This window comes from Anopheles funestus, chromosome 2RL, assembly GCF_943734845.2.
Source record: "Anopheles funestus chromosome 2RL, idAnoFuneDA-416_04, whole genome shotgun sequence".
NCBI classification, from domain to species: domain Eukaryota; kingdom Metazoa; phylum Arthropoda; class Insecta; order Diptera; family Culicidae; genus Anopheles; species Anopheles funestus.
In genome coordinates this window covers 65916054-65988142 of record NC_064598.1, presented here as the reverse complement: position 1 = coordinate 65988142, position 72089 = coordinate 65916054, and the positions used below count along the sequence as shown (strand labels likewise).

General features: G+C 41.0%; 3 protein-coding genes across 5 annotated transcripts in view; 1 reads left to right on the top strand and 2 right to left on the bottom strand.

Annotated features, from left to right (window-relative positions):
* Positions 1 to 11089: 11089 nt before the first annotated feature.
* LOC125765568 (T-box protein H15-like) lies at positions 11090 to 18115 on the bottom strand. The gene is made up of 5 exons (XM_049430862.1): positions 14743 to 18115; positions 13241 to 13422; positions 13001 to 13131; positions 12334 to 12864; positions 11090 to 12243 (listed from the first exon to the last, which is right to left on the bottom strand). The coding sequence occupies exons 1-5, from the start codon at positions 15065 to 15067 to the stop codon at positions 11640 to 11642; spliced, it is 1773 nt and encodes a 590-aa protein (XP_049286819.1). The 5' UTR covers positions 15068 to 18115; the 3' UTR covers positions 11090 to 11639.
* A 13609-nt stretch (positions 18116 to 31724) lies between these two features.
* Positions 31725 to 34224, top strand: LOC125765584 (acidic mammalian chitinase-like). 3 transcript variants are annotated; one of them, XM_049430893.1, is made up of 4 exons: positions 31725 to 32281; positions 32342 to 32854; positions 32914 to 33096; positions 33172 to 34224. In XM_049430893.1, exons 1-4 carry the CDS (start codon positions 31943 to 31945, stop codon positions 33454 to 33456), a joined length of 1320 nt encoding a protein of 439 aa, XP_049286850.1. In that variant the 5' UTR covers positions 31725 to 31942; the 3' UTR covers positions 33457 to 34224. The 3 variants fall into 3 exon arrangements, with proteins under 3 accessions (XP_049286850.1, XP_049286851.1, XP_049286852.1); XM_049430894.1 differs by having other exon boundaries at positions 32914 to 33286; XM_049430895.1 differs by having other exon boundaries at positions 32166 to 32854.
* Positions 34225 to 70411: 36187 nt separating this feature from the next.
* LOC125765573 (T-box protein H15-like) overlaps positions 70412 to 72089 on the bottom strand; it is a 47878-nt gene continuing 46200 nt past the window's right edge. Inside the window, exon 6 of the mRNA XM_049430868.1 lies at positions 70412 to 71549. Within this exon, the coding sequence (XP_049286825.1) occupies positions 70922 to 71549 (628 nt within the window). The 3' untranslated portion in view covers positions 70412 to 70921. The remainder of the gene's footprint in view (positions 71550 to 72089) is intronic.

The window sequence follows — 72089 nt, the reverse complement described above, 5'->3', positions numbered from 1 at the left end:
AACATCTGGTTTTGATTGTTGAAGTTTTGAAGGAAAAAGTTATCCGAAAATCCTGCTCCCCGGACCGGGGTTTTTCGGCAGTTGATGAAAGGTTCAACGCAGGGCGTCAAACGAGCAACTTTTCGGTCAACGTTGCGAAAACTTGTGGCGTACGCTTGAACGCAGCAACCGGTAAGCGGACCGACGAAACGTACGAGGAGAACCATCTGTAGGTCATCGAAGGGGTCTAAATCTGCCATCATTAAGTGGATGTTGTCGTTTTTTCGGTGGGATTGACATCTTACTCCGTGACGCGATGGAGGTCAATTAGTTTTCATGGGTTTTATTTCGGGTTGATGGTGGTTATTGAAAGTAAAATTTGATACACACGGACAAGGTTTCGCATGGCCCATGCAATGAGGCAAGCGTGAAGTTGAACTTCTTAATGATTATACCGATGAAAGATAAATGACATTTTGAGACATGTTTTGTTTATTTAGTGTTTCATCTGAAAACAGCAGTTACTTTGCAATGTTTCTACTTAACGAATAATTTATACTTACTCGTAACTTACTCATTACATCGTAATTATTTTAACTACGACGATAGCCAATTTTGTAGTGAAAAAAAAAGAATATTTAAAAGAAATATTTTTTGTATTAAGAACCTTGCGTTGGTTAAACGAAATTAATAAGAAACTTTTATTTATAGCAATACGACAAGATCGTTCATCAAGACATAAATTAGTTCATTAATATAAATGTGACCTGAATATCTTGTTGGATCAGCAATTTTTCATTTTCTTAAAAAACAAAACATCAAAACCCATTTCAACCAAATTACGAACAGGACAGACTAGTTTGGTCACCTTATCCAACGTGCCCAACAGGCCGAAGCGAACCTCACATTGGGTGAAAAATTAATCGCTTTCAAATATTTTACCTCCAACTATTGATTGGTGATAGATAGCGCAAATTGTAGCTACCGATTCTCGCCCCCTGAATTGCTTCATCATATACGAGCCATACGATAGCATACTGGCGTCCTTTAGACGAGGCTGATGTGATGAAGAAATAGGTAAAATATTTCGAAAAATTCAAATTCCATCCACCCACCGGTCAAATGCGTCCACCAGTGGTCAGAAATGGCCAAAATATTTGTTCGGTTCGTTGTTTTCAAACGGTTTCTTCTTTTGCTCCAAAAGCCCGTGAGCATTCTCGCTTCCAGAGGAATGTCTGCAACACTTTCGAGATGGACTTCGTGCTTCGGTGGGACAATAAGCGGGAAACTTGACCATCGTAAAAAAAACCACCCGCCGTGACGATATTTCATCGCGCTGGATGGAAGTGTCCGAGACATGGAGTTGTTTCATAGACGTACAATGCAGTTGTACATGTGCGTGTGCAATAAATACCTAACGTGTGACTGTTACACGGAGGGTTCCAAAATTATACAACACGGCAACAGGCAACAATTTAAATGCGCTTCGATTGCCTAACATGTGGTTCGTCGATGTAATGGCAAGACTCTGGCCAGCTCATCTAAAGAGCTCATCTCATTACCAACTCATTCCTCATCGCAACCATTCTCACCCAAGTGGATTTCGCCTGCGTGTAAGACAGGGTTCTAAACAGTTCCATTCGAAGCGTTCGAGCTTTATAAAGATGAAAAAATAAACTCGAACCTTTCAACGGGTACGCGACAGACGGACGAGAGACCTTTGGCTAGCAGGCTACACCGATACTTCTTGGACCCCTGCCGATTTGTTTCGGGTGTCCAACGAATCTTCAGCGATCCGTCACTATTACCCGCGTCGGAGATGATTTTGGTGCGGGTTTGATAAAATTCAATTTCGAGAACCTTCGGTCGACCCTGCTGATCCAGCCGTTCGTCAAGCTGGGTGAAGTAATGAACTTCGAAACGATTGATCCGAATCAAGCACCTTACATGTGCAAGAAGTGTTCCTTGTTTCAACGGAGCTGAGTGACGTTTATCAATCTGTCAGACTGCAGGTCTTCTCTGAACCGGTGTGCAGCAAGTACACTCCACAGCGTTTTTTTTCCCCGCACGCGTACACCATCGAGGAAGATAAGAGTTTTTCTCTCTCCCTCCCCCTGATGTATCGTAACAGGACGAAACAAATGGGTGAAATAAATGTGCGTTAATAAATTACTCGGTTTGTTCGATTGTTTGTTTTCAATTTGTTTCCGTTTGACGTGTTTGTTTGTTTGGACGAGCGCGTTTGTTTCGGTTTTGTATGGTTGCTTTTTTTCAAAAGATACTTTTATGTTTTTTCACAAACGCACACACAACGTAAAGGACGTAACTGGTCACTACGCGATTCGTGCACCGTCGGCTGATGGATCGTCTCGCTCGATCGATCGATGGATGGACGAATTTGGTGTGGTTCGTTCTGGTTGTTCCAGGAATGAAGCTGAAAAATGGGTCCAATTTACAGGAATTTGTTCCACTTGAGCTGTACCAACCTGTTCGCGGGTACCCCCGGGGGTCACTTTCGGGGTCAAAGAGCGTCTTCAGAAGGCGCTTCATGAGCGGAAGGTTGTAGTTGATGGGTATGGGTATCCGTAGAAAATCCTTAAATGAAGGTGATGAACTGAGCACAAAGCCCATTCGCGTCACCGAGAGGGCTTAAACGAGTGTAAACGATGATTGGTGAGGAGCCAATTCCTTCAATAAGTCATCATTTACATCAGCGCTTCAATATGAGCACTTTTACGAGATGGGCAAATTAATCTCTATCTACAGGAATCTTCTTGGAATTTGCATTATGGATGAAGAGAATTTTGTTTTAATTAAATACTATTTTAACAATATGTTTGTTATACATATAAGGGAATATTCCTTGTCAATTGGCTATGACATAAACATTAATATACATATTTTTTTACTTTAAACCATATTTGAAGCAAAACTACTTTTAACGTCAGCCTGATCGTTTCATATTTCTTCCAGCAAGGATACTGTAAATGATGCAAATAGTAGGTATGTAATGTGAAAAACTACTCTCACGCCTCTTCTTGAGCTTGGGAATCAAAAATGCAAAATTAAAAAACAAGAAATTAGAAAAAAAGAAGAAACAGCAAAAAGCAAAAGAACGACAAACCAAAAAACACCAAACTTCATCGCGCTTCATCGCTCTCGGTGCACATAAATCTTATCCATTGGGGATCCTTCCGTTCTCCGTTCTGTTCGAAAGTTGGCCTGCTTATCGCGAACCGCCTACACGAACGCCTACCCTTGTGGACGGTGTAAGGACACACACGAAGTGAAAGTAAATGTATATCCCAAATCCGGGAATGTATATATCCCAAGTTATTCCCGAGTTTCGTAGGAAAGTGCACACATCCTGCAACGGAACCGTTTATCGAATGTCTTCAACAGCGTCGTATTTCACACCAGATGAGGATCGTTACCATTTCCCTCTGCATGTTAGCAATTCCGTTGTTATGTACGCCTTGTTTTTCAAAAAAATCTTCGCTTCAAAAAAGGCATTCAAAACACTTTTTTGTATTTAAAAAAATCCTAAACATTAAATCACACATTGTTAATTTTGTTTGAAAAAAATATCCTGCGAATTTTAAACCAATGCTGCACCCATAGAAACTGTGTCACAAGAAGTGTGTCAACTTACCAGCCAGCCTTTCATGTTAATAATATCCGACCAACCTCAACGTGCATAAATTCCCATTTTTCATCTTCTAAGCTTCTCCACGGATCTCACACGGTGGACTTTCCTTCCGACTGATGAACGGATGCAGGCACACGGTGCGCCAAGGCAGAGGTCGACGTGCAATCGCATAAATATTTCCGTTTCGTTGGAGTGTAAAATTTTAATAAGATCGCGTTTTTCAACAGCTTCTCTCGTTCGTTTTGGGAAGGTTTTTTTCACTTTGCTTGCATGGACATTTTTTTTGTTTGTTTACAAGCATTATTACCGTTTGAATGTGCCCTCACATGATCGTATGTTTTTATCACGTTCGTGTGTTTCTTGCCTGCTTCTGTGGATCGTTCCTATTTTTTTTTCAGGAGTTTTGTTCAAGATTTTTGATGCCGTAGTTTGTTGTACGAACCATTTCTAGTGCGGCCACACACGTCCTCACGCTCTCGTGGATGCACGCGCCCACCGACCTGCCCGACTGCCGCACTTTATGCTCCAGTAGCAAAGGAACGCATAAATTATGCCGATGAAGGGAATGCTGGGCACAATGTTTTGGGTGCGTTTGGTTTCGTATTTCGGTGCTGCACTTGCGTTATGGTTCTATTTTTTCACTTTTTTTCACTCTCCTTTAGGATCTCCTTGTTTCTTAGTTTATTGTGCTTTTTTTACTCTCCTGTTCTTAATATGCAATTAGACGAACCGCTTCCCTCTTGAGCTTCTCTTTCGCATATTTCTCGCACCCCATGTGACACTAGTTCTCATGTTTGACGAAGTTCTTCTATTCTTTGGTTTTGCCTTTACCAATTGCATTTCCTTCGCTCTAGTTCCGTTCCCACCTCCAGCATAGGCGCATCGATCGTCGGCTGATCGTTACTGCCTCAGATTTGTTTGTTTGTTTGCTTGTCGTACGGCGGCTAATAAATGTTCCCATTGTCGGGGTTAACATGCCTTTTTCGGTGTTTCGGCTTGGGTGGCACGTCGAGGGTGGCCCAATGAATGCGAGGTTGGAATGTGTGGTTCGTGATAATTATGACGTGCGATGTGTGATGCGAAATCGAGTCGTTAACTATCGAGTTTGGAGAGAATGAAATTGTTGCTTTGTAGAGATATGCCTTCGGCTTGACTGTGGTAATTGATTTGGTTTTTGGAATGATGAAATTTTTATTTAATAGAGAATAATATTTCAGTACGAGAAAACAAACAATTTGAACATTATTTTTTCATTTACATGACTTAATTTGAGAAGTGAAACAAAGTGCGAATAAGTAGCAAAACAAAAGTCAACTTTTTGGAATCACTAATATAAGTTCCTTTTTGTTTATTCGTGAAGAACGGCCCAGCCGTACTTAATTATATAATTTCCTTATAGCTTATAAATTACTATTAGCAGTAAAATCAGAAGCATAAAAAGTCCCCTTATACCATTAAGTGTTTGTGGTTAAAATAGGAATGTAAAAAATATAAAAAAAACAAAAAATAGATTTCAGTTATTTTTTTTGTTGAAGTAACAGGTATTATGATTTCAGTGTGCAAAGAAAGTTTGGATTAATGCAAATACTTTACAATATGAATTTAATTTTTGATACATTGTATTAATTTTGAAAATATATTAAATATAGTTCAGCTTTAAAGACTTATTTTTAAAATTTCTAATGGTTATCGAAATAAATATCGGTCCACGACTAATACTGCATTACATCATGAAGTTCAAGCTATCCTCATTCCCTCAATTTGTTTGCTAGCTCTTCCAAAATGCTCATAGAGAAAAGATTTACAAAATGTTATCATAAATTGAATAAGAGTTTCACAATGATGGTTTCTCACGCCCAAAAACTGCACTTACATTACAACAAATTATTCCCAAGCCACCACACAGCTTGATTCAATAGACAACCTGTCCTTCCTAGTTGGATAGCCGATAAATCAATCCATACCAGCCGACGACAAATGTACCGCGCACAGCACCGAATCAATTGATTCCGGTTCCCTTTCCGGCACTTGTCGATTCTCCCGGGCCGATGGTGTTTGGTTGATCGTTCCCATCAAATTTGCTAGCCACAGTGTGTCGAATTTGCGACCGAAGAGTGGTGGGAAAAACTCTCGCAAAAATCGATTCCGCGACTTGGGGAGAGGTTTCCCTCGAGAGAACATTTCCCATTTGCCAAGAAGCCACACGTCATCTCTGCTGAATCGCGTCCTGAAAAACAGCACGTGGAAAAATCGAACTCTTATCCATACACACACACACATAGAGACACATTTATTCTTTCAGCCTTTGAGTTCTATAGGAGGACGTGTGTACTGAAGGAAAACAATCATTCCCCTTGAGCGTGTGTAAAAGGGTGCGACACACAAACACACAGATACCCGGATCGAACAAAAAGAAATCGAGCTCAATTACGAAGTGCCACTTTACCGCTTAATCCTCGCAGAACAAGTGTTAGACATTAGCTAAATTGATATAATTTATCGCTTTCCGTTCGGTGTGTCTTGGGTTCATTTTTCCTGTTTCCGCGGCACCCGTTCACAGTACACCCCCCGTGTCCTTGTGCCCAACCAAACGACGGCAATCTTTTCTGCACCGAGGGATTCCACAATTGCTCTTTCAATCTTCCACCAGCTCACCCCGTACCCGTGGTATACCCTATATGTAGCTTTTCCAATTTTCTCACCCATCGTCGATAGGGATGGGTGCTGGTTTTTGTGCTGTTTCCGTATGTCCTTGCGCTGGTCCCTTCTTTTGGTATCATTTCACGCTTGTTACGACACCCGTGATTCGAGGCCGAAACCGAGGGGTTGCATCGATGTCCCGTCGAGTTTTGGTGTGATTTTTGGCTTTTTCTTTTGATAAAACAGTTGATTTTATGTTTCCATTCCCTGTCGGATTTGTTAGGACGTACGCTGATGCTGATCGGGGAAAGATCATTCCTGTGAGGTTTGTGTTTGTTCTGTGCCTCATTGTTTGTGTGGAAGAAAAATACAAAACGTTTGCATGGCAGTGGTTGGGGGGTTGGTACTTGATGTGGATTAATTGTTGGCTTATCTGTTAGCAATTGTTTATTGATTTCTAGGATATACTTAAGATTATTCTTTTTGATTAAAATATTACACATTTGTTTTTCAATTTTTACGTCAAAACGTTAAATCTGAAGCGAAAACTTGATATAAAAACCCGATTTTATACATATGATGAAAAAAATATAAATAAAAAATAAAAAAATCAAAACTAATTTATAAAGTGCAAATGCAAAACACATCAATGTTAATGAATTACGCAAAGTGCAAATAAAAAAATTAAACAAATGTACTAAAACCTCCATACACAGCATCCTTTTTGATTCAATCATTTACCCTGCACATAAACATTTGCCGTCAACGAGTGCTAGCTGAAGATAGTCGGTTCGCGTCAATGTGTTCACACTACAGACAAAACGGACGGCATTCTTAGGCACCACGAAAAACGCACATTCAGCGGACAGATGCGTTCGTTCGTCCATTCGAAGCGTCCTATCCCTTACGTACGTGGATAGCGATTGCCTACAATTTTTGTCACCTCATACCATCCAATTTGCTCGTCGGGTGCTAAAATGCACTTACCGAACCGCGACACGCTACGTTTCCACGTTACCGATTCGCAAAGGCGCCAAAGATTGCGTCCTAGTACGACCGACCGGGTAGCGATAAAATCTCAATTTCAGCAAATTCAACGCGTTTCAACATACGCGACAAAACCGGGAAGGCATATCGCTTGTGGACAACACCCTTACAAAAACTTCTCGGTTCATAGATAAATTGGATCCTTTCCATCGTGTTAGGACGAAATCTGGATGGCCCGGGTGCCTTTACGCATTGTCGACGCAATTTCTCTCCGGTCCTTTCTGGAGTTGCGACGACAAGTAAAGCAATTGCCATTCGTAGACAGGGCAGTGAACGGCCGTGGACCGTTGGTATTGGCCACGTCATCATAAAACTGCATCCACTTGCACCTTCTGCGCGAAGAATGTTTTTCGGTGTTGCACGGTGGCCTAACGCGAACGGGCTTATGAGTTTCAATGTACAACATTTCCTATCCTCGTTGTCGTTGGTCTTCTTCGCGATGAAACCGTACCGAACGCGTACTCAAGTCATCTCAACGACACATTTGCACGGCAATGAAACAGCGGTAGGAAATTTGGTCGCTTTTCCGGGAGAACACTTTTCTGACCATTGCGGTAAAAAGCACTGCAACATGCGGGATCCGGCAAAAATGGGTGGTCTCACGCTTCTAAAATTTATGAGAATCAGCGCGATAGCGAAAACAAAGCTTTCAGGTTCAACAGACCAAGTTGAAACATACAAACTTTGTTTGAGAAATTAAGAAATCTAAAGTTATTGATATTTATCATTCAAATTTTTATTTAATTACTATGCTGAATAATTGAAAAATTTATAATTTTTTTTTTTTAATCAATTCATCAAAAACTGGAAAACTACTAAATTGTGACGCTTTTGGAACACTTAGTTAGGAAAAGTTATAAATCATGATGTTTTGTTATTTATAACATTTTCTCTACCCTTTTTTTGCGTCAACAAAAAATGGCACAAATCCCCCAGATTTGCCTCATTTTATTTTAAAATTCTTTATTTATTTTGAAAACCGACTCGATTTGTCTTATATTTCATAATTTTTGCTACTCTTGCATATTTTTCGTTTTTTTATTATTTCTCACAACTTAAAGTATTTTTTAAACATCGTCTGAAAAGTAAAGCATCCTCATAACAATATCCTTACCAGTGTTTATCTGCCATTTTATTCAGCCACCGTATCGGATGGCCATTACCTTGATCACGACCATTAGGATGATGGTGACGATGCTGATGATGTTCGTTCCTCTTTACAGCGTCCAGGTTCCAGGTGGAACAACAGGGCAGCGATGTGTCACACGTTCTACGAAAAAAGGATGCTCCCAAACGCATGGACGAACGCACGCGGACTCACATCAAGGGCAACGCCCGGCCAATTATCTCACAGCCGGAGAGACTAAACTACTTCACGCTCGAATCATGAGCCTGATAAATTGGCAAGGACGGGCCCGACGATGCTCGAGGTCGCCAGAAATCGACACGTGACCAGACAAATTGCGGATAACTACGCGTACGGCTTTTGCCAGTTGCCCTGCTGCCAAGGATGCCCGTCAAACCCGCGGCAGGAAATTTGCGGATATAAGCTGACATTACCGATGCGACCCTGACGAAATGGACGACAACTACCCAGGGAAGGTCGCATCGTCCCGAGGAAAGGTGCATCGAATCGGAATTATTTCCCCCGACTTCGTACATCGGAGCATGAGATAGCTTCACGCCCAATGTTATCCTCAAAAGCATTGTCGTGGAATAGGTGAAGGATAGTGTTGTTATGTTTTTCCTTCTTTGCTTTTTCCTACTTGTAGGTCCCATAAAAATGTCCACGAGCCTGAAGATGGAACCGACACAAGGCTGTGCCACGTGCCACCGTGGGTGCGTTTTATGGTGAGTTTGCTTGTCTTTCTCCGTGTGTGTACCGTGCAAAGGGAAGGACAGGTTATTCGAATGGGAGACTTTTAAAGTCTCATTAATGTCTTCTCTCGGTTTCGGTTTTATCTGTTTCGCGTAGAAAGTATTTTTTGTACTAGAAGAAGCAATAGGCATTGCTACACGGCATAACGTTCTTGCAGTTCCCGTTAGCGTCAAGGCTGTTCTACGAAGACATTGCAAGGACACGGCAAGAAATGGTTTGGCCATGGTGGAAAGCAAGCGATCGGTCCGTGAATAGGAGACAGTAGAGGTGCACACACGTTTTGCGTGCCGTACCTTGTCATCAAAGGACCTTGACTTGTTGTGCTAGGAAGGTCTAATTGTAATGTCGATCATTTAAGCAAGAAAGTAGCTGATGAGTATATAGGTATGAAATTGCTCGAGTAAACAAAATCATATCCCAAAACACGTAAAAGTTTGTTTAACAAATTACTCAGAAGCTCAGTGGGTGATAAAGCAATCGATGGAAGGTGAAGAGCGCAATAGTAATAAAACGTTTAAGTCATATTGCTAATTGCTTTTTGGATTTTTGAAGAAAATTTCTGTGAACATCAGATGTCTTATCTATGTACTGTGACAGATTGTCGAAAGAATGCTTTTAGAACATCGTGAAAGTGTATATGATTTTGTGATACTTTTTTTCAATTTCTGTTGTTTATATCAAGGTAGAACAATTTTCAATGCAATCCAAAGTGTTGCATTTCTGTAGGACATCAAGAATTGAGTTCATCGTCAGTCTTTTGTTATGATGTGATATTATTCTTCTGAAAATTTTGATTGATTTTTCAATAAGTTAGTTAGTACACATCACGATGCTTAGGTAAGGATTATTTAATGTTTATTTGCTTCAGAAGTATTCTATTATAAAACATCTCTCAGCTCAAACAGAGGAGATCTAAAACTTATACTCTCATCGGTATTTGTTCGTCTTGTTCATATGTGGCAATACTACTTCAAGAGTTTTGGGCTGGCATTGCTGGACTTCCTTGACTTTATTTAACCGTAGCAGGATAGTCAAATCTTAGTACACGGGTATGGTAAGGATGGGATATGATATATGTTCCTGTTGTGTAAAGACCTGTTATCAGTACTTGTACTAATACATAATCACCGTAACATAAATATGTGTATGCAAGCTATATTTTTATTGCTCTCAAACGACTTTTATTAGCAAAATAACAGTTTTAAACAATTTTTTTTAAACTTAAGATGTTTTAGAAACGCCAAAGGACAATAAATACGATTATTTATTAAGGATATCGGGCCAGCCCGGTGGTGCTTGCAATAAACAGCGACGGTTCCACACGACAGGACTAAGTATCAAATCGCGTCTGGATCGCTCCCCCCGTAGAAATAACTGAATATCCGGTATGGTAAAAATAAGTGTAGTAAGCCAGAAATGGGTGGCATGACCTTTCAGGTCGTTTAACCAAACCAAGATAGATATTAATTCACTTCTTTTATTCGTTTAAAATTCGACTCTTTTATTCCTGCAAACATGAAATGTATTTAATCACAAATAAAGGCAAATAATATCCTTATAATCATGCGGAAATCTAAATACGACAGTGAACGTAAAGAAAAATTTGCTAAACAGATTATTTGTTTGGAATATACATCGGGTAAATTCGGGGCGGCCCGGTGGTGCATGTGATTAACGGCGCCCGTCCACACGGCAAAACCGAGTTCAAATCCCATCCGGACCACCCCCCCGTAGCATGGACTGATTATCCTGAATAAAATAAATCTTGATACGGCCAGGCCGTTCTAACCGAACAAAAAAAAAAAACAATTCGGGTAAATTCAAATTTAAATATCAATCAGTATTTTCTTTCTTTTCTGTAGTTTCAAAGCACATGTAAGATTAATACACCAAGATACATTTCTATTGGCTATGATTTTTAAATAATGATTTTATTTTTCATATGATGTATGATTCGCGATCAGCGCTTAACGTGCACCTTAGTGCTATGTACAGAAAGTATGACAGTATTTACATCATTCAACTACAATCACCTTCCACAAACGCAGTGTAAGGACAATGCTTTCTATTTTCATGTTTTTCTACCCATAAAACTGCCGTGGTGAGCTGTCGCTGAACGTAGAAAAGGAAAAACAAAAACGATTCTGCGCGCGAATGACGATTAACATTGGCTACGAGATGGTTATGTTAATGCTGCTATAACTAATCATTACTATAAACAACCACTATAAACGAACTCACTAAACTCAACTGAAGCCTCTCTAGTGTGCACACTAATACTAATACACTTTCCGCGGATGCGCTCCTCCGGACACTATCACGAGTTGTTTGTTTTTTTTTCTTCCATCGTACAGCTTCCGTTGGTTCGAGCGAACCAATCAAAGCCATAAACACACACACACACACACACACACGCACACATACACACAAAATCACACAACAGATTTAGTGCGAAGGAGATCGAGACGATCCGGGTGAACCGGACCGGGTGGCAGGCGAATGGTGCGGGTGTCCCGGGGTGGGTGCAGGCGATGAAGGATGCTGCGGAATCTGGTAGGGTGTGAAGCGGGCAAATGATTTCGGTCGCACTTCCGGTGAAACCGATGGTCCGGAGGGGGGTGCGGCAGAAGGTGATGAGGAACTGGATCCACCGCCGGAGTTGGCGGCGGCTGCAGCAGCGGCAGCCGCAACAGCAGCTGCAGCGGCCACTCCCTGCATGGCCGGAGTGTGTGCCGGCGGTGGTGCAACGTTTGGCAGGAAACCGGGGGGCAGCTGTGTTGGCCATTGGCTTTGCCACAGGGGCCCAAAGTTAAGACCAAAGTTTGGTCGCTGGTGATAAAGTTGTTGGAGCATTAGCTCGCTGTACGCCGCCGATGGATTGCCCCAGAGATGTAGCTGTTGACGGGCCTTCTCCAAAAGCACGGACGGATCGTTGGATTGCATCGAGGGTGGGCCTCCGGCGCCTCCCAACTGTGCCATCACTTGGTCCGGGAACAGACGCAACGGAGAACGCAGATGCTGCTCGAGAAGGAACGATTCCATGGGATCACTGTTTGGAGGAATACAAAGGGAGTTATACATCAGAATGAATCCTTGGGAAATCTAAAGCCATTTGTTGTTTTCTTGAAGATTAACTTACCGATCGAAGTCATTTAGTCTTGAAGAATCGCGGAAACCCTTGGCGAATGGGTTCGAGTCGATTTTAAGCTTCGTTATTAGCTGGTTCTGGTACGCAGTAACAGCCGTAAAGATCGTCTCCGGAAAGACGAACGTTTTGTGATCAAGCTCCTGTAGTTCGGCCGGACTCGTAGGAACGGATTGGTTCGGACCAATCCGCACCAGATGAATGCGTGGCTGATAGCGATGCATGGAGTTGAGGACGATCTGGCCCGTCTTATCCATCTCGTTGTTGGTGAGCTTGATCTTCTCGAAGGAAATCACCTGCCGTCGGAGAGCATCCGGCCCAAGTGGAGTGTCCGGGTGGGAGTAAAGTCGGGCGGGTGGTGGTGGATCAGCTTTCCCGGCCACAAGCCATGCCGAACGATGGTAAGCGTAACGATAGCGACGGTTATCCAGGGGAATGATATCAAGCAGTACGGCGTATCGATCGGCAGCAGTTTGATGACGCATTGGACCGGAAAACGAGACGCGAACTGTTGGAAACATACGTCTGAAGGAAATAAAAAGTCGATGAAGCAAACGAAAAAAACCTTAACTTTCCAAAAACTGCTTTAAAGATCCAGTAAATTTCTGGAACCAGATTGCAAAGGTTATACAATTTATTGTATATAAAGATAGTCTCTCACCTTCCAGTTTTTGTGATAATCATTTCCGTGCCGAGCTCGTTGAATTTGTCCCACAGCTCTTTCGTTTCTAGGTGACACTGAACCGGTCGCAGATCCTCCGAATTGCATGATCCAACAATTTTTGGTGCTTTCTATCAAGAATCAGAGAAAATGAATAAACCTCATCAAGATTAGTTTTCTGATCGTTAAAATAGTTCTTCAGCATCTCATCAATCGACTTCAGATGGCCATAAAGCGTACCTGTGCGATCTCGGGTGACAGACGATCTTCGTCGGATACGCTGGCCGGTGTGGAAGCCGTTCGCGAATGTGTTTCACGCGGCTGTTCTGTGCTTTCTTCCGAATCACTACAATCTTCCACATTGACGTTGATTTCCTCCTCGGTTACCTCCGACGAACGTTCCGGAGTGCGCGAGCGGGGTCCTATATTGGGTGTGGAGTGCATTAACGCAAGGAAAGAATTAGATTTGTGATGTTATTTTAATCTATATCGAAAAACGATTAAATGATCGAAACGATCGCTTCAGCGAGTAAACGTGCTGACCGTTGTTGCCTGACGTTTGGTGGCTTGAAATAGAATACATTATGATCGGGTTGTAATCTGAGCTGTTTAACGCAAAGAAGGACGATTGCGAATTCGATTTTATTTTACGTTTATTGCTGAATACTATCGATAAACATTGCCATAATTTACCAATAGATTTATGTCGCGTGAAGGACATTGGTTTGAAATAATAGGAGTTTAAAAGCTTAATATAAGCTTGAAAAAACATCTGTTTGAGTGATTCAGTAACGGAACTGACAAACAAATGTTATTATAGCTGTTTTTCCAGTTCAGCGATAAAATGATTTATTGTACAGAAAAACTGTGGTAGGGTTATTGTTTTTTTAAATGTATTTCCTCAATTGATGAAAAAAATGATATTGTTTAGATAATCAAATAGTAGAGCAGTCAAACCAATGACGAAGAAAAAAAGAATTGTCTTTTGAAGAAATGGAAATGCAAATATTTGTATAAAAATCACAAATTCATTAAGAAATTTAAATAAGCATTTCTGTGTTTATGCCAAACCAAACTGTTTGGTTCCATTTAAGAACTCAATTAATTGCTCACAATCATTCGATATGATGATATTCTTTTTAAATTTAAGTTTATGAAACTTTGCTTTTTTTATTCAGATAGAACGGCCTGGCCGTATTGATATTATGAAACATTTCTTAACAGACAAAAAACACTTGTAATTTTTTTTTCATCTTTACTTTTATCGTAATAAATCGTTACGAATAATGTCGAAGCTTGATAAATGAAGCTTAACAAAAATAGATGGAATTTAATTATTTTGTTTATATTTAATTATTATCGCATTTAGTCGTATTGTCATGGAATTTAATTAGCAGATTCAACAAATTGTTTATTCTGTGTATTATTTGTATAAATATTACTGTTTTACATTCGGAATCTTGCAACGAATAATTCAACGATACCGAATGTTTATTCAAACGACGCAAACCGACGCATTCGCAATACCGTCGGCTACCCCGTACCAATGAGGTTCGGTTTCATTTCCATCTTTTCGCCCTCGGTCTTTACGACGGGGTATAAAAATACTCCTAAACGAGATATAATCGTCCTGTCCGAGACAAACATCCAGCTCCCTAAATACTGTTGATTTTACAACAAAACGAAAGGCTCGCTTCGCACAGTACAGTGCAGGATAATAAAATGCGCCCAGGGAAACTTACGATAATTGCCTTCCTCGATCCGTGTGTTGGCCGCCGGTGTTGGGTCGCTGCTTGCGGTTGTGTTGCCGACTGCATTGCTACCGTTGTTGGCGTTACCGTTTCCTTGTGCCATGATGGCCGCAATCGAGAAGTTCGTTGCACTTTTTACCGCCGTCAGGGCGGCAGCCGCCTGCACCGCCGCCACCATTGCTGCGGCCTGCGAGTGAGGATGCTGCGGGTGCAGGGGATGGTGTGGGTGGTGGTGTTGGTGATGCGGATGTGGCACGGGCTGTTGTAGCAGATGGTGCGGATTGTGATTGTTGCCGTGGGCCGCCTCCAGTAGCATTCTCCTCCAAGATTCGTTCACGATGAGCTCGTGTCCGTTGCTCAATTCACAATAGTTTTTTTTGTATCGATCTAATTGTCAACCAACTACCACAAAAGGTCACTGAATGTGCTGGCAAAGCAATAGGTTTCTTCAATTCCACCAAAAGGATATTTTCGCTATCATGTGGGCACTGATATGTTTCAAATTTTCACATGCACTAAAGCACCAGTTTGGCGTTCCACTAAACTGAACTTTACTAAAATTACACAATGCTGGTTGTTGTTTTACAAGTACATTGTTCACTGTTCCAACCTTCACAAACGATTATTTAACCTTGCTGCATTCGATTCGCGTTCCGATGGATGGTCTGATTCGAGCGACTGTTTTCCAAGACTGTGACTTCCGACTTGACTCCGGTCCGTCTCGAGCGTGCTGGTAACAGCAGAGAAATGCAACTACACTCACACACCGACACTTCGATTCTCCTCACGCAAAGATCGTATCGAATGCAAACGTGTGGGCACACAAAACCGTGGTCGAGGCGCGTACGAACGGACTGACAACTAGTTTGGAACTAAATTTCATTCATCATCGCCAAGGCATTCAAACCTTCGCCAACGTTGCCTTTGTGTGGTACAGCATAACACACGACGAAACATAACTGCACACATGCGAGCGAAGGGGAAACAACCATACGAAACGGTGTGAAAAGAAATGAGCAAAAAACTACCCTTAAAACTGGTTTTGGCTTTAGACTCCGCCCACTGTTCGGCATCGAGCACGCGAGCGCTCTATAGTGAGATGTGTTAAGCGAGTACACATTCTCACCCCCTTCTCACACTGTTGGATTTTGAGTCTGGTTTTCCATTTCTTCTCACCGGTGAGCAGGGTTGCTGCTCATTTAAACTGTTTTCCCTTATTTCATCATTCTGCTTCCATTTCGCTCCTAAAAAGAAAGAGCAAATGGAACTCTCGCGAATGAGAAGGAATATCTCTGAGTACAACTATTTAGGAAAAATGCACACAAAACCCACACACTAACACATCGGAGCAGAAGACAATTTGTGAAAGGACCTTCGCACGCAATGCTGTGGGTTGCTTAAAAAGCAATTTATTTCTCATCCTGTCCACCGTCGTTCGGTTCCGTAGCTCGTTTGGGATGTCATTTTGTCGCCTTTCACCACCGTTCTTGGATGGTCCCGGATGGGTGACTGGGAGAAGATCCGTCCGCCGTCCGTGTCCTTTCCGCGTCGCTCGAAAGGTCGGGAGAACTCATTTTCTTCATTAGTTTAACTCGTCAGCGGTGGTTCGTAAGCTTCCAACTGCGACCGGATGGTGGTGAACGTTATTCACATTTTGAAGTCGTTTGCAGCAGCTTGGCGTCCGGTGAAGTTGCTTGTTTTATTTTATTTCGTTTTTTTTTTCTTTCGCTGCCTTATGCATATGGTTTCACGGTGTAGAAGTATGGAGAATTTCTGTGGTTTATTTTTCCCGCTCGTAACCAGCATCACGAGCTTCATCTTGCCACCGCCGTCTGGGTGTCTATCTTATGATTGTTTTTTCATAAGTCTCATAGTCTTATTAGCACAGGCAACGACTCTCAGTGCGCTTCGTTGAAAAGGTCCTTCAATGTTTTCTTGTGTCGATTTTTTGTTATGCATAAAGTAAAACTAGGAACAGAAAGGACCTTGCACAAGGGAGAAAAAAAAAGATACTGGAATGAACGCACTCCCCAGGTGTTTCGTATCCAAGGGCGAACATTTCTATGATAGTTTCTTTTTTAGACCTTATGCTCAGTACCATAAAACAGCACGTAAAAGGCCGCAAGCGTTTGTTTGCCAACAATTTTCAGCGGGAAGCGAAAGGATGAACCATCCATCCCCGGAGAGGTTAAGGGACGAGACAAACATTCCAAGCGCAAAATCACACGGAGCGAAGCGAATGAGATGTTTCGGAAACAAAACTGTTGATAAGAAAATGTTTACCACTTGTCTGGCGGTTACCAGTGACACCATTTCGATACGCTTTCGATACGTACCAACCGGCTTTTGTCGGTTATTATTTGATGTCGGTGTGTTCGGTTTACAAGATGGCGATTTCTCCCTTCGGCTGATAGTAAGCAGATTGGAAGATTGAAGTTTCGGGCACAACCGATCGAATGTTGATTTAATATTAATATTTGTACACGAAAGCCCCGGGCGTTCCAGCTGATGAGTGAGTAATGACTTTATCCAAGGAAAAGCTTTAAAACAACAATGGAACGTAGCTGAAGGAAGCAATAACCTCTTTTTCTCGCTGCTAAGAGTATCGTTCTCAAAGACAAACGAGTTCCCCCATCCAACCCGTACGTGGCTGATTGAATATCATCAACACGTCGTGCCTTCGTGCGCACGGGTAATTCAGTGAGTAAGGACCTTCCAGCGCTGGTTAGTCCGAGCTTTCAATTCAGTAATTATCCGCAAAAGGTCTTACCCTCGCACTTGCTCGTTTCTGGTTGACGAAACAACTGAACCTGCCTGTATCAAGAAACGTGTGAAAAATAATGTGCCAAGATGTTGCACTCCTCTTGCATGGTCGTGCAAAACAAGTTTCACTATGGCATCGTCATCGAAATGCAACCCAATCGCAAACTATCTACTATGGATGGAAAATGATCAGCTTCACACCGGTAACTAAGTATGTACGACCAAGGTGATACGGTGTAAAAACCTGTCCCCTAATTGACTTACTCAATCATGAAGTTGAGATATTTTCTAATAAATTACTTATCATTTGCAGCACCCGGTGTCCGGTTGGATTTGGTTCTTTACTGCTTTCGATGGGGGTACATCGACTTGGGCCGGTTCGTGACAAGTAATCATAATGATTTTAATTAGATTAACAAAATAAACACTTTATATTATAATTTAAACAATATCCATTTTTTTCACTATGTGATTCGCCATTATAAGCATGTAGTAATTGATATTTTCATTTGTAAGTAGAAAAGTTTGCTTAAATTGTGTTATAAAATGTGATAAGGCACTGAAGAAAATATAAGGCTTTATAATTACTAAAAAAAAACATTTGCAGAAGAACAGTAAGTACAATTACAATATAGTTTGTATATAACTTAATTTTGAAGAGATAGTTTGAACCAGCAGTACAGTACGCTTGGTACCTCATCTAATCACTTCTAAACTAATCTACATTAATTCAAAATTCATGATACATTCTTAATGGCGTTTATTGTACTTCAATATCATTTTCGAACAATGCTATTTCTATACATTTTGAATAGGTATTTACGTAGGTTGATTACATAAAGTGTCCAAGTCATGCTGAAGAATGTTGCGATTCGAAATAATTTTCAGACCGATGTGCTCGGGACACGTTAGTTCCTTTGAAGATGCTCCTCAATTAAAAAAATAGTTCTAAATATCCAGTATTATTGTATAATGGAGAGAATACGTTTCAGGGGCATGGAAAAAATACAAAAAAAAAACAACAAACGGAGTTTTGATGAATATACCAAAATTAAATAGACAATAGAAACGGGATTGATTCATCTTTATCTCCTTCATTAAAATTATCTATTATTATTATAACATTTGGGGCCCAGCCCCGGCGGTGCTTGTGATAAACGGCGTCGGTCCACACGGCAGAACCGAGTATCAAATTCCATCCGGACCGTCCAGCGTAGCAAAAACTGACTATCCGGATACGTAGTAAAATAAGTCGTATAGAGCCGTTCTTAAGATGCAAACAAAAAAAAGGTTAACGATTACTATGTTATGCGCTGATTTTATGGAAAAATCATTTCTTTTCGTGCTATAAAAAAGAGAAAACCATCAACATTGTTGAATTAATTTAGAACAAGATAATTAACGAATGTGCTATTAAGCCCATTCAGTTATATCACAACTGTTAGGGATCTATTTATTTGATAATTATCCTTCTATATAACAAATTTCAAAAACGGTCATCTACCATTACATTTCGAAGGAAAGAAGCATAATAACATGAAAAATAATTATAAACATTGATTTCTTCGGAACCCATTTCGATAATGTTTATTTTCCTATGCTACGCATTTAAACGTATTTCAACATAATTATCTCTAGCTTAGTTGTATATAAACGTACCATTAGATGAACCATCTTAAGAAAATGAAGTATAAAAGTTTGCACGAACCCAATGTTAAAAAAGAAAACTACGAATGGTCATCTAGCAATCTTAATTGTTGAAGTAGACAAATAGCGTACACCCTACGAAACCATCCCAAAAAGGAGAAAATCGATCGAATCTACCAACACACCAGAAAATGGGAGGTTGCACCGCAAAAAAACCACAAAACAAAAACCTAGAGCAAACGAAAACCCAGCTCAGATCGTAATCTTCGATCTCGAAATTATTGGCTTCTGGTAAGTGGGAAAGAAAAATAAAGATGAAACCCAACGTCCAGCAAACTTCGCAAGACGCGCAAACTGCGAACCGGTGGTTGCCTAATTTCTTTTTAATAATTTCGATACCCATCAGAGTGGAGTGTTTCGCGATATCGATCGATGTGGAAAATTATAAACGGATCAAATCTAACCTTACCTTTTCGGCACAGCATTACGAGCGGGCTGGTAGAGAAAAGGGTCCGCTAGCATCTTTTTGTTTTCGATTGGCTTCTGGGTCAGTTTTGCGGTGAAAACGATGAAACTAGATGATTTCGTTCTTCTCCGTGTCCTGCGCCCGGAAGAAGCTCGTATATGCATCTAATGGGAGCACGGACGGAGGCGGTTGATTTCACACGATCATAAATCGTATCTTCGATGCTTCCTTCATCCCTTTTGGCTGCGTGCTGATGAATGAAGTTTCTCTGCCGATCCACGCGCAACTGGTCGGGCTGAGCCCGCGAGTGTCTTACGGGAATGTACGGTATACGCTCTCGGTGTGAAACCTGTCAGTAGGATGCACTTTTCATCAAAAACCCATCTCGTACTGTCTCGGGCGTATGGCGGACAAAGAAAGACCGAGATCGCGTGAATCACAGTGAGATGCGGGAAGGAAAACATTCGCTGCCCTGTAATTAGCGAGCCGCCGATCGATCGGTTCGATGAAGCGTTTTGTATTTTTTTTTGTTTTTCGTAAGTCGCTTACCGAAGGTCGCCCTTTAGCGTCGCGGATCGTTCTCACCTTTTACCCGGTCCCAGTGTTCGTAACTTTGTTACTTGTGCGCTTGTTCGTTCTTTATTTCATGACTTCTTCTCAGTTTGGGCACTCTTCGGAAGCAGCCAAAAACAAAAAAAACGCGATCGCAAACCATTGAAAGTTCTCATCCATTCTCAGGGGCGATCGTTATGTGCCTTTGCTATGCCGCTTGTGTCGGCAGATTAGAGATCGACGCGAGATCAAAGGGGGGGAGGATATTTTCACACCTCCTCAGCGGGCAAGCAAATTAATGTCTTCCAACGCGCGGACTGACATAATGAAAAGCTCGATCGGTGGTTTTATATGCCGATTCTATCCACCGAAGATCACGAAACAACTGTACGGGGAGATAAGCGTTTTCGCTGTGTGAAACGTCTCTATGGATGCATTCAGTCTTTCCGGGACGCTACTAGATCACCTTACAGAAAGTAAAATAAACTGAATTCTATAGAAAGTTCTCTGATGACATAAAAAGGAATTTGGTTACGCAGATGTATTGTGTGTCAGCCAAACATGCATTGAAATCTCTCAATAGATATGATTGTCATTTTGTTTGTTTGTTAAATTTTTTTAATGCTATTTATCACAAGTTTTTAAATATTTTTTGTGTGTTTATGGTAACAATTTATTTTGTCTTTAGCATGATGTCTGGTGCTTCATTATTTTGTTGTATCGCGAAGTATTTTAAAGGTTTGTTTTGGGAACACCACGACACCAAATGACATCACCTTTTCACCGATTTTAACGCTGATCGTTGATGACCGCATTGAGGCATAAGCTGGACAGTCGAAACGTTGCTACGATTAAACCGGCAGCAGCAACACACCATTTATCACTCGGAGGAACCAACACTCAAAGCACTGACGGGTTGCGTCTGCGGGTCGGTCGTCTTCGGCGTCTGCATCTTGTAGTCCGGACGCCAACGATACGAAACAAACGCGAGATAAGAACCGTACCATTGCACGAACGGATGGACGATCGCTATCCTGCCGGACAGCATGACGAGGTACGGGACGGACCCGGTGAGTCGCACGGCGCACGGACTCGGCTTATCTGGGAAACATTTGTTTACAACCGCATTGACAACGATTACGGCTACCGGTTTCGTTCACGAGCGGCCGCCAAGTGAGACCGTCGCCTCCCTTTGCACTCGACTCGTTACGACCGTTGATCAAAGGCAACATTAATCTTGAACCGTTCCGGCTGCTTCCCTTTTGCCCGGGTCCATGATCGTTGGATCGTTGTTGGTCACCCCGTGTCTGATGGGGTAGACGAAGCGAGCGTGCGCGAAGAGGGTTATCGGGCTCGTTTGCACCGCCAGCAGACCATTAATATCGGAAGGAGAATTGAGCAATGCTGGAATGTTGGTGAATAGTGTAGAGAAGTGCATACGATCGTTGACACTTGCACAGGGGTAACTTTTAATGAAAGCATTTAATATGACACGTAGCAAATAGTAAGCTCTAGTTGGTGCCTAGTGACACACATGGATCGTGCAGCAAACAAGCACTGAAACATCGTAAACCTTTGCAGTTCAACGGAATGTTAAGGATGAAGTGGATATTGCTGTAAAGTAAATGTTCAAACCGATTTACATTTAAAATTCTTTTCTAGTTACTTTTATGAACTCAAAATAATTTATGCATTCTAAACAAAAACTTATCTTCAATGTCGAGCTCATTTTTGTCGCAGAAATGAAGCATTTTTTTGGTACCTAATTTCTATTCTTTTTGATGCATTTCATCAAGCAAATGGTTATTTTATGAGGGAAGGGATATCTTTCATGAGGAAAGCTCCTCTAGACTATAATAGCGCTGATTCGTTTTCGGTTCGGAAAACAGTTTAAATTTTTCGGTGCGTTCGTTAGCTTCATTGGCAATATAAAAAGTAAAGAAAAGATTTGAAACTCACATCATTTCAATAAATTCTTCCTCATAAATGTGCAATAACCAAGGAATTGTTCTTGTGCATGAATAAAAAAAGTACTTCCCTCTTACAATTCCTATTTGACGCAGAATGTTATGACGATTTCGCTGAAATAAATAAAGGAATCCTGAAAATATTCGAAACTGTTAATATTTGATATTATCATTTCATGCTAAAATGAAAATATTTTTCTAAAATTCCAAAAAGGAAACTACTTGTAAAATAAAATTACAATATCGTATATTTTAATTATTTTGGTCTAAAAACGCGACACGATAAATTTTAATCCTTTAAAAAATTCTGCAGCATATCTATAGGATTATACGCCAGTTGTTTAAGGTCCTAAAATAGTATCCTACAAGTTCGACACATAACTCATTTCCTGAGTTTATGCATTTATGATAGACGTACAGAAGACGGTAACATGTCGCACCGTGACGAATGCGTAGTTCACATCCCATTAGCTTTGGTTGAATTCATCTCCCCAATCACCTTTCGTTTCTTCCGCACGTTGTATCCGCATATCCTTTCGCCTCCTAAGCAAAAGGAGCAACTCCCATCAGCATCAAAGCCAACCGCACCGCCATTGCCAAAGGGTTCGCTTTTCTCGATGCCCACCGCTGAAATATTGCCCCATCGCTGGGTCACCGGTTGCTCACTCGAATGCACATAATTAACGCATAATTTGAATAAATTGTGAACATAAAAATGTCGATCCTTGATTACCCTTCATTACACGCTATAAAATCGAGCTTCTTATCGCGTTGCGCAAATCGCCCCAAATCGGACCCCGATGCGCAATGCGCTTTCATGTTTTCTCGCATGTCCATGTGCGGTTGTATGTGTCTTTCTACTATTCCCTTGCCCATGCAGTTCACGTTAACCTCTACAACTGGAGTAGCTAGGTGATATGATGATGCATTTGCAAGTTGGCAAGTTTCAATGGCGTTCGTGCCGTGCTGCCGTTTCTTATTAAAATCAGCCCATCGGCAGCATTAGCCTTATCGAAGGCGTTTTTCCGCTTGTGCATTAAAAAACACACCTTTTCGATGTTATTTTCCGGGCTGCTTCGTTCTTTCACGGATTGCAGCAGGTCACTGATATGAAGGAGCTGTTGCAAAACTGCCAGAAGGACAGGAAGTCATACTTGAGTAACCATTATTCTTTTTTTTTTGTTTGAATGTTATTTTTGTGAAAGGAAGCACTTTACCGGTGAAGGTTCGAACGGTGGGTTAGTGAATTTTAATTGTGTTCTCATTAATGCATTGCTCTCGGGCGATGGAATTAGCGCATTGATATGCAGCACTTTTCATAATATATTTAATTACGTGTTTTTGTCCCAGGCTCCCAGCAGGATAAACATATGCATCCGCAAGCAAACCAATTCCCAAAGGCTTGAAATTTACAACAAAAAAATGTTTGGTTTTTCATTCGTTTCTACGAGAAACGATACGACCGACTATCTTGGCTCCATCGCATCGGATGATGAAAGGCTGAGATAATGTGGAACAAAGGTGCAGAAAGGAGCGAAAGAAGCGCCTTCATAGAAAAACGATTAGCTTGCGCCTGTAAACCTGGATCGAGACTTGGAGGTTTCGCCCCGTTTCTGTGTCCTCGGAGGATGGGCCCCTTTACCACCCCAGGAAGGGTAATGTAATTAAGTTAACATCTCAACATATCATAAATCATCGCCCTGCACGTCCTGCATGTCCCGCGACCGTAGGAAGATATTTTTTCTTTCTGTGTGTGGAAGGTTTCTTTCCTACACTGCGCAAAGTCGGCGCGGTTTGAATTAGCGTTTGAAAAGCGGAGGACAGGTTAAATTAACACCATCCGGCGATGGGCGCCATGGTCGGTGGATGATATTCTTCGGTGGTGAATCTGTCCCACTGTCAGTTACTTCACCGCTTGAACCGTACATCCCTGCGGTCGAGTGTTGTATGCTGTTTAGCCGTTTCGTTTTTGTTCCCTTGCCGCACATCAAACACAGGTTCGTAGTGAGACGTGAGTGAAGCCTTTCTACACTTGCACCAGCGCCAGGCCAGAATGTACGTGAACAGGGACTCCACGGACAACAGTACGAAGGTAAAAGACGTCGTAGTTCACGCCACAATCATTAGGAAGCGCGTTTTTTTCTTGACCTGCTTATGTTTTTTTTCTGGGATATGATCGTTTTGGGATGGAGCTGGAGATTGGTGTGGGACAGCGGGATAGAAGTAAAAGAAACCGCGGTAACGAGCAAGTAATTGAGCGCCATCTGCTACGGTCTGTAGTGTAGAGGAAGATTTATCGGCAGATTTTATGCCCCAAAGAAGAGATTCAATTCTGACTTTCTTAGAAAATCGCTTGTAAGCTGTCTTAGAGAAAAAATAATTAATTATAATATGCTATACTCCATATCTCACTTGTATTATTTTAAAATAATAATGAATTTTAAAATACTGTAAGTGAATCAAACAGCAAATATAAAACATTCCTCAATAGCAAATAACTTCAATTTAACAAAAGCATTATTCAAATAAACCCCATCGATTCACCAATCAAAAATAATCCAAACGAACTATCGATTGCATTCGCTCGGGTTTCAACATGCGCCACCAAATGGTACGAATGTTACACTTTTTAATTGAAAGTAAATAAAAAGCATAATTGATCAGATTACAATTCCCAGTCCGGAGGCGAGTCCTGTTCTCATTAACAATTTAATTGAAAATGTAAAATTGAAATCAACGTTCAAATCCCTTCGGAAGTGCGACCGTTCTTTCGCACATTTTCGCACAAATGCATTCTGATCATTTTTAAACCATTTCAATTTGAATATCTGGTGTCTAGCTTTCGTGTTCGGTTCCGATTTAAATTCCCCATCGTTTTGTGGATTTTTTTCTTGCACCAACCAAAATGGGATCGCTAATGATATTTGCCTGCTGAGTATCCGAAGTCATTGCAGTCGAGTTTAAAGCACTGTACAAAGTTCAACCTTCGTTTCAATTTCACACAATCTACATCTGGAGCTGCAACCAGTGCAGCAACTCGAACTGGAGCTTGGACTTCACAAACAATTTGTACCACGTGTCACTAGACCGGAAAAGGCCTTGGGTAATGATCATTTTGTAATTATTTTTGCTGCCATCTTTTGCCTACTTTCGGTTACAATCGAGTGGTGTCGATATTCGCGATACTCTACCAGGGCACATCCACATTTGGAATGGGTAGACAAATTTTACTCCAGCTCGGTGTTTGTGCCGTCCGACAGTTATCAGATGGTAGGGACAATAATTCACCCGAGCAGGAGTTTCGAGCGCAGAATATCGCGACCTTGGCGGTGTGTTGCTTGCATTGATGATGCGCACGATAGTGCAACAGCAAGAGGATTGCAATTTAATGAGTTTCATTATTATTCCCAGCGGTTACACTTTCGCAGTCCATTTTTCGAACTTACTATTACGCATGTTACGAATGAAAGCTAAATTGGGAATGTTATGTGACCGTATTGTAAGTAGTATTGTGAAGCATCGTGGCAAAAAATTGCTCTATTGAAATATACATATCTTATTTAGAGAAACATCGAAATGTAAACTATCAAAACTAAGCAAACATTTTTTTTCATTATAACACATCAAAACTACAAGCATCAACTGCAGATGATGAAGTATATACATTTTTCCTTAAATTTGCATCCGAAAGCAATCAGTCTATGTTAAAAATTAGCTACGAAAAGAAGGAACAGGTGAACCACGCTTACCTTTGACCAAAGGGATAACGAATATTGAAAAGCTTTCGATGGTTAACAATCAACCCCTTTTTTGACGAAGCCGAACAACGAAGAGGGTGGTGATGGTGGCAATCAATGAAACAGCATGAAATGCGGTCGCAGCTGAAGATGTTCTGCTTTCGCGGTCAGATGTAAAGAAGTGCCGCACCATCAAACGCAGACGCCACTGCAGGTGCAGTTTTGTTTTTTAATTTCCCCAAAAAGCGGTCCTCATTAGCGTTGCATCATGATAATCGTTTTTATTTCGTGTGCACCTAAGCATCATGGATTTGTTAAACTGGCACATCATCCTTTTACGAAATTGAACCGTTGATCCATTGAAATAAGGTCATGACTTTTGCCAGATCTATTAAGAAATAATTAGGATTACGGATCGCAAATACAGCTAAATTTGGTCGAATACAGCTTTCGAGGTCGAAAAACAACAACATTTTTGTAAGCGAAAAAGTCGATTAGGAATTGATTTTAATATTTAAAATGAAAATAAAGTTGTTTACCATACCATAATTATTGAATATGGTCGTTCTTTAGCGAAGAAGAAATCGAATTGTAGTAATTATTACATTTATTTAAATATTTTGTGAAGCAATGTGTGTTTAAATTACCTTTCAATCATAACAATTTTTCACACATCCACTGAAATCCAGCGGCATATCACCACGAACAATGTTACCGACAAGCTTTTGTCGGCTTACGAACCACGCCTTTATCAAAGCCACCAAAGGATGTTCAACCGGTTTCGTACAAAAATGCTTTCAGACACCTTGTTTTCAAGTTTAAAAGAACGTCTCCCTTTTTTTGCCTTTTTGGTTTGAGCTTTTCATCTAAAACGGTGCAACTGCAGCTCTATGGATGTTTTGCGAGGAATCCCATTCTGTCCAAAAGAAATGTTGCTATGCCCTCCGTACATCAGGCGTAACCGCGAACCAAGAAAGAGACCAATATCTGCCCAGTCCATAATTCTTCGTTCGAAACCACAAAACACGAAAGGGGGTGGCAATGATCAATTTGCAATTTTTTGTTTTGTTTTGCTTCTCGCAGGTTCGTCGCTTACCGCAGCGGCACCGAAAGCGGCTTCTGCGATCGAAAGCAATGAACAAAAGAAGCGACGAATACTTTCATTCGGCGATGGACCAAAAAAATACGGAGGGTAAAATAAAAACAAGATCATCCAAAAGGCTCACGATCGCGTTCACCTTTAGCGGCTCGCGCCCTTTTGTCGGGCGGCAAGAGAACAAAGAGAATATTCCGATCGCGTCGCGAAGCGAACCAATGATTGGCTAATGATATCGAACGGATCATTATTTATGCCTTTGTTGCGCAAGTCTCGCGCACACGCACGCACGTACTTTGCCTCTGCGCGCGCCGTACTTGCTTTGCGTTCGTCCTTACGTCCACTGTTCTCACGAGTTCTCACAACTTCACACGTTGCGGCTGGTACGGGGGAAAAGCAAATCTGTACCATTTTCAAACCCAACCAGATACACGAACACAGACAAGCGCACAGGCGAGCGGGTGTAATGTTTCGGAATCGAAGCATAATTAATAGTTTTAGGTTCTCCGATTAGGGCAAAACGGTTGCGCCCATACGTTTGCGTTTGCGCTGGGAAAACGATGGGATGCAAGGGAGCCTCAGCTCGCGGTGGGACGTTCGAGGGGACGTGGTGGGTGAAAAGAAAACAAAAACACAACCTATTAGCGTGGTTGATTACAGGCCGGCGTTTGTGGTTTTGCCTTAACACCTTACCGAAATAAGGGAGATAAATCGATGCTTCCTGCGCCCTGGAGCCTTCTTGTGGCTTCCATTGTGTCCTGTTGCACTTGCCGGTCAATAAAAAAAGGATCACCAAGTTAAAAGTGGATCCGAAGAGACTAGCGTTCTACTATGAAGTTACGAATCCGACCCTTTGATCAAACTCCTTTAGCACTTTCAGGTAACAGATTCGGTTGTGGTTTTCATTGTACTGCACCGGGCCCGTTTCTCAAGTGACAACAGTTGCAGGTTGGTGGCATCGTTTCCAGCACGAACGGTTCCCATGGATGCTTAGAAGTGGAAAAAGTTCAATGTTACCACAAGACTTCACAAAGGGGACTGCTTTATAACGCCTAAGAAAATTAGGTATGATAATTTTACGTATTCCGTACGTTTGCCATTAAGCGAGTGTATAATGAGGCGTTCGATTGAAATTGTGTGGTTGGAGAATAAATTTACTAACATTCGTGAAATGCTGCATATGTCGAACTCTATGCAGTGCTTCAAAGTCTAATTTTTGGAGGTTAAAATCTGGGTTGTGTTTATACTCTTAGTTTGAGTTTTGTTTGACCCTACAATAAGTCGTTTTCTGGATCGTTTTTTTTTTTTGGAAAAATAGTATAAGCATTAATACAATAAGTGAATTTTAAAAATCAAAATAAATAAATCTGCAAGTAAAACCCAAAAAAAACCTAAATAAAAAACCCAGGACTTATGGAGTAGTCAATGCCACAAAAGAAGAAGAGCTACCTAAGTTTTTCAGAAGAAAAAGCTTACATTTGCTTGGTTAAAAGCACTTCAATATCATTGTTTTCCATTTCAAAACAATCTTCTGTGGTTATAATGCGCACATATTTTAAATCCATTTTTCCATCCATCGTGTTTCTCTCATTGATTTCGGAAAGAAGGAACTATAATATTAATTGATGTAACTACTTAAGTAATAATTTATTCTTTCTTAAGTATGACGTGAATTATTGAATTATTTATTTAATTGATTTATGGTTTATAGTCTTATTGAAAACCCCGAAAAAACTTATCGACTTATTTCTACCACTTCTACCATACAAATTAATTGCGTTACATGAAAGACAAAATAAAAATTAATTGTTACCTTTTGTCTGGAAAAGTTTCCATAGGGGTAAAATGAACATTTAGCAAATAAATTACCCATGGTTAACAATCGATAAACGCATCCAGTAGCACACTTTTCAAACTGTACCGCGATACCCTTTCACATTGACAGAACCGTGGAAAAATGGGGATATATTACCCATTCTCATCATTTTTCTTCCATTGATTGGTGAAGCTTGTTCGCATTATCATCCACGTCCGCGAAAAGTGTTCGCTTCACCAGCCGCAGCTGTGACTAATGATGATTGAAATCATTTTATGAATTTGTTTGTTTGTTGCGCTGTCGATTGCAATGGTGCTACTGCCTGCACGCAACGAGTGTACTTGCTGTATTGTACTATATTTCACGAGTCGAGTATGTTTTACCACCCTTCACGTCCTGGTCCATTCTAATGTCCCAGCAGTCGCTCAAACCCCCACGAAACGACACTGGGGTGGTATGAAACCGTTCCGACTAATGTGAGCTGAAATCGACTCGAAACGACACTTTTCTCAGGGCACAACGAGAGAACCCATCTAGCAACCCCGTACACCCAATCGTGGGGCACTTGCTCCTCAGTTGTGCAAATTTATTGTCACATAAATGCAATCGGAAAGGAATATGAAAAACAATAAATAAAACGATGTGCCAGGGTTAAAATATTCAAATCCATCCATCTTTCACGTTCCTGCCGGCAACACGGGAAAATCGCAGCTGCTTTATGCGGGCGTTTATCTTTCGTTGATTCAATTTAAAGGCACAACTTTTGCACGCCATCATACCATCGATGTGCACATCGGGAACCGGACGAACGATTGATTGTGGAATTTTTCGACGGCAAGAAGCAACCGGCTTGCTGTTGCCTTTCTTCGTAGCCATTTACCGTGAGGTGGTTGGTGAGGGTTGGTTGCTTTTCATCATTTCTTTCCAAAATCGAACCAAACTGCCATCTCCCAGCCGAACAATCGATCGAGTTTGAAAACGTACGCGAACGAATAAACAAATGAGAGCCATTATTTTTCGACAACAACATTTTCGGTTCGGTTCCATTCCGGTGTGGGATTTATTTCTATCAACTTCTCGGCATTGGGCTGAGGTGGAAAGGAAGGTAAATGCTGCAACTGAACAGAAGCATTACAGGATAGAAAAAGTACGTTCCGTAAACGATATGGAAACGCATTCCAACCTTCAAACGATCGCCGAATGGATTACGAAATGGCACCGTTATGGTTTCAACCACAAAGATGGGCAAAATGTTTGAACAACGATAAACAAATGTCCATTTTTCGGTCGGTCACATGGAGCACAATACGGTATCGATTCAGGAACCAGTGCAAAAAGGCTGAGGACGTGAAGAAGTCCATTGACAAATCTAAACGCAAATGGAGACGCCTGGCTAGTTGTTGAAGCTGGAACATTTAGGAACAAAAAATCGAGACTAGAAAATGCATTCTGGATACGATATGCGCAGTGAAGGAAACAAAAACTTGTTTGAAGATTTATTCTTCAAAATTATGAAAAAGTTTAATTTACTACGATAAATTGTTTTACTCACAGAATGGATAACTTTTAATGTTATTATTTGTTAATGAAACTTTATTTTTGAGAATTCTTTGCACTAAGTCACAACTTATGTTACATAATATATTAAACTTTCTTATTTGGAAGAACACTGTAACCTTGCAAATGGGTTGTTGCGATATTTTTAAACGACACAAATCCTCTCCAGGATTTTCGTGCGCCCTGGTTCAGGATATCACGCGCTGCTGCAGCAATACGAAACGGGCTCAATTCGTAACGACCACGGCTAACAAATGATTATTGGTTTTACTTAACGATTTGGTGATAAAATGTCGAATAAATTGCCGAATGTCCAGCAGCTTGCAACGATCACGACGCAGCACTTCGATTGCGTTGTGTTTGGTCATATGCAAAAACCCCTCGACACTCGGCCGATACTTGTCTCCAATGTTTTTTTTTGATACCGTTTTTGGAGAAAACGACGACGACTGTTCGATGTACCTGATAGTGTTGCAAACGTTTCAAGCCTATGCAAATGTACACATCGAATCCGCTGACGTACAGAACGATTATCGTGGCCAGCGGTATCAGTGCCAACGATGGTGTGAAGAAGTTCGTTCGAGAATAATGATCATCCGGCGGTTGCATTGGATATCGTTTGTTTTAGGTAGATTCCATGCAAACATTAGCATTCACCGTACCCGTTGTAGTCTGGTTGCAATCGTTAGCGCTTGCATAAGTTCCCTTCTATGCCAGTATGTGGACAACGGTGCTTTGCTAGATTCGGTGCATAATCCCTTTTCAAATGTTTTAATTGTTTTGTGAGCAGTTTCTGGTGGATGTGTAAAACTCACCAGAGAATAATAAACAATATGCCAATGTGCATGGGGAAAATTTATAAGCTTTTTATCGGAAACTTTTAGCAACACATCCCATCGCATATGGTGTATATGTGCTAATAGAAATATTGAAGAATGTGTTTGGAATAATTTGGATATCTAATTTATTTGTTTACTTTATATTAAACTCATCTAACTTAACATTAACTTATTTATACTTATTTTTATTCTTCACTTCAATAAACGGTTTAAACAATAAAGCTATTCTGTTTTCCAAATTTTATTTTACAAGCTTTGTAGGTCTTGTTTTGTGTTATACTTAACGATTGATTATTTGTAGATTCATTTATCATTATTTTATTTATGCACTTAAGTAGTACGACTCAAATAGGACGACTTGTTGGTTCATGCATTACTAAATTTGTTGGTCAAATATTACTCTAGCTTCGAGTAGCTAATCGCTTAGTGCTTATACTGATATTAATTAAATACACACAATTTTTGTCGCAAGCCAAGAAACTCGAGAAAAGATAAAAACAAATATACAGACCAAAAAGAAAAAAATAAAAAAATATATGCAAAGTGATGTTGACTGTGTGATAATAATTAATAAACGTGCAACACCTGCAAATAGAACTCTGGAAACAAAATATGGTAAAACCAAACCAACCAAAACATAAACACTGGATACAAATATTTTTAACATTCGTATAACCAGTTTGGTTTGTTGGCTTGTTCACACTGGTCTTACGTCACAGTTTCAATGGAATAATCAAGACACTTTTATGGTATGTTTTTTTCAATTCGCCCAAGAACAGGTTTTATAATGCGTCATTCTGAAGATGTCAGCCTCAGTCCCGGTGTTGTACTGTTGCTTCAGTTCTGTAAAAGTCGCTTAAACGTAAAGGTTGAAATGTTTTGGCGCTACTTGGTTTGGTGCTGCCTATTTGTGTCTTATGTAGAGTGCAATGGAAGAAAGCGGCTGATGTGTTACTTCTCAAGCGATTCACACAAAACGAAGGGCTATGGAAGATATACAGCGAACGAGATTCCAGTGGAACTTTGCAGTGATGTCATCTATCGTGGTATTACGTTCCCCGAGTGGAGACGTGGATCATATTATTTTAACGTGCGTTTAGATTCAATGTTTGTGATGTACCGCAATATTAACAGTGTTACTATTTTCTAGAATGAAGAAATACAACGACTGGGTGCCTACATATACACCATCAACGCTAGATCGTCGTCTGTGCGCAATCACATTTCGATAGTGGAACGAGGCAAAGAAGCACTCTCGTACTCGATCATGGCCGAAATACCTGAGCGGCGTCGTGCATACGTAAAGGCCGTGCTGGAGCTGTTGGAACAGTATGGATTAGATGGGGTGGAAATCGCATGGGAGTGGCCGGGAACTCAGGTCAAATTTGGAGGTATCTCCAACGATCGTGAGTCAGTGATTTCGTTGCTGACGGATGTTCGAGCAGGACTCAAAAGTCGAAATAAGGAACTTCTGTTCTTTGGGGCCGTCTATCCGAAGGTACTTAGGGAATCGTATCGAGTTACCAGCATCTGCCAGTTGGTTGACTTTGTAACCCTGTTCACGTTTGATATGCGTCCACACACAAATAACGTGGCTGATGTACATGCTCCAATGCGTAACAGATCCTTTGAGACGGAGTCGAATCGTGCAAGGACGAATATAGTAAGTGTGAAATGTGATTCTTTATACGATTGTTTTCTTACACTTACACATACTTCAAGGTCGATGGTGTAGAAACATGGATCGATTTTGGATGTCCTCCGAAAAAGTTAATCTTAGGTTTAGGATTGTTTGGACAAGCGTACACACTAGCGAATCCAGCGGAATACAATGTGGGTGCTCCGACTGTTGGCCCAGGGGCAGAAGGACAATACTATTACGAAGGCTACTATCCATATTATGAGGTACGGTTGAGTTATCCTTAATACTAGAAGTTGTAAACTTAAATTAAACTCTGAACGTGCCTCCTTTCATTGCAGCTTTGCCTTTTCATAGGCAGCGGATGGAACATATTTTATGATCCAATCGCTGAGATGCCTTTCGCCGTCCGTGGCAACCAATGGATGAGCTATGAAGATACTGAATCCATTGGAGTGAAGTTGGATTTCGTGGAAGAAAAGCGGCTTGGAGGTGTGGTACTACAGTACGTCGATTATGATGATTTTTGGGGATTCTGTGGCACGCAAAATCCGCTCACCACCTACATCTATCAGCGATTGAGTCAAATCCCTTCCGAAATAGGATTTGCTATTGAATGGAAATAGTAGTAAAAAGTTGCAGACAAACAAGAACAAAATATGACTTATTTGGTAACGTAGGGAAGACACCAACATGTAACAAAACTCCTTAGTTTCGAATAAAAAAGTGTAAATCGAAGTTACAACATGGTGTAACGTTGTTTCTCAATTTGTGAACTCTTTTTATTCTCTCTACCTTTACTCATCCCTCTAAGAATGACCTAAAATATCGCAGCTAGTAGAAACTTTATTACACACGAAAAAAAGATAATTTGCGATATTTGTGTAGATTATAGACTGAACAACATGACACATAATTCATGTTTATTTCCAGATGATACATTCAATCCCCAAACATTCAGTTAACCCAAGAAAAGCAACGAATATTTAGCACTGTCATAAAACTGGGATTATTTTTTGCATCGCTTTATTCACATGCTCAAAGTCGATCACCACCAACCAAAACCATTTGCTTCGTTTGCTCAATCATGCTTTTCTCCCCCGTAAAGCTTATTCCTTGTACAAATATGAAAATCTCATCACATATGTGTCCGTCGTCATGTTGGTAAGCTAAAATTTTATGAATGAACTAACGATGTCAACTGCTAAGCCGTACTCGAAATGTGGCCCACGACGAGGACAAACTAATCGTTTGTGTGTCCAGTTGACCGATGCTTCAGAAGCACCCTGAGGAGTTTATGATCGGGGATGAATCTTTCACAAAGCTTTTTATAGCTATTTTTTAAAGGTGTGCCTCGGCCAACCCACTCGTTACGCCGCGGGAGACCAACGCCCACTTCCGGTTACGCTAATCTCATTATCGAAGCTGTTCGCTACGCTGCGATCCCTGCGACGCGGTGAAGTGACAAAAATGTTAATCCTTTTTCTACCGCTCTAGACATTATGCTCAACACTGCAGTGAAGCGATCTGTTTCAAAACCTTCCATGGCTGTTTTCGAGCACCGTGGAACGAGATTCACGGAAGCTGGCCTGGACCAAACTCCACCAAATGCGCACTTGTCGAAGTGTGAATTTCATTTCTCGATTCCTTTTGCTTGCGCTGCGTCGCGCTGAACGTTGGAAGAGTTTACGAAAATTTAGTTATTTCGAAAATGACCTATGCGACAGAAAATCGTTCAACAATGTGAGGGGATCAAGAAATATGAAGAAGAAAAAAACGTATACGCACAAGTGAGAAGGAAACGTTTTGTCGATGATAATGTTAATGGTATTAAAAATGATAGCCACGGCAACAGACAACAAACAACCCACTCGAAAGTTGAGACGTTTTTCTTTTTTCAACCCTTACCCGGCGATGCCTGGGTGAGCTCGTGTTGTTGTTTGTTGTAGTGGTATTATTTATGAATGGATTAAAATATCCGACTAGAAAACGATCTCGACGACTGTTTTGGGAGGGTGCACGAAATTTAAATAATCCCAACCCGACCCAACGCCTTTATTCTGGGGGTTTTTGAAACCCGTTGGCTTGATTAGCCAACAGCAGCCCCATGAAAGGTTGCCTGAAGGATGAAGAATCGATAGCTTTTGGGCTCGTTTAAATGCGAGCTACAGCACACCCTCCGTATCGGTAAGCCTGCTTGTAGCACCGGGATGCGAAGGTTTCTTTATCATTTATTTATGAATTGATATTTTATTTTAATGTCATATTTATTTCGGAAGACGTCAGATACATCTGAGGATGGAAAGAAAGAAACGATCGTCTTCAAAGAGTATTGAGTATGGTCGGTTTTCAAGAGGCTGCTGGCGATCGTGTTAGATGGAGGTGTTGAATTATATCTTCCTTTTAATCGCTCATACACATTTTTGATTCTCGTGCACAACACATTGATCGCTGTCATTTAGGAAAATGATAAACGAGAAAATACATATAAATGGTTACACCATTGAAGTACAGCAACATATGATGAAACATTATATTGTGATTCGTGTTAGAAATTCGGCACTCTTTACTATTTTTTCTTATCGCTGTTTAGCATACGAACAATAAACTCAAAGAAATAGTTTGCAATAGATCAATAAACTCACATATATTTCGTATGATGCTGCTTTCTGTTAGAAGTTCTCGCCCAGTGGTATCACATAACAACATCCGCTCATTTATGATTATTAAATTATAATTCATAATTTTTCCGTTCGTTCGACAGCTCTGAATTCATTCCATGCGGTTGGTGTTTAGTATGCTTCCCAAGTTCTTTTCCGGCCGTCTAGGGTGTAGCTTCCCGCTGTGCCATAAGCTCAAACAGAACGGGGATTCGGCAGCAGATTTCATTCACGTTCGCGCGATCGAATGATCAGAAACCGATCGGACACTCAACGGGTGGTTAACGCTAGAATTAGAACTGCTTTGCTTTGGAGCTTTAATGCGTCCTTTCGATCATGTTTATAATCGATTGATTTGCTTCAGGTTGATTTGCCATCAGCTTTAAGCTTTCGCGACTATTTTTTGTTGTTACCGCTTCTCTCTCTCTCTTACACACGCTCTTCAACATCTTGTCATGTTACCTATCACATGGACCACACGAACCGGGAGCTACATTCCGATAAAAATCGATAATCATTCATTAATAACTGATCGGTACAAGGATCGCTCGCTAGTGGACCTACTACTAAGAGCTGTGGGTCGTGGCAATCGGTCAGACCACTCCTCTCGCAAAGCGAAGCCGTTGTCTTTTGCTGATCGACATTCACTGATAATTACCCTCTTTCACAATCGCCTGACAAGAAACCGTCCGATGTGAACCGAAGGTGCAACGAAATGGCTGAATGCAGCGACAGCCGCGATGGTCTTGTACAGTGCACCAGCCAAATGGAAGGAAGGTCGATCGTGGTACCGTTCGAGATGGCGAGAAATATGGCATGATCGTGTACCAATATTTTACCATCGATGGACACATAATCAATCACTTCACTGCAACTCCGCCCCGGTGGTCTTTCGATCGATATTATTCGTTTCGCCATCTCAACCCCTTTGTGTTGGATATGTTGGAAGGATTCGGGAGCGCATAAATTTATATGCTTGTCGTTTTGTTGTGTACGATCAAAATGCTTTTTTAAAGATGTGAAGGACTATTTATTTTATTTACTTTTACTCTGAAGAAATTTGGGGTTTTCTAATACGAACGAAACAAGGTAAGTCGATGCTTTGAAAATAAGTTTAATTCTTAAAAGGTATCTCTAAAATAAATCTCTTTTTGTTGACCTAAAATAGCTCGTTCTATTGTCATTTATGTAACGACTATCAACAGCGAAGCCATTTTCCTATTTTCCATCGCTCTAATTTGACAGGAAAACGAACAAACAAATGAGTTCCCCTTGCTTTCCTTTTCTCTCCCTGAAGCAAACTGAACTTTTCCCCATCTGCCGCATCCACATCGCAACGAGGTCAGCCGCTAGGAGACATAGATAATTGTCTAATTGTCATTGAATGAAACTGTGCCTGAGCGGAAACCTAGCCGCCACTGATCTAAATGAGCTGATAGTACCGAACCTCAAACACTCCAAAGATATAGTCAAAAAAATGCACACAGTACACCGGCTATGGAACACTGTTTAACTGACAAAAATTAGACCCAAAACTCAAATTATCGTTTTCAACCTAATTAACTCAACTAATCGCCATCGACATGCGGCTCATGGTACAAAGGATGCTACAGGAATTTCTCCCAAGGCAAATGCTTCAGACAAACACAAACCAAAAACTCTGGAGAAAGTAACAAAAGGGGTCACCAGTTTGTTTGTGATAAGATTTTCTTTCACCGACACGAGGTTGCGGTTGTTTTTTGAAGTGTTTGTTGTGGTTTTTGATTGGTGTCCGATTCGCATTTAGTGTTTGTACTTATCCGAGTCAGCAAGCAAACATCATCATTAGCCTGTGCATGTGACTGTGCGCAGAAACTCTGGCAGTCTAATCTGAGGATCGACCTCAACGCCGATAATTCGTCTCGGAAGCGGCGAAAGCAGGTGTCATTAAAATTTTCACGTTATAACTTACTTAATTGGACTTCCATTCGGTACGATCCCTGGAGCTCACGACACGAAGGACACCAGGATCGGAGCAACCAAACGAGACCCATTTCAATTGTCTTGAGTAGCTCAGTGTGCTGAGTAGGTTCGTGATTTATTTGGCCATGGTTATGTACACCCGGACGGAAAATCACACCCCAATCACCAACGCCATTCGACACACGGCCATGTAAAGCAGCAAAGTGTCACAGGAAGCACACACTAATTATCGTCAATTTCCGTGCTCAGTGGCTCCAGTCGGCGAGTTCCATCCTGTCTTTCTTCGTTCGTCATTCGCTATTCGTTTCCATCATGCCCTCCCAAAAACGGCCACCATTTCTATTGGGTAGTTTGCGAGAAAAATGAAAACGATTCCCAGGTCGGAAGAGGATGTGGGGAGCGAAAAACGAGACCTCAACTTACAATCTACCCTCCCACCGAAAATGAGCCTCGGAAGGTAATTCGGGCTCGGCAGTTTGTTGTGCTTGCAGGCTCGGTAATCGGTCGTCTTCAAATGGGTCTCCATTTAAATGGACAAATCTACCAGTAGCCGCGCGCGTGTGTGTGTGTGTGTGTGTGTGTGTGTGTGTGTGTGTGTGTGTGTGTGTGTGTGTGTGTGTGTGTGTATGTGTGTGTGTGTTGTGGGTAAATACATAGTGATTCCGAGAAGTTCCCTCCGAACCGATATCACAGCCGGGCAATCTTAATTATGACATGCAAACCAGCAAAGTACCCTAGTACCCGGGCATCATAAACGATTTGTTTTGTTTTGTTGGCTTGCCTGATGCCTTCACCCGCATCGTCGCCATTGGTGGTTATTTGGTCTGGTGCATGCAAACGTTCGTTGGACCGTGGGTGGACACGGTGACATTTGGTCACAAAATGGAAGCCTTCCATTTTGGCTGATGCTTATTTTCTAACCGATTTTCTTACACTTTTGCTTCGTGCGCCCGTTCGGAAGGGGTTTTTTGATAGCTTATCGTGTTTGTTTTTTTTTCTTGTTTTACTTTTCGGAAACCATTTTGGTATGTCGTTGAATCGCGTGCTCGACCGAAAAAAAGAAGCTCCCTCTCCACTAAATGAGCTCCCAAGGGCTTCCGTATTTATATTTGTTTAACGCCTTCACATCCATTAGTCTTTTGTGCGAAGGATTTTATTTGTTTTAATTTGTCGATTTTGCTTTCTTTTCCCCCGAAACACGATCTCGATCAAATGAGGTTCGCGTTTGGTGCTCGGAATCGAAAACGAGAAACAAAAACCAACCACGCCACCTCATCAACCAAAGCAGAGCTCGTTTTATTTAATTCGCTCGTCTTATATTGCTTTATAATTATTTTGTTTTGTTTTCTTTGCAACCATCACGACGACCCTTCGCTTCTTCGGTTGGAGATCGAAATTTCTTCTGTCGATTTTACCATCTGTCAGTGCGCTTAGCGTAGCGTGTAATTGAAGATTTTTATTTGTCCAGGATTTTCTGCCTTAACTGCCCTTCGATTTAAGCGACCAAAAGTGTGCGATTGCTTTCGGTAGGTGAACATTTATTTTTTTGCTTCCTATTTTGTTTTCACCCACAGTACCTTTCTCATTGTTGTGAATAAATTTCATTAGTTGTTTTCATTTTTTCCGATCGGTACCTTTTTGTTCCACTAAAAAGTGCTTCTCTTTTTTCATTCATTTGTAACGATAAAATTCAGCAAACCATTTCTAATGAGAAGTATTTTGAACCGCAAAACTTGCGGGTGCCCAATTGTGATCGTTTAATTTTCCAAAGAAAGGTTTTTCCACTCATTTTCTTCTCGCATAGCCGCATTTTTTAAAGCTAATTAGATTCTGCGGTAAAAGGCACTCGGTCCATCCGAGCATCGTTTGCATGTGTCTTTCACGGAAAAAGTCGTTAAAAATCGAAAAACGGTTAGAAAATGGTAGAGCAAATTATTTCCCATCTTCCTGCAAACACGCACACAGTCGGAACGGGCTGCCCATTGTTTGCATTATTTCCGTTTGTTCCTGCAATGTTTAAATCCAATAATATGCATTGCTTGCTTTATTTATCTTGTGAGATAATTTATTGGCTTGTTACGGTAGCAAAATTGATGTTGGTTTTTCTGTGCTTTGTTACGAAGGAATTAAGGTTGGGCTTTTTTCCATTCCAATCATCGTAAACATGCGGCTCCTTTTGTTGCATTTTATTGTGCAACATCTTGCAAGCAGGTGAATCGAGTCGCTGCTACCAGGGTATCGCATGGTTTAAATTTATCGTAGCGTTTCAATTGATTTTTTATCTTGCGAGGAACGCTTGCATTAAATGACGGTTTGTCCTAGGGCCGGAACCTCGCCGTGTGTCGTGTGTGCAGGTTTGTCAGCACTGGAAAATTACACCAAACGGTAAATTAATAATGAACGATCCCGAGGTCTCTCTAATTCTTCAATACATTACCTGCCCTGGTGTGCTATCACTCGCAGTGCATTATTTACAACGGATAGACCTGCAACTATCGTTGACGATAATTTGGTGATGTAAGGTGGCACACTGAACAAACATAATATCACCTCTAAATGGCAACTGATTGCTTGTTGTTTTGTGGGAAGTGTAGCTGCAAACAAACACAATCTAATCGCACATGCAAACGGTGTCAGTACCAGACAAATCAACGAACTGTAATTGAGCCTTCGTTCTATCAACAGCCAGTTTGGGGCTCGTATGCACGTATCTTGACAACTTAGCAGTGAGCTTGTGGAACGAAATTATACCTGAATTGTTCGGTTGACTATGGTTGCTGCTCACGATAGGAAAATTGTAGTTGTGTAATGTGTTTTAACATTTTGCTAATGGATGATGTGACTTGAGTTTTTTTTCTGTTGTAGGAAAATCTGTCAACGCTGTGGGTGGCAGTGGCGGATCAATCAATATTGTGAACAAAATGTATCAAGGTAAGATATGCGCACAATAAATCCTAGTCACGATTTACTAGCCATACCTTTTTACATTGTTAATATAAAAAAGTATAAAACATTACTGATGCAAAGTCGTAGGTTTTGTAAACATTTCTATCTATGGTTTGCTGATGTAAAATTTTCCACAAAATTGTGGATATCCACAATGGAGCAATATCGTTTGGAGATCCTTATAGCAAGGACTGACTATCCGGCTATGTGGTAAAATAAGTGTAGTAAGCCAGAAATGGCCGGCATGACCTGTAAGGTTGTTAAAAGCCACAAAGAAGAAGATCCTTATATGACTACCATTAGTGTTTCTAAGATTCCTTCAAATAAACTCCTGAGATTTTGTTATAAGATATTTTTTACAGAAAAAAAAGAATCAAAAACATAATTTACTAACTCTGGATTGGAAGCCATTAGCAGTACCATAACTTCAAAAACCTTGAGAAAACTTAGTACTTAAGCTAATTAAGCGAATTTCCGTCCCATCCAAAAACGGTCAGTGGTCTGACGTAAGTACAAAAACATAATGTAGTAAAGGAAGTTGGGGAGTCCCGGTGGTGTATGTGATAAACGGTGCCAGTCCACACGGCAGGACCGGGTTCAAATTCCATCCGGACCGTCCCCCCGTAGCGAGGACTGGACTATCCGGTTACGCGGTAAAAAAAATCTAGTAAGCCAGAGAGAGTTAGAGGTCGTGAAAGCCAACTAGAGAGAGAGAGAGAGAGAGAGAGAGAGAGAGACAGTAAAGGAAACTAGGATCCTCGAAGGTGCACGATTAATTGCTGATAGATTTTCAGTTCGTAGTTTTGATGATGGAACAAATATCAAAGCAGATTTGAAGCAGCTTCCTAGCAGTTTACTGCAGAATTTTAAAGCGGCGTAAATCATATATTTAGAAAACGCAGTGGCATAATTATCAGTTGTACTTCAATTAGTCGTTCAAGATAAAATTGAAGAAAATCTGTTATTTAAATATCTTATCTTAAATATATATTTAAATATCTTTAAATATCTGTTTTAAGGAACATTTGTTCAAGTATGAGTTCCATTTTAATCGTCATCAAATCAGTACGAGATTTTATTTCTCTACTGGTGATCTTGATCCCGGATCCAAACAACTGTTCCCCATACATTTAGTACATTGCATGTTCCATCTTGAGTATGTATCGTTGTGACAAACAGCTTAAACAATCCAATTTAAAGCACTCCAACGCTTAATAAACCGCTTCAATCAACCGCTCACATATGATTGTGCGTAGATGCGGAAATAATTGTTTTGATTCCGGAAGATTGTACATCCGTTGAATTGCTTATCTGAAAGACAGACACCGTTTTATACGAACCCAGAGTTCGATTTTCATCTTCACAACCATAACAAACACCAATCGTCAAATGAAGGAAAAAGACAATCATGCGCCAACACGCGCCTAATGGCTCATTTCGAGTGAAATTGAAACAAACCAGAGATCGCTTAACGGGGCCATCGTGGGACGGATAAAAAGCCGCTGCTCTTGTTTTTGACGCTCGTACTCGATCACTATAACGTTGTCAGATCGTCTGTCATATGTTGCGTGTATGGCAGGAGGCGGATGGCGTACAGAGAGCAGGAGCTTGAAGTAGATTACTTCCTGCTACCGGCGAAGCGATTAAAGGTTGCACTCATTGATGAGGCTCGTGCTCGATTACACTTGACTTTTACCAGCAATCACTTTCGAAGGGCACTTAGCCACCGGCACATGTGCCTGGTTTTTGTTTCGGATGCGTATTTCCTATTTTTTATTTCTGTTAAAGCTGCTTCCAAGACGTTGCGTTCGGAGTTTGATAAATACTTTAATCACTAACCAAAGTGCCGTGATGAGACTGTCCAGAGTCTGCCATTCGGTTCTTCTACCGTCAAGAAAAAAGCAAGTAGCTGTAAGGTGTTTGCAAAGGCGAGAAACAATCTGTCAGAAAATTCAAAACATGCCGAAAACGCCAAACCAGACCGATGAAATTGGATCATTTTTTGGAAGAAATAATTAAGCGCAACTTTGTTGCAACCGTATAATTTTTTCCACTCGAACACCTCCATTTGGGACGGTCCGAGGGATGGTAACAACGGGACCCGAGCAAAAACACATGTCAATTATTGATTGCCATCTAATAAATAATATTTGTTTGCTGATCGTGCGCAAACAGGAAGCACCCAGGAAACTGGACCACTGTGTGCTGTTTGATGGTTTTCTTTTCGTTTTGTGCTTTTGACATCCGAGCCATTTCTTTTCTAGACAAATATCGGGCTATGCTGGGCTGATCGTAATTGTTGTGGATTCGAAAATCTACCCGAAATAATTACCCACCGCTACGATGCGATGCCACTCGGTTCTGTACAATTATTCGACACCTGAATAAAATGTGTCCCAAAGCAATGGTCAACAGCAGCAAAGCCTATCTCTCTGGGCCGATCTGCACCGCTGCTAGTGACACCGAAAACATCCCGAAAGCAAACTAAACCACAACGCTCCCTTTTTCTAATCCATATAATTAGACATAATTTTTTGTTTATATTGATTACCGTTTTTCCCTCTTGACCAGATAACATCGAGCGGCGGGTGAACGGGAAGCGCACGAAGAAGGGTCGCTTCATTCTGGATCAGGTAGCTTCGGACAGGCCTCTTTCCCTATCGTGACCATGGTTCACCTGTTTCCCGTGCAGCTTCCCGTTAGTACTGACCGCGATTGATCGCTTTTTGATGAAGCCGATGCTAGTCGTTTGAATCATTTTGTTTTTTTTTTGTTTTTGCTTCACCCTACTTATGATGGAAAGTACATGCGCTTATGCTTTCTAGATTACGGTAAGAAAAATAGATAAATCATCGAAGCATCCAAACTGGCTTAATCGCTGCCAGGATGTCAAGTAGAAGCGACAGCTGCAAAATTACTTTACGATCAACACAAACATTTACAAACTATTATATTGGTCATATACTTTTGATAATTTTTTTTATTACATTATTAATTTATAATATGTGTTCGCGATCGATCCCTACGTTGTGAATTTTAGTTTTCTTTCGGAACGGTGAAAAATTAATCTGGAGCGCGGTTTCTCGCTTGACCGTTCGGCGTACGTATTTTATTACAAGTGCAGTGATTTTACAATGGTTGTTCTTAGCCTAAACGGTCCTTACACTAACACAACTAAACTATGTGACGGTAACGCTACCCCGGTGAAAATATCAACGCGAAAAATAATAAATAATGCGTTGACTGTCAAAACAGTGTTGCGCGTGCAAAGCGTAAACAATATGAATCTCCTGTCCTGTCATAATGTTTACAGTTAAATTTAGGTTTATGTTGTTTTTGGCACATCTTTGGCATGTCAAGTGATCGAGGTAATCGATTTTTTTCTGTGTTTTGTTTACTGAAAGTCAGTTGTTATTAGTATTATTTTTATGAATTTTTATGGATTTTTTTTAGCTTGACCTTTGTAATATTGTTATTAGAATATTTAATATAAATTTAAGCTTATAATTTTACTTCTAATTTTAATACTAATTTTACTAGCTCTCCTATTTTATTTATTTTTACCACATAGCCAGAGAGTTAGTCCTTGCTACGAAGGGATACGGTCCGAATGGGATTTGATACCCAGTCCTGTCGGATGGAACCTGCGCCGTTATCGCATACACCAGCCCTATAATGACAAACAATACACAATAATACAATAATACAAATATTTATTTTAATTATTCTTACTTTCCAAGCTTATACTGTATTATGGGTGTATTATGGTAAATATTTTATAAAAGTTTTGTGTTTTTCTCGTATTTTTCTCCCACTATATCCTCAATAAAAATATTGTGAGCTTTTTTCTATTTCCGCACTATGTACTGTAAGCAACCTTGAACGCGGTTGCTCTAAACGTTGACCTGCGAGCTGATCGATGGACGCATCGATCGACTCGTTCTCACGATAGCCGCAGACCGATCAAGTTGCCGATGAACACCGAATTGCAAGTCGACAATTCGCACGCTAGGTGTTTTGCTTGCGTATCGATTATTGCAATCACCGCTGTCTCCAGGCACCTCGCTCAGGGCGCAACATGACGCTATGTTGCGCAACACTTAGTTAGGTTATAAATAAGCGAAAACAATAAATTCGATCATCAATTAGAAGCCTACACTTCAACGACTACGATTCGTTATTTAATATCACAAGCTATATGGATGGTTACCACAGTACATTTTTTTAGTATTAAAAAAAGCATGGCGAAAAACAAAGGATACTGGTATATATACAGCAAAATGTTAAACAAAAACTCACCCCGTACATCTACTCCCTTGCGCAATTCATCGCTTTGCCACCGCGTCAAACGATGCGTCGAGTCTCTCCGGGGAGATAGAGACGGATAGCAGCATCAACACCCGTGACAGAAGTATCCTAGAGGGAAAAATCTTTCACTGCATGAAAAGAGTCTCTGCTTTTTTGTTTTCATCTTTTGCCATATTTTTACAAAGTTTCCATTTCATCCCTTTGCTTTTCTTTTTCCAATGTTTTGCAGCTATTTCGATTTAACACTGTGGTCATTTGAGTAGATATTTATCTATTTATTTGCCTTATAAACCATATGGAACTAAACCCAAACCAAAACTGCTTCAATCATTAATTTTTGGGTATCTTAGTAAGCTTTATTTATTCCTAATTTGTTTTACGGTAATTTCGTTTATTTAGAAAAACAATACTGTTGTAGGATTAGGCTTAATCAAAAACACTTTTAAGCTACTTGCGAAAACTTCCGAAAAGAGGCAATTTATCAAAACAAAATATTTATAACCTAGTATAGCATGAACAAAATCTTGATCCCCTTTCATAGGATGCTAATAACAAAAAAAACTGAGCATCCCAAACACATCGCTCACACCTAGCGCACATCCTTGACAGACCGTTTTCATCTTCTCACCCAAACAGCATTCACTACCAAGCTCACTGCTCACCGAGCCAACTCCAACTCACCCGCTGTTCATTTTCTTCGTGCTTTTTCTTTTGTTTTTCCAATTAAATTTCGATCATTTCTCATCTCTTTCACATTTTTCCTCTCTCGCATCGCCTTTCGTGTTTTGTTCGCTTGCTTTTTTTTCTCTTCCTTGATGAGTTGCAGCTCATGAGAATGCACGAGTACAGGTGAACCGGGCGAACAAAGAGCGCGACTGCGCAGAAACGCACCTTGATTCGCAGAAACGCACCAGTTTTGATTCGCGTGTAGGCCACGCCCCCAGCTTAAAATGGCAGCAGCTGCTCCAGCCCGTCAGTTCCAAGAAGCAGCTCGAACCGACAGCATCCCCAAAAACAGAGGGCTCCCTTTTGCTTGCCTCATCAACCAACCCCCACCGGGGGGTGGGTGAGTGGGTGAACAAACCAAGGGCGGAAAGATGGCAGTGATGGTGGTGGTGGTGGTGGGTGATGAGAGCTTTCCACCCAAAAACGAATTGTTCCCGAAAGCCACCCTGATGTGGTGAAGAAGAGGGGGAAGTATGCTGGAATGCTGCTTGAGTCGTTGATAGTTTGCACTGGTCACTTTAGTCACTTGGCAGGAAGAAGTGATGAAATCGATTTCCTTCCCCATCGGGACCACCAAAACAGTTTCCGCTCCGGATTGGCATCGAAACAAGAACCTTATTTTGCAGCACTACTGGACGTTTGTGTGTGTGTGTGAAAGTGCACTTTTTTACATTGGTAGAAGCTTCTCGTCTAGAAGTACTGGGGGAGCTAAATTGGATTTCGGAAGCCTAGCTTCCATCAGGCTGCTTGCTTATGGAGCATGTACGCGCTGCAATGTTTAGTTACATTCCCCCCCGGGGGTTGTTCGGATGTTTGTTTCGATGGTATTGGTGCACTACAACCGTACGGACTAGCACTAGAGAGGCTGTAAAATTTCATCACCTTTTTAAGGCGGAATCTAGTTCAGACGAGGATTAGCAGTCCGTCCAGAGTTTGGTGGTGATTTTGTGGTTTGCCCGGTGATGCTGCCAGTAGCCAGCACTTCTCTACTTTTACTGAACTGCAACGAACTGCTTTGCTGAAAGGTTTACGATGCATTCGAGCACTTGTTTATGTATTGCGAGTTTTAAAATACAAAACCATTGATGCGGGAGGTTGTTTTGCGTGAAATACGAAAATCAATTAAACAAACCATTGGAATAAAATCTTACCTTTTAATTTGAAAAAGAAAACACATCAACTAAAGCTCACAAGTGGCTCAACTTATCTCATTCTCAGTCCATTTCTGGGACTCGATCAATGTTTGCCACCCTTCTGGTTCATGGTTTAAAATATGAGCTCGTAACCATCACAGGCACAGGGAGCTCGGTGTTTTCCCCCTGAGGTTTTGTGGATATTTTTTCCTTCCCTCTTTCGCGGTATCTCTCCGAGCCCGAAAACGCTCTTGCTCTCTTTTGCGGCGAACGATGTACACAGATGGTGCGCTTGTTAGTGGATGCCTTTGTCTAAAATGTATCATTATGCTAAACAGCACTGTTCCAATCCTTCTCCCGAGCTAGGTGCTTGCCGGGTGTTGCACCCATAATACCTACCTTTTGCCCACGATCATCCACCCGAACGCAGAACAGCGCAAAGATGATTCTTGCGCGAAATTAGCCCCTACTACGATGGGTCTACTGCTGTACTGCTGGAAGCTGAGGATGAAAATAGCACAATGCCCAGTTTCGTCCTTTTTGCACGTTGCCACACTCACACTCACTGCCAATGGAATGGACGTTTGCTGCTTTTGCGAAAGCGCGCACGCAAGCAGCAGCTTTTCTTGCTGCGGATGCGGCTGTTGCTGATGTGTTGTGTGGAGAAAATCGTCGCTTTTCAACGTCCGATTTTCCGAGCAGCTAATGGCTTCCAACATGGCGCTCACGACGACGACAACGACGACATTGACGATGGTGGCCACCGAGACCGAGGTTGATTGTTAATGTGATTAAAATGTAAATTTTATTGCTTAGTAAATTAGACATTTTCTACAGGCTAGATCCAGCGAAAAAGGGCAGGAGACGTTCAACCTTCTCACCGTAAGGGTGGTCCCCCTTGCCTGGGGACGGGGGGCTCGAGGTAAAGCATCGTTTGAGCGAACGAAAGCTGTTGAAATGGCGAATTTATTCAATGTGAACGTCTTCACTTACGTGTGAATTTGAGATATGGTTTCGGAGCGGATCTTTCGTTTGCCGCTTTTGCCTGACAGTTTACCATGGGCCAGGTCCTCTATGCTGGAGTGTTTTTATGTTGCATCGGTGACGTTGTTTGAGATGTTTCGTTTTCGGTAGATTGAAACGATGAAGAAAAAAGAGCACCATTGTCCAGCAGCAGTGTTAAGGATTGTTGAAACTGAGATGACACTAGCGATAATGATAATGAGGAAAAGCGCATCATTCAGGGATCATTCAACTATTACGAAACACTGGAAAAGGGGAGGGGGAGGTGGGGTTAGTAGCAGAGTTATGATTTGTTACCCAGGAGGGGAGTATGTTCAAATTTGTTTTACGTAACATAACATAACCGGAACCGGGTATCAAATCCCATCCGGATAGTCCAGCATAAATAAAATTCCGGAAAAATAAGTATAATAAGTCATAAATAGCGGACATGACCTTAAAAGTCATTAAGTCACTTAGAAGAGGAAGAAGCAGATTTGAAGATAAATTAATAAAACGCATCACTTTCTTTGACGAACCGTTTACCCTACAGATTTGATTTAGAATTTTTAATGTTTTTTTAAATATAATTTTCATCACCCATGCTAATGGATGGACATTGTTCTATTTCTATCTGTATCATTCCATTCTTTGCTTTTTTTTCCTATAACTTCAACCGTTCTACAAATTTCTGTAAAAACATTTCTATAAATATAAATAATTTTTTAATTTTTGGCTCTATTAAAAAATAGAAAAGTTGAATGTTTAAATTCATAGCTTCATAACATATAAAAAGATAACTTTTTGTTTAGTTTACTACTAATTCTAGGTTCTAACAAACCATGCTTATGAAAATTTAAATAAATCAAATTTATCGATGAATTTTCATATTACACATATTAGCTATCATAAGGCTAGATTTTAATTTACACATAATTCAGATTTTATCTTCTGCTTCAAAATTTCAGCAGATGGTTTCGGTCCGAGGTTCCGAGCAAGAAGCATAAGATTGAAACAAATTTCTCAATTGATGACATCCTGCACCTTAGAACCGAAAAAAAGATGCGGAAGAGAAAACTTTCGTTTTGAAATCCGAGGACCATGATGAATCGGAAATGTAAGAATCCATCTCAAACATCTATCAACCCCATACGCTAACATCGTTCATCGTTCAACGATGAAAATTTCACCATCACAGCGGTTCGCGGTTCATCCATGGGGTCCGGACTGGTAAAACATATGTTCCCGTCAATAATGAGCATGAAATCGAAACATATTTTCGACTAACGGTTTCGGTGAGAGTGTGGAAAATTGGAGCAGTTTATGAAAATCTGTCTACCAGTTAACACTCACTGGTACTGGCTGCAAAACGTTTCGTAGCGTGGAAGTAATCCGATATTTTCAAAAGCATTTCGGAAGGCAGTGTTTGATGAGTGCTTGAAATGGTTAAAGCGTTTCAAATTGTACCATTTGCTGACAGCGACCAGCAGCAGCACTGTATTTGCTAGCTCTATTTCACGCCAATGGATGAAAAATGTGATTAATTGTTGTGCGTTGCAAATCGTACCAGTCTGTGGTGGAAAACCTTCGGCTTGCTTTAGTGTCTTTCATCATCGGTCGTTTGTTTGGCAGCTGGTCTAAGTGTAAGACGATGGGAAATGTATCCAGATATTTAGAGGATATTTTTGAGTACAAAACAAAAGCACTCCAAATAAGGGAACATATTTTCGTTTATCATTTTGATTATACATGAAGTAAATGAATGAAAAATACTTCCGAAAAAACATATCTCATATTTTTATCTTTCCTTGAAAACCGATTCATAAAACTCAATCTCAAACGAGATAATGAAACGCATCTAAGAGTGCGTAAAAGAATGAGGAAAAACAACTGTTTTACAGTCGCATCTGGCCCTGGGGAGTGGCATGAAACCATAACGCCAACGTGACGATATTTATAAACACGTTAACATCAAACGTAAATCTATCACAGAATACATTCGTCCCCAATCCATCCTCTGACTTGCGTTGGCAAGCATGAAACAAAAACGGTCAGACCAGCGAAAACAGACCACAGCAAACGGATCGTCGGAACGCTAGGGTTTTCCCCGTTTCCAAAACTCTCGAGCCTTATCCATTTCATAATTGTGTGTATCATCGTGATCATCATCGCTAGCGTCATGCATATGAATGAGCGATTTTCTAATGGGCACATAAAAACATGATACACGCGGCAAACAAACGCCGCCACAACGCCTGGAAACGAGCGCGCGCGCGCCTGGCCTCACATCCAGCAGGAAATAATCATTCTGGCTTTTGGGAATGAACGATCGACCTGCGGGTGTTGGTGGTCGCTGTTTGTTCGCCTTTTCCCTAACAACCTAGGGGCCTAGGGTCTGGCAACACTTTTCCTTAACCGGGTCCAGAAGCCCGGTGCATAAGCCGCTGCTTCCGGTTGCTCCCGGCAGTGGCTTCGGTTTGGATTTTTCCCGCTTTCCTTCTCGCCCGCGGGAAGTGGGAAGGGCGAGAGCAATAAAAGAGACCTCAGCTTGGTACGGCAACCTGGCATAGATACGAAAACGAGTCAAACCGAGGGCGGTAGATCAGACGGACCGATTTCGGTTCGGAGGCAGAAAATGCTCAAAACTTTTCTCCAGCCAAGGGGGTTCCTGTTTAGTTCACGGATAGATTGAAAACTAAGCGACCGATGCAAACCGGTAGGTTGAGGCTCAGACCAACGAAGACGATCTGGTTTGGGATCGTAAAAATATGTTTTATTTTACTATTATTTCCTTGCGCTGATGTTTTGTTTTTCTTTATGATTAGGTAGGAAGTTTTTCAGTGTAAATTTTTAATACTCCTCATCGGCGGCGGCATTCTCTTTAGACTCGCGATTCGCAATTCGCCAGTTGAGTTGTCGCTTTTTTATGAGCATTTTAAGCGTATCGTGTCGCTAGTTTGTGTATTAGAACAAACATGCAGCGGTGCTGGACACAAAACTTCCCAATTCCCGCGAGCAGAGTGCAGGAAAGCTGAAAGTTTTTGGAGAACTGAGCATGTTTGTTTTTTTTTGTCTTATTTATTTTCCATTCCATTGCACTGAACATTACTTTACGATCATCATCAAACACAACCATCGTCCGGACCATCGACTTTGCTTCCTTTCTTTTGTGTGTTAGTTCTCATCAAACAAATGAAATGTCTTAATCAGCAGAAAAATACTCTCACTCACGATTTTCCTTCACGGTGTTTATGTGGAGGGAAGCGCGCTTGGAGGGAAAACTTCTTCGATTCATAACCAACCCTCTATTGACAACGGCGCTTTGTCGGAACCCACACAATGGACGTGCCCGGTAGTAGCCGTTGTGCAGAGGTCGGATTTTCATGGATCAACTTTATGTCGGTTTAAAAGTTTTATACAATCATTTTACTACTTACGCGAGTGAGTGTGGAGCATAATAAAAGGCGAGCCCGAAAGATTCACCATTGGGTGCGATTCCCATCGGTACCAAATGCCGGCAAACGCGAGCAAATGGCGGTAACATACATCTAACAACTTATCTAATGAGATGATAAAGTTTTGCCGCTGAGCGGCAAATAGTTTGCTACTACTGTCGAAATGAGGTTGCAGTCGTTATGAAAGCCGTAATAAAGCGAAAGCCTTCGCCTGGTGGAGCAAGTTGGTTTGAGTCAACTTTTATGAGTTTTATTTTAATACCAATAGTGTGTGCCTATCAAAGGATCTTGCATGTGGGGTCTGGTTGGTTTGTGTATGATTTAATTAAATCGAATGAAATATTCCCTACTGCCTAGGCAAAGCAACACATTTACAGTAATTGGCAAATAAATGTTACATTCAGTAGCACTATTTCAAATCGCTCCAAACATTCGTCGATGGCTACAGTAGGTAACTGTACCACCTACATCGGACCTCCCGGAAGCGAAGGCACGTCAGAACAAGCGATCTTATACGCCCAATGTATAATACAACCGCTGAGCTGTCAAACGCAACATAATCAGCATTCTCTCAGACACCCTCCCGAATGACAAATGCAACCGAAACGAACAAATGTCCCGTCGGACGTCTGTGTTGCACCACTTCCGAACGTGTGGAACGCATCTGCAGGAGCTAACGAGACCAGCTTTTCGAATCCGCATATGTTCGTGGCGCGATATCCTCGCGCAGGAACAGGAAATAAGGTTGCTTGCTTTCTCCCAAAGTCGTTGTATGCATTGCTTGGCTCTTCTGTGACTTGTGAAAGCATTATTTATCTGTTTGAAGTATTTTTTTACCCTCCGTTTCTACATTCTACACGTCCCTCGCAACGGATCGTAGGATGAGGTCGCGAGACTATGATTTAGTTTCTCTGCTCCGATTTTTTTTGCCATGTTCCGTAACATGATTGATATCATAACAAGCACGGAAAGGCTCTAATGAGCGAAGAAAGACCAACGTCGAAGCGGTCGGTGAAACATGGAAAGCATAACAAACAAGATAACAAGATCCTTCGGTCTTGACGAAAACGAAACCTTAAACAGAGGGAAATGGTTTAGAAAAGCGAAACGAAATATGCATACACACACAAGAAAAAAACCCACTGCCGCTGATATCTGCTGAACTGTTCCTGTATTCAAAGCATAAAAAAGCTACTAAAAAATAAGAATATGACGCAAAAGTGAAAAAGAAGTGATGGAGAAAAAAGAAACGAACGCAACGATTCTGTCCGATGGAAACCCGGTACAGTCGGTTGACAATCGGTTGGCAACGGGCGTGTAAAAGGAAAAACCGTCATCAGGAAAATTTATGCCTTTGTTTGCAAGTGATGCATGCGCAGAAGATGCTGATTGTGAACATCGGGAAGTTTTCCTCCTACCCAAAAAGGAGGTGGTAAAAGGGAAAGGGATTTGAAGAAGAAAAAAAAATGACACCACAAAATGGTTCGAATCGTTGCGGCCGGCATACCGGAGGGGGAATGGATTGGTGCGCACGCCCTCCGAGTGAAAAACTGTTGAAAAAGACAGTCTTATTAAAATTTCACACTCCAACGAAATAAAAATATTTATGTAACGGTGCCCACGGTCGACTGTTCGGGGTGTCTGCGTTAAGATCTTACAGCAGCATATCTCACGTGCTTTGAACGTCATGGTTTACACGGATTATGAACCAAGTGGAGTTTTCACATTTATTAGCAAAGTTTAAAAATGTTGATTTATTTTATTTATATTGATACAAAATGTTTTAAAAGGCAAATGTTGATGTACAAATTTCTGAATATCATTATGGTCCAGTATATTAAACTATTTTTTTAAATTTATTTCAAGACGTCTAACAAACAAAAAAAAATTTATAAAAATAAAAATAAAAAATTAGAATTAAAATTTTAAGGAAACACGCAGCGACAAACGAAACAAAAGCAATCAAGAATTCCATTAGAAAAAACATTCTTATTAATATTTGTTTTATGATTTTTTATTATTTTCATAAATCATATTAATTTTTCATATGATTCAACCTATTCGTTATGACATAGAAAATAATTTTAAAATGTGACAAATGGTTCAATCACCCAAGCGCATCGTAAAATATTTGTAAAAAAACACTCTTGTTTGCACAAACATAAAGCATCGTCCTGGGTGGCATTTGTCTACATTTCCGCTTCCGAATCGCATTATCAAGAAGGAGACAAATGTTTCTGTTTCGTGCATATTTCTTACCACTTCGCGGTCAGGACCGTGACACCAAGTCGCCTTTGGTATTGTAATTTGATCTTCGACCAGTCCTTCGCATAGGACTTATTATCCTGTGCGTTATGGTTAGTGGACTGTTAGCTCTGTAAATACGCTAAATACACATCATCCGAAGGCAATTAGATCATCTTCTGATGCAGTTTTGTTTGCGCTCGATTGCATTTGTCTTGAGCACCATTTAGACCGGTCTCGTGTTCCGGTTTCGTACTTCCACACCCTGCCACTATCAAAGCACTTTCGCAGCAGTATGGTTAGGTAATGCAGAAAAGAGAACAGGATCGCTTATGTGTGTTAATAATTTATACGCTCTTTTCGCACTCCACCGTGTCGATTTATGTGGTGGCATAAAATGTGTCAAGTGTGGCGCAGATACTCCAATTCGCACCAACGCATACGGCTACCACGACGTACTTACCCGGTCGCGGAAACCGACGGTAGCATCTCCGCAGACCAAAGCGAAATGTACAAATGACCCTCAACACTACCGAAAATTAGCAGCGCGGATTTCGAACGACCATCTTTTCGTCGCCATCATCGTTTCAGCTCGACGCATCCAACAACCCCCGGACCCGGACCCGCGAAACGTGTGAGAATCATAAATTTATGCTCACTTGTTTATGCTCACCACCTTCTCGAGAACCTACGAGGAACGCGAATCCTCAGAACCGATTCGGCGATTTCGCTTTTCGGCATTTCGTTTGGGTTTGGGCTCCACATTCTTCTGCCGGTGTTGCAAACGACGTTAGCAAAGGACGATAAAATTTTATCATCCGAAAATGTTCCAATAACGCTGCCGGAAAGCAGCGTGAAAATGAACGGGTAAAACGGATGGCTAGCGCGTTTTGTCCTTTCGGGTCAGGTGGTATGGTTTCAGGTTCCTGAAACCTGCAGCGTGTCTACCGTGTTCGGATGCCGGACGGAATACGGCCTCGTTTTATGGCGCAACATAAGCGCGTGATTAGGAATTTTGTTTCATCGAGTTTATATGAAGAAAAATGTGCCGCTTTTCCAAATCGAAATCAACATGGTTAAGGAATTGTGTTATTATAAGCAAATTTATATAACTAACATGTTTAGAATTTGCTTATACAACCTATTGTTTGATAAAACTTGTTCTGTTGAGCAAAAATTCATCTGTTCAACATAACATGTCTCTCGGGAGAATGTTTCCTATTTTCCCATAATTAATTTTGCAATCCGATAAGCGTGCAACCTCCGTTCCCCATCGTAAAATTGGTATTTCAATAAACCTCGCGAGATTATGTGTTCTCAATAAAACGGGACAACTTCGTGGAAATAATAATGATTGCAAGCGCTAAGCATTCCTTTCCATTTTCTAGCACACACGCCTGGGAAACGCACTGCCACCAGAATGGGAAGCTGCTGCTCGCAATAAGATAGATATAATTTATCGCTTTCCGTTCATCGATTTGTGGTCGATTGTTATTTGCCAATCGTAGCCAGCGCACCCTTCGCCTACACCCAACATAGAGCCACGATTCGAGGAGTTTGAGGATTTCCCGATGAGTTTTTCCATCATTGAGTTTGGCCATCGCGAAAGAGGGCCCACACGCAACCGTTTGTTCCGAAGCCGTTCGCTTCGATAATCGAATCGAAGCTCATCGGCGTTGCGAACGTTCCGGCGCAAGGTTTGGTGGGCTCGTAAAATTTCATTCGAAATTGCCCATCGATTGCCCGCCATTGTGCTGTGCCTCTACCGGATCCACACGAACCATTTTCCGTTCCGACAAGCAGGATGCATGAAAAGCCCTTGGAAATGGCGCCAGAGTTCGCGCTTTCGCTTCCGAATTTGTGAAGGGGAGAACCGTTTGCACATTTTTCTGCCAAGTCTGATTGGTCTTCAGGGTTCTTCTTTCTCCCAATTTCCCAATTGTCCTTCCGCCACCGAAAGATAACGACTTTTGTTTGAGTTCTAAAGATTCCGTGTAGCAGTGAAACTTTTTACGAGCTTTTTTTATTAAATTCTACGACCATCCAAAGCTGAAGGATAATTCTTGCCCGATCTGATTACAACTCACTCGATGGTGTGTACGGGCGAAGCTGCAGTGCTCCTCAAAACAGGAAGTGACCACCGTGCTAGGGGTCGATTTTTGGAAGTTTTCCTTATTGGATTGCGATTTACTTTATGGTTGGGATAAACTGAATAGTTTATTGATACGATGCTGCATCGATGACCACCCTAAGAGTCGATATTTAATATAACGCATACTAACAAACGCGCTTCGAAGAGGATCAAATTCGATTTGTAAGTGAGCGTATTGGGCTTAAGAAATCCGTTAATCGTTGGCATAAAATAACAAACAAGATTGAGCTACAACGTTAATAAGTAATGACGAGTTACAATGCGGGTCATAATAAGCGCAGTAAAAATACGATTGAATTAGTTGCTCCAGATATCCAACCTGATTACTGCACATAAAATAGATACAAGTTAACATAATTTTTTCACCGTCGTCAATGCTTCAAACAAATCAATGATTCTAGTTACGAAAACAAATTTAGCAAATCGTTTCCAAAAATGTCTCTAAAACCAATGAATCGAAGGATTTGAAATTTGCATCTTTCTTAGCGTAACTTACTTTTTAATTTGCTTTTTTTTATCAACAAACTATCAGATCTTTTATCATTAAACATTTACCATTTGGGTATTGATGTGTTTGATTTTTTTTTGAAATTAGACTAAAGATCATCGTTATTTGTTATTGACTTTTGCTACTTTTGTCTAATATTTAATTTTTTTATATTTCTTGCCTAAAAGAAAACGGTTTTTTATATATTTCTCCGTACAGCATCTTGTGAAATTTACGTTTCCAATATTTTAAGTATTTATACTTCAAAAATAGGAAAAATTAAAATTAGAAATTTATTTTTAAAATCGCTGACACTAGAGAAAAATGCAACAACCATCCTTAAAATAAATTTAAAGTGATTAATATTTCCGTATATGTTGACAAATCTGTTACAAATCGGCCCATTTTGTTATTGTTTCTTCCCCTTTCATTAATTTATGTGAAAGCAGTACACTAACATGTTCGATATCTTAATTTCTTTCACTTGCAGACACAAACTATTGCTAATGAATTTTCGCTCCATTCTCGCCGATCATTAGCAACATCCCATACTCATTGTCGAACGTGAACATGTGTGCATACTCATCTCGGTGCAACCGGACGTGAATGCGAATTGAATGCAATATCTGTAGCGTCACATTCATTGTATTACATTGTGCGCACTTGAAGAACAACCGTCACAATCTGAAGCATTTGCCGTCTTACCGGAAAGAGCGGTACCGGGAGCGTGAGAAGCATAAAACATAAACGCCACTGGCCGTCGATCAGGCTGGCGTCAGTTTCTGTTGCAAAATGTTTCCAGAATTGTCTAACCCGACCCTCGGTATGCTTGACGCATGAGCCGATGGATGCATCAAAGTGTAGCTGGGGCAATCGGGAAGAGAAGGATCACCAACCGATACCCCGTTTTTCCTTGAACGCGATAGTTGCGCGATCGTAAATCTTGTCGGTCGCTGTCATTAAGCATGGCGATAATTTTTAATTAGTGAGTAATTTCCGCTCTCACTCTGGTCCTTTACGCAATTCGGCGGACACACGCATCAGCCTCAGTGGTGGGATCTTTGCGTGATCGCTTCCTTCGCCATCCTCAGGATCGGCAAGATGCACCAGCAAAACACGTCGAAGAGATTTTACGCTACAAGAAAGGCATAACCTCTTTGCAGCGTTTTTCGTGGCTGTGTTTTCATCATCACTTTTATCACTTCCGACCCTAACCTTCATCAATACGTGTGTTCAAACTAGTGATGCGCGCTCTGGAGTGCACCCACGGCTCCGGAGCTGGCTCCGGACAGACAGCTCCGGAACCGGCTCCGGCTTCAGAGCGGAGCCGGCTCCGGACTCACGGCTCCGAACCCACGGCTCCGAAACCACGGCTCCGAACCCACGGCTCCGAACCCACGGCTCCGAACCCACGGCTCCGAACCCACGGCTCCGAACCCACGGCTCCGGACTCACGGCTCCGAACCCACGGCTCCGAACCCACGACTCCGAACCCACGGCTCCGGACTCACGGCTCCGAACCCACGGCTCCGGACTCACGGCTCCGAACCCACAGCTCCGAACACACGGCTCCGGACTCACGTATACGAACCAATAACAACTCCTTAGGTTCTTTCAAATTGTGAATTTCAAACTGAGTTTTCTCAAACACTACAATATGATGGCGCGGTCAAAGTTAGGCAACCCCCACACGATAGCTACAGCTACACGACCGACGCCTCGCCAAGAACAAAAGAAATTTCAAGAAAAACGGTGCGTACAAGTATGCATCATGTATTCTCAGCTTCACAGTAGCAGCAATTATACGACAGATGGACATTACCTTTGACAGGCAATGAAATCCCAACTAGCAATATCAACATACCTTCTCGTTCTGTCTTATAAACAATCCAACCTGCCAAAGCGAGAAAGCATGTTGGTTTGGCTGGTTGAGATCGTAATTGATATAAAATTTGAATTTGAATTTTAATTAAAACGTAATGGTTTGTTCTATGCAGGTTGACAGAGCACCTCCATATGATTGCATGGGTTTGTTCTTGTGTTTTTGTCTGGGTTTTTTTTGTTTGAGAAGTGACAGCGCGCTGCTTAAGATGAATGGTTACTTTTAATATTTTTTTAAATGATGAAATGTTATGAAATTATGATGATGATGATGAAATGTTATGAAATGATGAAAGATTACATGATCTAAATTCACATTGCTCTATTGAAATCTACATCTCCGAACTTGAATATGTTGTGAATATGAATATGGGTAATTAGAAAGTTAGAAAAATAGATGGTACCTAGTTATTCCACCTAAAATTTTCCCATGATCATGGGAAAAAACCAGAACGATGGAGCAGTGACTTCAGCCTAACTCTAGGAGCTGTCATGTATATACCTTGGCTGAATTAACCAAGCTTGCCTGACCCGACCAGCCAAACCAACATGCTTTCTCGCTTTGGCAGGTTTGATTGTTCATAAGACAGAACGAGAAGGTATGTTGATATTGCTACCCGGGGATAGCTCACAAATTGTCAAATGGTGTTGCTGGTGATGTATTCTAAGAAGGCTGCGAATAACATAGTGAGCGGATCATATTGTGCATAACACTACATTGAATATTATTTTTTTGAGGACGTGCACTTTAAGCTGATTAACCAAACAACGCTAGACAAAGGTAAGTTTATTGTTAATAATTAAACCAGTGCATTATGATATGTGTACTTTCATATTTTGAGCAAGTGAAAGAGTGAAACGAATGTTACGGATGTGCGAAAGTTTAGTGTTATGCAGGTCCTGTGAGGCGGCCTGTTGCTTCACAAGAAGAACAAATTTCTCTAAAACCTTTTGCAGCATTCAATTCATGACTGTTTCAGTTCCAAAGAAAATATATAAAAAAAACTGTCTTAGTGCTAAGCTATCTATTTCTACTCTCTGTCTTTCTTAACAATGATCTACTTGTTGTAACATGTTTAAACATGCATGATCTCGTTCGTCAGCGTTATGAATGCTAGAAATTAAGAACAGAGCGAAAAGGAGAGCAAAATCGTCGCAACGCCCAATGTGTTAAGTGCTTCTTTTTGTTCTGCGTAAAGTTCAGTTCAGGGAAAGATATACTAGGAAATACATACTTTACAAAGGTCAATTTTTTTTAATTGAAATGTTGCTGCTTCTTAACTTAATTAGAATTTTGATTCCATACTGATGGCTGTATCATCCTTTTGATCAATGCATTGTGTTAGTGGATACAAAGATATGCTTAGGTAATATTCACGAAGAGAGTGAAAACCACTGCACAGTTTGCCGATTGATTATTCCTATTCAGTTTTTTTATTATTTTTTTTGAAGATGGTAAGAGCAATGAGTATTACAGTTTCAAAATCACCGCGTAGTTTTTACTTTGCAAAACCGTAAACATAGAATAAATTATAATTCTCACCCCATATAATTGAATCGGCACGTTATCCATCGCGAAAATTAAAAGAAAAGCGTGGAACACAATACATTATAATCAGTACAATATATTACACTTATCATTATGCAATATCGTCAGAGCAGCTTAAATAACATTTATTGATGGTAATCATTTAAATGTTTTACAATAATGTGATGTATTTTACTAATTTTTAATTAAACCACATTGGAATCAATATTATAAAATCTAAACATGATCAATATGTAATAATAGTAATCATAAAGGTAATAAATATAATATTCTTACAGATTTTTGAAAATGGCTGGTACGACTAGCGACATTTGGCAGCATTTCACAAGGGTAAACGAAGGCGCAAAATGTAATTATTGCAAGTGTTTAATGGCGTTCAACAAAGGTTCAACATCTAACTTAAAACGACATCTAGAGCGGCGACATTCTACGGTCCCATTCCATCGAACCACATCATCAGTCGAAGCTATTGAACCAACCCCATCGAGCAGCAATATACATCGGTCAATATCAAATTACTTCGCTTCGAATAGGCCAATTACCCAATCGAAAAAGGAAGAGCTTGATCATGCTCTGTTAGTTATGATTTGCAAAGAATATTACCCTTTTTCAATTGTAGAGGATATATATTTTCGAAAATTTATGAAAATTGCTTGTCCAAATTACGATCTACCAAGTAGAAAAACACTCTCCAACGCAGCTCTTCCCCGATTGTACAGTGAAGTCCTCGATGCTGTAAAGAATAAATTAGAATCTGCAACAAATGTTTCCATCACGGCAGATAGCTGGACAAACATGAACCACGTAAGCTTTTGCGCAATTACGGCACATCTGATTGACAATGATGCACAAATATATTCCTGCCTACTTGAGTGCTCCGAATTTTCCGAAAGTCATACTGCCATGAACATCGAATCGTGGGTAAAAAACATATTGAAAAACTTCAATATATACCACAAAGTATTTGCTCTAGTTACAGACAACGCGGCCAACATGAAGGCAGCAGCAGGTCTTTTAAATTTCGATCATCATCCATGTAGTGCCCATTCTCTGAACCTTGTAGTGCAAAATTCGCTACATAAATCTATTAAGAAAATAGTAGATGAAGTAAAATCCCTCGTTTTACATTTTAAAAAAAGTAATAAATCCGCTCGAAGTCTTACTGAAATGCAAATTAAATTGAAATATCCACAACTAAAATTAATTCAAGATTGTCAGACACGGTGGAACTCCACATACGAAATGCTAGACCGAGTACACAAAAATAAAATCCCTATAGTTTCATGTTTAGCAGCAGAAGGATTTAATTTAAAATTACAAGAAAGAGACTGGGTGGTTATGGAACAGTCAGTTAAAATTCTACGCTTATTTGACAAGGTGACGACAGAAATCATGGGAGAAAAATGTGTAAGTCTATCGAAGATGGGGGTTTTGATTCGTTCCTTACAATTTCAACTTCTATCTAAAAAAACCAGCGAATCATTTACTGATGAAGTAATGAAATTAATTATCGAGCTAGAATTGGGACTCAAACTCCGATTTGAAAATGTTTTAAACTCGGAATTAGTTTCATTTTCTATAATGTTGGATCCCCGTTTTAAAAAAGATGGTTTTTTAGGTAACGAAGCGCTTTACTTAGAAACGTATGAGAACATAGTAAAGGTAATAATGCCTACAGCAAATGAAAATAACCCCACTGAAAACGAAATTATGGATGAAAGCAGTGATGACGAAATTTGGGAGTGTTTAAACCGATTCCACAAGAATGACGAGAGAACTACCCCAAGAGCAAACGCTGCTTCGGAGGTAGATAATTTTCTTAAAGAAAAAATATTGCCAGTTAAAGAAAACCCTCTGTTATGGTGGCAACAAAGAAAGGAAATTTACCCGAAACTGTTTACACTGGTTAAAAAATACCTAAGTGTCCCAGCAACCTCCGTTCCATGCGAAGGGATTTTTTCAAAAGCTGGTCAAGTACAAACTGATAGGAGAAATAGGCTCACTTCGAAAAAAATTAAGGAAATTCTATTTGTTCAACATAACTTTCAATAATAATATCGAATCAGATGTATAATGGAACGAATTTTGTACTGTTATTAGTAATTAGGAATGGTTTCATGAATATATTTTGTCAAATAATAAACAGTAGTAGTAGTAGTGTTTATTGTTTACTATTTCGCTGTCAGCACACCATTTATATTATTAAAATTAATGGGTTTGATTTCTATACTATCCTCATTGTTGTGATTCTAACTAGTCTAGCTGATTTTTTGAAGTTATGGAGCTACATTTATTTGTGTCAATAATAATTGAAGGGAAAAATTATAAAAAACCATTGACTGTTTTCATGATTTTTACTTATAACTAGTGAAAGAGAAGAAAAATGCATAATAAAAAATCTAAGACTAATTAAAAAACTATTTAACACTGAAATACTAGGCTAACAAGGCTAACGCGCTATTTGTTGTAGGATCGGATTTTCGCTTGCTAAGCAGTGTTTATGATATTTTATGCTCATGTTAGTTATGTACTCTTATAACTTGTCCATATTGGTTTTGACGTGCAATAAGCTAGGACTATACCACAGGTTTGTTTAGAATAATTTTTAAGATTTTATTTTGAGATTAGAGACACGTCTGATTGTCTCTGATTGAGCCGGCTCCGGAGCCGTGGGTGCGGAGCCGTGGGTCCGAAGCAGTGGATGCGGAACCGTGGGTCCGGAGCCGTGGGTGCGGAGCCGTGGGTCCGGAGCCGTGGGTCCGGAGCCGTGGGTGCGGAGCCGTGGGTCCGGAGCCGTGGGTGCGGAGCCGTGGGTTCGGAGCCGTGGGTGCGGAGCCGTTGGTCCGGAGCCGTGGGTCCGGAGCCGTGGGTCCGGAGCCGTGGGTCCGGAGCCGTGGGTGCGGAGCCGTGGGTCCGGAGCCGGCTCCGGAGCCGGCTCCAAATTTTTTCGGAGCCGGTCGGAGCCGGCTCCGGTTTCGGAGCCGTTTTTCCCATCACTAGTTCAAACCTTTCTCATTGCGGACAGTTTCCCCGACATGTGTTAAACAGACCGATCCGATCTGGGGTGATTTTGTCGTGAGAAAAACGGATCACCCCGGATCGTGTGTGTTTCTGTTTTTAAGAAGCGTGAAGCTCATCACTTGATTGTTCAATTGATTCTTTCCGAGTGTCCATCCATCTACGAAAGGAACGAGAACATCATGGGAACTTCTCGCTGTTCAGGTGTTTTCAGTCCGATCCAAACTAGGACTCTTTCTTTATAATCTATCATCTAAAATGACATTGCCTATCATACTTTGCACAGTTTTCATGTGTTATTGTATGTTTTTTTGTGTGGTACATCAGACAAGGGTTTCGAAAAGGGAAAAAACCGATGAAGAAAAAGCTATGAAATCAATCTGTCAATCAAAATTCTGACTTCAAAGCGGGTGGTACTTTAAACAGAGTCCATCGAAAGGAACTGAAGGATATGAAAGGGTCAAATGGATGGGACAACTGCAAAGAAAGAGTTATAATCAACATAATTTTGATGTAATGATAGCATGAAAGGAATTATTAATAAAACTGGTTCTCAACAGATGAGCATAAGACAAAAATGTAACATTCGAAACAATTATGAAAAAATTGTTAAGCATTACAATAAAATAATTTATTTGAACATAGTTGAGCCATACGTAATAAGCAAACTTCTTTTAATAGACATGCATGCATAAATGGAAAATTTATATACCTTCTTGAGCCGGAAAACACCAACTCTAATGCACGAGAATCTAAATCATGTCAATAATCCTTAGACAATGAGTTTATGCAGCGCACATAGGCATGTTTCTCGAAGCAGTTAGCATTAGGCTGGTCCATCGAGTCTCACAAGGGACACGCTACAAGCTCTTTGGATGCATTTCTACACAAACCAGCAACAGCAATAAAATTCGTAACGCATTGAGGATTATCGGTAAGCAATAATTGATAATAAATTTCGATATTTTCTGCTTGTTTTTCTTCTCCCGAACCCTTCGCAGGGCAAGCATTTTTCCGACAGCAAACTGCACAGACATCGTACTGCTTTGCATCAATGCGGTACTTATTCTTAACCAAACAAGCTTTTTCCGTGTTTCTGTTAGTCTGCAGGCCAACAAAATATGTGTCTTTCCCACCGTTTTCCACTGCTGGACCATTTCCCAATCTCTGGAGCAATAGAAAATGCGTCTTCTCACAATGAAACGCATGGTCCCTGGTGATTCAAAGACGTGTCCAGCCGTACACCGATCAGTAGCACCCAATGCATTCGAAACACTGTCCCAGTGTCGGTAGGCTGAACCGAACCAAAAGCCCGCATTCAATTTATTTGGCTCTGTACGGTAATAAAATTAAACAAAATCACACTTATTTCGATTCCCATTTGCCTTCCGCACGGATCCTTTGGCCGTTGGATGAGATACAGGTCGGAGCATTTGATTGTTTTTACAAGCAGTCGGATTTTTCCTTTCCAGCCAGGGAGTGCGTACAGAACGAGCGGCGTAAAAAGGAGTGACACAGAGCGGGACCTAAAGTCATCGTTCGACGGAGGGAACTCTTTCCCGTTTTTCTCGTACTGCAAAACGAGAGATTCCGATGGGGATTAGAAAATTGAATAAAGTGCGCAAACCCGTGTTGGATGGTATTGGGGGACGATTCTAAAGTTCGGATGTCCGGAAACACTTGGCCGGGATACACTAATTTCATTTCTTCGGTAATTTTTTGCCAAGGATATGCCCAATACACGGCGTAACGTGCGTGAGCGGGAAAAGGTCAAGTGGTAACCAGGAAAAGTTCACTCTCGATAATAAAAACAACATTATTAGACGCATCCCTTACCGGAGCGCCGATCATAGCCATGGGAGTGAAGTTGCACAATACGGTTCTGTTCCGTCGGGATTTGCCCCCTGGAGAGATGGTTTTCCACCACTCCACTGCACGAGATGGTAACACGGAAAGGCAAACGGTAGACAAATTGAGACACGCACCCCTGTATCGGCATACGGCTTTGCTGTTCAGATTGAGATGGTAGATTGTTATCAGTGTCGGTTTCACAAATTGCACAGCGCAGCGATAATGCCAGTAAGGGTGTGCCTGGGTGTCCTTTGTGCTTTGTCCTTTTTATTCACCACAGCATCCTGTTGGCGGTGAAGTGTTTGCGTTTAGATCGTCACCCTTACCGGTGGTTGACTCTAGCCAGCGACGAAGATGGAAGATTTAGCTTGACTGCAATCGGAGCGGGAGAGGAAATCGAGCGTCAATAGCTTGGAAGAGGAGTTAATAAAATCGCACTTTTGCTAGGGTGTAGCAGCTCGTGTGCCATACGGTGTGAGGTTGTTTTTTGTGGAAATAGGGAACAAGTGTAATTTATGTAATTGGGACACCCTCGGCACTGTGATACGGCGGGAACGGTACTGCTGACTCGATGATGGTGATGGTTAGCTGGTGATGAGCTGTTGGCACGGCTTGTTGGTACGAGACAAGATTAACTGTTGGGGTGAAGGTGGCAGCAGGGTGACATAACACTGTCAAGGAGATATCGTTTATAAAAGGGTCGTTGTTTGACTTGTTCCCGGTGAGTAATTAGTGGTAAATCTGTTCTTAATCCACAAGGGCGCAGCTTGTTTTTTTATTATTCGTGCTTAAATTGTTATTCACAGCAAAACAGGGTTAGGGCTTGTTTCTATGCTTTTGTTTATTCAAATATTGAAAATGGTATATTTCAAATAGTTCATACCATAAATTATATTTAATCTTTATCCAACTACATTGTAATAATAAGACGAGCCATCATAGAAAAGAATTTCTTGCAAAAATTTACCAAAATTATGTTTCTCTCAAAATTCCCAGGTATAAATATCTAATTAACTTTTTGATTCGAAATCCTTCTTAGTCAAATTTGAATTCAACAAAACTTTTTCCAAAGTGTTAATTTGACAAGAAAAATATAACATTTTTTCCATATCTTAAACGTTTGCCTAATTATGGACCAAATTTAAGGTAAGATTTTTGTTGTTGAAATTTTTGTTTAATTCCTGTGCATCAAGCGTCTTAGGCCAAGATGGAACAAAAACTTTGGTTTATTTAGATTTCATTTCGTAAAAATGACGTTTTAATATTTATTTCCATCATTGAACGATATTTGCTGTGAACAAATAGTGTATGATGAATATGTTGTTTTCGTTTTTTTCTTTTTCAAACAAATGTATAGAATTATAGAGGCGTTACAATGTTGCATTACATGCTGTAAGATCGCTTCGCCAACGATTGTTTCACTTACAATCAAGTGAAGCTCTGTAGATATTGTATTACCACCCTATGTAATTAATGAAAACATGTTTATTCCGCATGTCGCAACGATTTTTTTTATTGTTCTCATGTATCACAACTATCCGTACAGTAGCAGCTAATTTCACAAACAAGGCTTTGTTGAACGTTTAATACAGTTTATCGTGGCTGATATATTTGCTGACCTTCATAGATTTCATAGTGGTTTAACAAAGCTCTACGCTTGGCGCAAGTCTTCTACCAAACATATAAAAGCCTTTCTATCTTAATAATTATTGAATAAATTCACCGATGTGTAACTTCACTTACTTCGTATAGAGTTTAGCAAGTAACATTGTTTGAAAAAAAAAACACACACACACATAAAAAAATTCTTACCTTCTGCACGTCTCAGAAAAGTCGCTTAAAATAAAACCTCTCCCCAAATGCATTTCCTTCGGTAGTTTGCGCATGCAGTTTTGCCATATCTTTGATGCAAGGAATGCAAACGGAACGTGGGTGATGGAGGGTGAATAATTACGTGTAAATGAGCGTGAATAACGCTCATTTGTCATGTCACAGAGACGTCCATCTGATCGGAACAGTCATAGGAGGTGGAATTCACACCGTCACACTCACGAGGCGTAACAGCGTTTTGGTCACTAGGCCGAACAAACCCGACAAACTGCAGGAAAAGTGCACACCGGACTTGCTTTGATTAAACGGCTCTTTTATCTTAGTCAATCGATTGAAATTATGTGCCTAGCTCGGCGATGCACCTCGGATGCACTTTGCGTGCATGCTGTTATTTTATTGTTTTGTCAATCAACTGTCGCACTAGCGTTCGTCTTAAGGGGCACGTTACTTCTCGTACAAATCAGTTACTCTGGTGACTTTCCTTGGATGTTCTCGATGAATGAATCAAATGGTATTAATTCGAATAACTTTAAGAGGTGCAAGACAAAGAGAATGGCGATTTTGTTGGCGAAATTGTTTTAACAAATATCTTAATTTCTGTAACAATATAAGGGCAATTTTCTAGAGGACAGTAAGAAGAGCACCTTAAAAACAGTCGTTAGTAAATATATTCCAAAAAAATTTTACAATTTCCGTAGAATTCGCACTTATTGGTACTAGGTTTCAGAATTTGTCGGAAGACTTGGAAAGCTACTCTCACCGTCGTACTTCCTTCCAGTTCAACGTCCACGAGCCGAAACACAGCAGGAGAAGTAACGTCTTGTGCATTTTTTGATCGCCTTTCTCTCGCATGAGCACGCATGTAGGTGGTCATGCAGATCGAAGTGGACGATTCAGCGTCACCTGATACTGAGCACCACCGGCCATACACGGACCAAAGAAAAAGACAACGATCAGAATTATAAGCACGGTGAACTTCTATACCATAACTGAGCAAAAGCACACACATGTCCCATCTCCGTATGGGGGCTGGGAAGTATCCGTAGCCTCAGACTGGTGAATGTGACTCCTTCGGTATCCCACCAGAGCGCTGCGACTTCGGGATGTTTATGATGATTTTGGTGAATCGCTTCTTCGTTTGAGCGCGCACAACGGGTGGCCACTGTTGAAAACGGGCTCCGTGAAATGCGTCGATGCCTTGGTGAGGCAAACAACAACAACAACAACAAAAACGAACCCATTACACCCGGTTCTTCAACACCAGCACCAAACCTGGCTTATCCACGCAATACTCGCTAAGTAATGGGACCAACGAAACCCCCCTCGAGCGGAGAGAGATATTTAAATTATACAAAATAAACAGCGAATCGATTTATGGCACCACCCGATGGTGTTAGGTTGTGGATGTTCATTCGAAAGGTTGCTCCCGGGAGCTCGGCAATCGTCCTTTTGCCTTTCTCGACGATGGCACAACCAACCCATTCCGGTGTGTTAGGGTGAATTAATCGCTCAACCCTCTGCTCGCTTCGTTCAAATGGCAAATTCCCGATGGATTACAAAGCCAGAAGTTAAAGTACTGTGCGTACGTTTGGTTACGGCGTAATGCTGGGAATGGATTAAATACGAAAGCAGGATTGAGCATACGAAAGCGCAGAGCAATCTTTCAATAGGTGTTTGCAACACTGATTTAATTTCATCTAACCGTAACTGCGGGATTTATTAGTTGCAATCTAATATTTACCTACTACTTTTAAGACGCCTTATTTTAAGGGGAATAATTAAATCGAAATGCCTTATTGTGTTTTTGTTTCATTGTTATTTGATTATTCTTTTATTGAATTTGCTTGTTAGATTACCAAATTAGGATTTCTCTGAATGTACACTAACTTGTACACATTCTAAAAATGTTCCTTTTAATACTCTCCAAGATATTCATCTTACATTTTTTTATATCTTACCGTCACTATTAACAAATTATTAACAAATGAAGCAAAAGGAAACTGGATCAATACTTGCTGATTTAGAACTTTACTTCGTGTGAAAATATATTAGCTTGAACAAAATCGAGTGTAGAAATAGACTCTTCAACACCATTCCAATTCATGAGTTTAAAAATGATTAAAATAAAGCATCAAACCCGTGTTGTTTAACAAACCATCCAATTCTAGTCTAGCTTGAGTAAGGCGGCGTGGAAATTAAATTGGACTGAGATACCGACCGATGATGGCTGATATCGCCCCCAGTTTCCTGTGCGTTCTTGAATGCGTTGGTACAAATTAGCCGGTATAAATTATTGCATTTTACGATTTTTCGCCTCGCGTCGCTAACCTTGCCGATACGCAGTGGGGAGTGGCGCATCGGCCGCATCTTAGGACACCGCCCGAACAGCTACAACAAATTACCGGTCCATACTAGCGTTACACGAACTGCCCCGACGTGCCCATCGTTGTTTTCGAGCTTTGGGGGGGATCCCATAACCGCTCGAAGGGGTGAAATGAAATTGTATCAAACACTGCGAGCAGAATATTAACAATTTCATCTACTTTATTCTTCCGACGGGGATGGGTCAGACATGGTTTCTGGGTTCGTTAGGTTTCGATATTGTGGGTCCTCTTGGAACCGTGTTGGAAGGGTTGGTTGCATGGGGTCTCCGATAAAGTACGTTCGCTGTGTTCGCTGATCGTTAGCGGAATGGAAATGGCCATTAACACTTTCGTTACGAGAAGCTATTAAAGCTCGGGCTCAAGTTGCTGGAATTGCATAATAAGAGTGATAATTTTAAAGGCAGTTTTGTTAATAATGGTAAAATTTGCTAAAAAATAACAAATCAGTTTTAATTTATAAATCTAACAGATCTAACATCTATAAATACTCTTAGAGTAACGATAATACACGTTGAAAGATAGTTTTTTATCTTTCCCCTAATCGAAGATATTTCTTTCAAATGTTCAGCCTAGATACCGCAGGTGAAAGTCAACAGCAACAAAAACAACCTTTACGCTGCGTTTCTTTTTTCTGGAATTTTTTACCTTTTTTGTTGAACAAAGATTCAATTGTCACTTCAAGCGATCATTCATCCAACTTCACTCAACATATAGACCAAAGTTATCCATTCACCATCTTCCACTTCCACAGAACGCAATACACGAATTGATCGAAACGGGTATTCGATGATCCGAATCGGGTGGGTTAAAGTTTGATGAAATTATCAGCTCCCTGTCATCGAATGGCACGAAAAAGATGACAACAAAACGGCATCGACATACCCAGAAAAAAGCTCACATTTTAAATCACATCTATTCACTGTTACAGGTTTATTCGTTGCCGTGCTGAACAGCTAACCAATTCCTACACAAAAGCCATAACGCATAACGATGCTTCTTTGACTTTCCCTTGTCAGGAAGCGTAAATGTATGAAATAGGGGTATTTTTTCGCGCTCAAATCTTCTGATTTAAGATTGTCCCGAATAAAAGGATCCAGCGAAACGGTTCGAGCGTCTGACGTGCATAGTTTGTTCGCTCTGTTGATTAATTGTTTGTCATCAATCATCACGAGTTCGGTTTTGTTCCGGTCGAGATGGTTTTGCCGGCACCACTCCTACTCATGATCGTGTTGGTCGTAAGCAGCCATTAAAGATTCGAGTCCGGTTCCTGCAGAGCTTTCTTAAAGTCAGCCCAAAAAAATATGACACATTTTCAACGCACATTCGTATTATTCGATTCTTAGCTTCCGATGCAGTGGTACGGGAAGAAGCTTAATCCTTGCTAAAGCCATTTTCGGTAATGTTCAGGTGTACAAGTATCATGTTTCAGCTGTGCATTTGCAGATCGCATGTCGTCATGCCCTGTGTCGCTGCATTTTTGGTGAGCAACAACGGTGCATCATTTATCATCTGGATGGTGCCCAGTTCGATCGATCCTTAAATTTGGTCACTCTCACCTCACTACAGAAATTGTTTTTTGATCTTCTTCCTCCTGTGATGTAGCTAAAGAAGTCAGAATGGATAGGCAGACTAAAAAACCTTTGAACAGTAGCTCCGAGATTTGCACGATTGATTGCAGAGTATTGGGTTTTGAATAGGTCGTGCGGAGAACGGGTCCACGTGCGATGGCTGAGTTAAACGTACTGCGCGGATTAAACAACAGAAATAAATTAAGATGCTACGATACAATCAAGACAGTTCGTTATGTTTTCCAGGAATGGAATGTTGGATTCATTAACCATCTTCCCTTGAAGGCATTTGTATACATTACGGAAGAATTTTATCTTTAAAAAATCTCATAGCTCACCGTTAGATCCGCCACTGACTTTACGGAGGATGTTAGCTTTCCCGAAGAATATTGAGTCATCTTACAAAAATTAAATTAAACATCATGTACATGGAACGGAAAAGAACTTCTTTATTTAGGTGTAAGTTTTACTTGGTATAACAATTTTGGTAATTATTCGTTGGATCGCTCTCATTGTTCTGTCTGTTTGCTTTCATCAACACGATCACCTATCGATCAGAGATACAAAACATTGTCTGCTTCTCAACGTCATTTACAGCTGAACTGTGACTATACATAAAATCCTGCAAGTGGGTCCACACAACATTTATCGCTTACCTTCAGTTTAAAGTCTCCGTCTATATCTACTATTATGTGATCAAGTAACAGAAAGAACACAAGATGAAGCAGGACATAATAAGCGCTAAATAAATTAAATAATTAACGTCCGGGAAGTTTGTTTCTTCCAACACGGGAAATTCATAGCTAAAGCGTAATGCACGTACAATGCAATCTTCATTCTAATACTGATGAGTTCGGAACGAAATCATTCATCTCATGACTAATCAGACCATGTGGACTTGCATAGATACGCCGTACGTCAAACTCGTAGAGAAATTAGTTTGAAGGACTGCTTGGAGACCTAGCTGGACCGGGTGAGGGTGATATTGGAAGTGGAAGATGTGCCGAAGGCAGCTGAGATTGATGCGGATTCGAAGTTTGTGGTATTTGGTATGGTGCGAATCGCGCGAAGTGTTTGGCCCGTGGATCTGGCGACGGAGATCCGGAAGAACTCGTTGGGGTTAGTGGTGTCGCTGGTGACATGATGGACGCGGAAGATCCCAATGTAGTTGATGGTTGTGATGGTGGTGGTGGCGAAGTGTGTCGAGAGCTACCGGCGGAAGCTGCTGCAGCAACTGCTGCCGCCGCTGCTGCAGCATTCGGTAAGAAGCCGGGAGGTAACTGTGGACTAGCAGGCCAACTGGCGGAGTTCTGCCAAACTCCAAGGTTGAGAGCTCCTAGGCTCTGCGGTCGTTGATACATCTGGGGAAGCAGCAGTTCGCTGTAGGGCGAGCGACCCCACATTTGTAGATGCTGGCGAGCTTTCTCTAGCAGTGCTGCCGATGATGCATCCGACATCAGCTCAGGACCCGGACCGGATGCGAACTGTGCCATCAGCGGATCAGGAAACATGCGCAACGGTGATCGCATGTGTTGCTCGTAAAGTAGGGCATCCATCGGATCCCTGCCAGGGATGGGGAAATGAAGAAAAAAAACCTTCGGTTAGCGTGAGTGATGAAAGCAATTATCGAATGGTAATGAGGTGAGCTGTTAATCATTGAATTCGAGCAATTACGGGTAATAAAATGGTAGAGTTGAAGGTACTGTTGGAAGCTAAGAAAGGAACCAGGAATCAGCCAGCCATAATACTAAACTCGTACTAATAAAATGGAGAAAAACATTCAAAATCTTTCGCTGCGTTTTCGTTCAAACCCTTTCTGGCAACAGGATGCAGTTCATGCCAGCCACACGTAACAGGGTGCGGTATTCGGGGAGGCACCTTGGAGACACCCTTTCGGCAATGGTGGAAAGGAATCAGCACACCGACACAGCGGCAATCCCGTTGCGGCGTAAATTACAGGGCGGCGCTTTAGGCCTTTGATGAAATTGTACTTTTCAGCTCCTTTCCACAGGCAACAATCGTGGCGCTGACCGCAGGGCTTTACATCGTGTCCGCAAGGGCAGGCAGAAGTAGAGAAGCGCAAAACATCTTCCCGGAATGGCA

Coding starts and splice junctions, on each gene's coding strand:
- LOC125765568 (XM_049430862.1), bottom strand. CDS start 15,067: ATGCTACTGGAGGCGGCCCACGGCAACAATCACAATCCGCACCATCTG. Junction 13,423..14,742: donor GATCGAGGAAGGCAATTATC/GTAAGTTTCCCT, acceptor CACCCAATATAG/GACCCCGCTCGCGCACTCCG. Junction 12,865..13,000: donor ATTATCACAAAAACTGGAAG/GTGAGAGACTAT, acceptor TATTTCCTTCAG/ACGTATGTTTCCAACAGTTC.
- LOC125765584 (XM_049430893.1), top strand. CDS start 31,943: ATGTTTTTTTCAATTCGCCCAAGAACAGGTTTTATAATGCGTCATTCT. Junction 32,282..32,341: donor GTGGATCATATTATTTTAAC/GTGCGTTTAGAT, acceptor ACTATTTTCTAG/AATGAAGAAATACAACGACT. Junction 32,855..32,913: donor ATCGTGCAAGGACGAATATA/GTAAGTGTGAAA, acceptor ACATACTTCAAG/GTCGATGGTGTAGAAACATG.